At 39.6% G+C, this 60,948-nt stretch overlaps 2 protein-coding genes across 6 annotated transcripts; one reads left to right on the top strand and one right to left on the bottom strand.

Moving 5' to 3' along the window:
• The first annotated feature begins 1,318 nt into the window (after positions 1-1,318).
• On the top strand, positions 1,319-38,885 carry LOC105041027 (probable phosphoinositide phosphatase SAC9). Of its 2 annotated transcripts, none has more exons than XM_010917817.4 (14): positions 1,319-1,484; positions 2,280-2,391; positions 3,996-4,594; positions 5,250-5,382; positions 7,575-8,791; positions 12,089-12,196; positions 12,323-12,493; positions 23,687-23,929; positions 25,112-25,591; positions 29,051-29,881; positions 32,756-32,953; positions 34,286-34,747; positions 34,840-35,073; positions 38,407-38,885. In XM_010917817.4, the coding sequence occupies exons 2-14, from the start codon at positions 2,379-2,381 to the stop codon at positions 38,686-38,688; spliced, it is 4,971 nt and encodes a 1,656-aa protein (XP_010916119.1). In that variant the 5' UTR covers positions 1,319-1,484; positions 2,280-2,378; the 3' UTR covers positions 38,689-38,885. The 2 variants fall into 2 exon arrangements, with proteins under 2 accessions (XP_010916119.1, XP_029119189.1); XM_029263356.2 differs by having other exon boundaries at positions 1,341-1,480.
• Positions 38,886-41,404: 2,519 nt separating this feature from the next.
• On the bottom strand, positions 41,405-46,829 carry LOC105041029 (uncharacterized). Of its 4 annotated transcripts, none has more exons than XM_073254329.1 (7): positions 46,444-46,829; positions 46,157-46,219; positions 45,923-46,005; positions 44,671-44,920; positions 43,934-44,523; positions 42,168-42,683; positions 41,405-41,644 (listed from the first exon to the last, which is right to left on the bottom strand). In XM_073254329.1, exons 4-7 carry the CDS (start codon positions 44,891-44,893, stop codon positions 41,492-41,494), a joined length of 1,482 nt encoding a protein of 493 aa, XP_073110430.1. In that variant the 5' UTR covers positions 44,894-44,920; positions 45,923-46,005; positions 46,157-46,219; positions 46,444-46,829; the 3' UTR covers positions 41,405-41,491. The 4 variants fall into 4 exon arrangements, with proteins under 4 accessions (XP_073110430.1, XP_073110429.1, XP_073110433.1 ...); XM_073254328.1 differs by having other exon boundaries at positions 45,923-45,991; XM_073254332.1 differs by lacking the exon at positions 46,157-46,219.
• Between the last annotated feature and the right edge of the window lie 14,119 nt (positions 46,830-60,948).

The following is a 60,948-nucleotide window of genomic DNA, read 5'->3' as shown; positions in this document are numbered from 1 at the left end:
CCATGTTCGACCCGCTATAAATAGATTTATATTTAGACTAAATGGATTCGGATCATAAATGGATCGACGCATTTAACCCATTTAATAATTGGATCGGATATAGATTTTAGATATCTGATCCGTTTAACCCGTTTAATCTATTTAATATTTAGGTTGGGTTGAGTCAGATAACCTATTTAACCTGTTTAACCTATTTCTGACCCATTTAATCCGATCTGTTTAAACTGTTTAACCCATTTATGACCTATTTAACCTGTTTAAAATATGTTTAATCTATTTTTGACCCATTTAACTTGATCTATTTAACCTGTTTAATCCGTTTAATTTAATTTGACCTATTTAATAAACATGTTAAACGGATTGGATCGGATTATCTGTTTAATAAATAGGTTGAGTTCAGATTTAAATTTTTGATCCGTTTAATAAACAGATCGGATTTGAGTTGATCATTTTTTGACTCGATTCATTTACGATCCAATCCATTTATAATCGATCCGATCTATTTGCCATCCCTATTGCTGCTTGTTTTGTCTCTTCACTTAGAACTGATACACATACATTGTAGTTTGCTGCTTGTTGCACCGTTCTCTAAGATAAAATGACATATGTGCTAAATATGGTGGGACAAAACTAAGGTGCATCACTTTGATACACAAAATTTCTTGAAAGTATTATGTGAGAAGGTTGAGCTAGGCTGCTGTTGTATTTGGTGCAGGAAAGTGTGAATATCAGGTTCAACATGATTATCAAGCTCGTTGTGGCTTCAATCATTTTTTTTGTCTTTTGTATGTCTCTATGGTGCAATAACAGGCTATCCAAAGAAACATGGTTTTGGAAGGCAGGTTGGAGTTTAATTATTTTCCTACAAAAAAAAAATTAATTTTTTATTTTTATATATTAAACTTGATCAAAGATATTTTTAATTTTTTTTAAAAATTTATTCTCTATTCTTTATAGAAAAGCAGCTTTTTTTTTTTTTTTTTGTTATATCAATCAAACATCCGTTGAAATAATATTATATTAATTATATTAAAATATTAATTTTTAATAAAATAAAAATTTGAAATAAAAAAAATGAATAGTAATTTTTTAAAAATTTATATTTTTATTTCAGAAATAAAATTTAGGTACCCAAATACCACCTGGGAATAATAGGAACAGAAACTTGCCTCGGGCGCGGCTTTATCCGAACTACTCAGGTCACGGGTCGCAAGTCGCAACCCTCGGAATCCCCGGTTGCTCCAAGAATTGTTGACATGTCAGGGCAGAATAACCCTGGGGGGGGTGTGGGGACAATCAGGTTAATTCCACGGCCATCCGCGTAAAGAAGCGAGATCGTGAAGGCGGTTGTCCGAAAGGCGGCATCGTCCAATAAACAGCTATCCAGCGGAGGGCTGCCGGGTGCGCCGTGCGCGGGGGAGCGGAGACCGGCAGAGTTCCGTCGCCACAGGTTAGGTGGATGCCTGGGCACCCCAACGAGGCCGGTACTCCTCGCTCCCTTCTCCTTCTTTTTCTTTTCTTGAAATACCATTCTTGAACCCCTTCCCACCTCCATCCTTTCCTTTCTTCCCCGTCTTTCCACCGTCCTGCACCGCCTTCTTCTCCCGTCCCGGATATTAGGCTAGCTGGGGCGGCGGCGATCGGTTTACCTTGGCGGATCCGAGGGCTGCCGGCCGATAGATTGGAGGTGTCGGTGAGATTCAAGGATACCCTTCTCGTTCCATCCTCAACCCGAATCGGGTCGATGGACTGGTCCGGATCTTGTCGTATCGAGTTACCATTGTGAGGGTTCGTATTAAGCAAGATTCGCGCAAGATCCGCTCTGATGCCACCTCGTCGCGATCCATGCCCATCTTGTAGCAGCCAAAGTTCTGGGAAAATCATCCTTAAAAATCAATTCCTTCGATGTCCACCAATCAAATGCAATCTTGGTGTCATCAAGAAACAGTCTTGGAGCCAAACTTATCTGAAATCAGCCTTAAAAAACAATTACTTCGATATCCACCGATCCAACACAATCTTGGTGTCATCCAGAAAGTCTTGCAGGAGATCTGATTAACTTCTCATATCCTCCCTTTTGTTGGTGCAATTGGTGTAGTTCTTTCTTGCCTGATTTTGTTCTATATTAGTCTTCCTTGCTTCGATGTGAGCTCTACCTTTTTTGTTTTTGCTGTTTTATCCCCTTTATTAAATCCGTAATAACTACATATTGAGACTCTGCAATTGGAATTTTTTACATGCGTATAGTTTTAGAATTCAATGTCTTTTCTTGAATGCAGATTCCATGCCTCCGATTGATTCGAGAAGTTATTGGTTATCAAACTCCAAATGGGTAATTCTGTAGCCTGAAGTCTACTTGCCGGTGGCCACTGGCAGATATGGATATACCTAGTAAGTCTTTCTGAAATGAACTTTATAAATTTTGTACTGCTTGCCGTCCACATATGTTCTGTATGTGTAGTTGCAGATTTGGAAGTGTATGATATCCATTTAGGGCCAATCCATGCTAATTCTTATTAGAGATCAGTCACCTGGATTCTTTGTTGATGCGGTGAGTATGATAAGAAGAAGATTTAGGATGCACCGCATGAAATATTTGTACGAGAACAAAAATAACTAATGATTTGGTCCACCATCATATGTCTTTCTTTAGTCTTAGCACATTTTATTATAACTTTGTGTTGGCTAGTTTTGAATGATCTCATGACCTGTGTCATGTTCTGATCATACACAATAGCTATGCCATCTAGAAGCAAATCCCTGGTGCCATTCCAAAAAATGATTGCATGCCATCCTGACTAAATTCAGGTTGCTTTATTTCATGACCCACGAAGAATCCAATAGCACCAATCCTTGTTTACTAACTTTCATATTCCTTCAGAAGATAGCATCTCCTTTTATGCCACTTGTAGCCCTGATTCTAGTGCCTCAAGCAATGGCTAAAGAGGATTCAAACAAGGATTTTTTTACTTATAACTGATGCTATTTTGCCATGTCAGAAGAAAAACGGCTGAAACTAAAAGAATCGAGAATAGCAAACTGGATCTTCTCCACCAAGCAGTATGCTATCAAAAACTCTTGTCATCTAAGCAGCCAGCTTATTGGACATCCCACTTTGCTCTTTGCAGCCACCATTCAGTTTTTATAATAAGTATCAAAACTAATGTATGTTGCTTACAACTTTTGATAGAGATCATGAATTTTGACAAAATATTTGACAAGTTGTATGAACAGAAGAATAGAGTAAAAGAAGCCTTTTTTTCGGATGATCATGCCTTTGTGATATAACCTTCATTTTCAATCTGTTCATGTAGACATATACACAGTATGCCATATGCATTCTACAATTAAGTGGGATGGTAGATCATGAGAAGAACCTTAATCCTATTCAAGCAAAGAAATCTGTTATGTACCATGACATTGTCATGATGAAGGACTCCAACCGTTCTCCCTAGTGACAGCACAATCAACTTGTGCAATATTAGAATCCTTGTTTTGAGGGCACTTTCATACAATGCCTACCAAACAAACTGTGATGAGTCCTTGAGCTTGCAAACAAGCGATTTGTGAAAATATGTGGTATTTTGTATTGTATTTTAAGAGCTTAGTATCATGAACTTATACTGGTGCCTAGAAAGGTAATCTGAGCATTTGCTTCTATGAATTGAAAGGGAACTTCAAACCCTGCATATTCTTGCATACTTGATTCACTTGTATACATTGTGCAACTTTCAGGAGGTCAGAAAGATGGTTAATGGGATATAAACTGCCATCAAGTTGAAACAAACTTGTTCCAAGTGTGGAACCTCAAATGTGATGTCATATGCATGGACTTGTAATTAGATGCAGTGAATGATGGATGTGTTTCTCATTATTGCACATGGATAACCTTAAATCCCATGCTATCTTTTAATTTCTTATCTTGTAGTGGACTCAATTTGATTTTGAATATATATATTATTCTCAAGGCATGTGGTTTCTGATTTTTATTTCAGGTTCTTGTTCAAGAGATACCTCTGTTCTTGTTGTTGTGCTAGAATCTAGTGAAGTGTATGTCATTATCAGCTTGTCAACAAGGCATGACACCCAAGTAATTTATGTTGATCCAACTACTGGTTCATTGTGTTATAGTGGGAAGATTGGACATGATCTTTTTAATTCAGAGGAAGAGGCCTTACACTATGTCACAAATGGATCAAAGCTTCTGTGTAAGAGTACTACATATGCCAGAGCTATGCTCGGTTATGCAGCACTGGGAAGTTTTGGATTACTTCTAGTTGCAACAAGGCTGAGCGAGACGATTCCCAATCTTCCTGGTGGTGGATGTGTATATACGGTGACAGAAAGTCAGTGGATCAAGGTTCAACTTCAAAATCCTCAACCCCAAGGTAGAGGGGAACTGGCGAACATCCAGCAATTGGCTGAGCTTGACATTGATGGAAAACACTACTTCTGTGAAACAAAGGATATTACCCGGCCCTTTCCAAGCCGTATGACTTTCCAGACTCCAGATGATGAATTTGTCTGGAATGGTTGGTTTTCTAAGCCATTTAAAGATATTGGGCTGCCAGAACATTGTGTCATTCTTCTGCAGGTATATGAATCTTTATTTTGTTATATATTTGACTATATTTGTTGAAATAAGTAAATAACTATGTTAAAACCACTGTCATCACTCATTGTTAAACTAATGGTGAGAGCCACAATTTTTGCCTTCTACATTTCTGACTGCTTCCCCTAAATCGGCTACTGATTAACATGAATAGATGAGAGCTACAACCCTATACTGCTTACACATGGAATGATGGATCACTCAAAAAACATGGTGCCATTTAGCTGCATTGATGATGGTTGTCATCATAACACTTGTTGAAATTGTACAAACAAAACCTCCTGATTATCACCCAAGATAATGCAATTTATGCCAAATTTTGCATAAAACAGAAAAAAGTAACATAAGGTGGTTTCAATCAATTGAAGTTGTATAGTCCAATTAGTAGCAAAGGATATAGTACCAGTCGGCATGGACTCACAGATACCATGCTGCTGAGTGTCTGCCAGTCCATGCCGATGTGTGCTAGTGTGTGCCAGAAGTTGGCACAGCAGTACACTCACGTTGCTAGTGCCAAACCACACTGGTTGCTGGCAGCACTTCCTTGACTAGCTGTTTATGCGCTCAACTTGCACTATTCATTTTATAATCTATTTACTGTTTTCATATGAATGATCTAGAGATGTGCTACTTCCAGGGATTTGCTGAGTGCAGAAATATTGGAGGCACAGGCCAGCAAGGTGGAACAGTTGCTCTTATTGCTCGCCGTAGTAGATTGCATCCTGGTACCCGTTATTTGGCCAGAGGATTGAATGCATGTTCTAGCACAGGTGATGCACACCTTTATTGCCAGATTATCTATAGTTTGGAATAAATTCTCAGACTTGGATGCCAAACTTAAATATTAAAATGATCTGATAGCATACATGCCAATTGCAAATAAATCTTCAATGAAGTAGCAGCTCGTATCTTGCTGCTGTAAAATATTGGCTGCTCTGAAACTATTGATCTGCTTCAAGTCATAAAAGTTAGGAGTGTTGAGCTCCTCAGTTCTTTTAGTATTCATGGTTGGTACATCCAAAAGTATTTAATGTAGTTATGCTAGTCTGTTAAGAATGGCAACACACATCCATGTATGTATGAAAACATTTATTTTATGATTTACAACTATTGTGATAATTTTCACAATATTACAATATTTATTTTTAGGGGAAGGCATGGCCTTTCTTATTGGGTGAAAGGCTTGTAAAACTTCATTATTTAACTATACACTACAATATACATTCGTGTCATCTAAATCCAACCATTCCTCTTTCCATAATAACCTGAGAAGGCAACATAAGGGTTAAAGCCCCACATTAGAAGACTGCTCTTAACAAACTACTTCCACAGCAATACAAAAGCCTGTTCTTAAATCCATCCATTTATAGTAGTGCTTGCTAAATTGTGTATTCGGTCTTTCTATTCTGCATTTTATTACTGCTCTATTTGACATGATCTTTTACGAATTGAAACCTTTGTTGATCCTTTTAATGGCATTCCTTCCAAAGAATTCTTTTGAGCATTTCCATATTTGCATTTAGCTGCCCATTTGGAGGAAAACAGTACCATATTTAAGGAGGCAATTCCCACTAGCCACTAAGAGGAAAGACCATCTAACCCACAAGCATTCAATGCTATATTCACCATTCATACATAATACAGGCATTGGCTTCACTATTGCAAAAATGTCAAAGTGGCGATTTATCATCCACGACCCTCCAAATAGCAAAAGCTTGTGAGGGGATAGTAATTTTACCCCAAATAAAATTGGCCCATCCATCCTATTTAGCTCTGCTTCTAATCAAGCTCTAGCCAGATGCTTTTGCAATATTTGGAAAATGAGAGCTCAGGTCTATTCATGAATTGTAGGGATTTATCTGAAACCTTATTCGACAACTAGGTGACTTTAAGAGAACAAATATAGTGCGAACTCTCTATGTGGGAGACCTTTCTTGATGTGGTTTGTGCTTTGTCAAAGGTTGGGAATGTGGTGGAGAATAGGCCAGCTGTAAAACTAGGGTAGTTTCTGGTTAAAAAAAGGGTTTTTGAGCAGTTATTAAGATGAATTGTAAGGATTTTGGAAATATTCCTATTTCCTTCAACTTTGAAAGCACTACTGCTCTATTTTACTTCCTGATTTTTTTTTTTTTTTTTGCCGTGCATATGCCAGGTTAGTTGCATGAAAATAATGCTCAAAGATGAATCTGGCAGTTAGACTAGGAGACATTGATTGTGAAAATCAACTAGCTTCATGGCACCAGAGTCTCGATGGCACCAATTAGCAGGTTTTACGGTTATCCTATAACAAATGACATTCTGTGTTTATGAATTCTCATCCCCAGATCTGCTGTTTGGGAATAGATTATGTAATCTTCTTGTTGTGAGTTGGATTTCTATATCAAATCAAAAATAATAAATAGAACAAACTTAGTATCATAGGATGATGCCATACACACTTTGAAAATGACTTTGGTTATGTTATCCCAACAAAAAGCTACATATGAATACTTGTGATTATTTACAAGTATTGGTGCATTTTAATATAATTTATGTGCCTTTTTTAAGCTTTTAATTAGTTAAACTCCCTTTTAGCATGTGATGTGATTAGTTTATATCATAAGTCATTTTTAATAATCTCAGTTGTTTTTACCAAACAACTGCCCATTATCAATATTACAACTTTTGGCTTTTAAATCGACTTGTTGAAAGATGGCTATATGCTCTAACAATCAAGGCTAGTGTCCAAACAAACGAAAATGATTTTTATTCCTTGATGGGTTGATATCCCATTTACCAAAGTTGTAGTTGAATTACCTGCGTGTGCAAGGCATGCCATCTGGTTGTGAGGTACACTATTTCTTCTTTTTCTGTTGTCACATTTTGTTTTATTTATTGAAACCAATCTGCATGCTAATAATTTGTAGCAGTTAATCATATGTTAGAAGGCTTTCCTGATGGGTTCTTACGGTAAATACAACAGGTAATGAAGTGGAGTGTGAGCAGCTTGTGTGGAGGGCTGGACAGAACATCCCATTTAGCTCATACATCTGGCGACGGGGAACTATTCCAATCTGGTGGGGTGCAGAGTTAAAGTTAGCTGGGGAAGCTGAAATTTATGTTTCAGGTCAGGATCCTTACAAAGGGAGTTCCCGGTACTACGAGAGATTAAGTAGGAGATATGGTGCTCAAGGTTCTGAACTAACTGCAGTGGGGCAAAAGAAAACTCTGGTTCCTATTGTATGCATTAACTTACTTAGGTATGGGGAGGGAAAGCCTGAAACTATTTTGGTTGAACATTTTAAAGATTCACTAAAGTATATTAGATCAACTGGCCAGCTTCCTCATACTTGGATTCAGTTGATAAATTATGACTGGCATGCCTCTGTAAAATCAAAAGGTGAGCAACAGACAATTGAGGGGCTCTGGAAACATCTCGAGGAACACACAATGACCATTGGCTTTTGTGAAGGAAATTATTTTCCTTCTTGGCAGCAGCTCAAGGAATGCAAAGGATTGGTTGTCAGAAATGATGACTTTGAGGGTGGATTCTGCCTAACATCTCTCCAAAATGGGGTCATACGTTTCAATTGTGCAGATTCCTTGGATAGAACAAATGCTGCCAGCTTTTTTGGTGCTCTTCAAGTTTTTGTTGAACAATGTAGGCGGTTAGGCATCTCTCTTGATAGAGATGCAGTTTCTGGATTTCCTTCAATGAATAGATATGCAGATTTTGGTAATTATGGTGGAAGTACAGATACTTTGCCTCCAGGGTGGGAGGAACGGTTTGACTCCGTAACAGGAAAGCCTTATTACATTGATCATAACACACGGACAACCACCTGGGAGCCTCCACGGCAGGACAAACCCTGGAAGAGATTTGATATGTCATTTGACCAATTCAAGAGTTCAACAATGTTAATTCCAATAAATCAACTGGCTGATCTTTTCCTGCTAGCTGGTGACATCCATGCAACTCTCTATACTGGCTCAAAAGCCATGCATAGTCATATTCTCAATATATTTAGCGATGAGGGTGGAAAGTTTAGTAAGTTCTCAGCAGCACAGAATGTTAAGATCACTCTTCAGAGAAGATATCAAAATGTTATTGTGGACAGTTCCCGTCAAAAGCAGCTGGAAATGTTTCTTGGATTAAGGCTCTTCAAGCATCTTCCTTCCACCCCTATTCATCCTCTGAAAGTAGGTATAACTAAATTTGCTATAGTTTTTCAATTTTGCTTCATTCATCTGATATATTTGTTTTCAGATGCCCTTTTGTCTTATATACTAATTAAATGAATGTGTGATGTATAAGCCACTTGCTAAGGACACTGTTTCTAGCTTTTAAGTCACCATTGATGTCAACTTTAGACAAGCAAAAGAGCAAGAGGGCTTTGATTACTGGGTATATTATTACTAATGCTAATTACTATCACATTCATGTTAGAACTCAAATAACTAGCTGTTGCATAAAGAAATTAGTAGACTACGGAAAATATTTGTAAATAGTTGCATATAAGACCACCATTGAAACTCTCTTCTTCGGTTTGAGTATTTGTTGCTATTCTTAGCCCCTAAAATTAATAAATTCTAATGTATTTGTCATCTAGTGTTGCATGGACATGGATATGACCATCGTTCGTCGAACCATCCAGAATCGGACGGTTCAGGGCTTTTCGAGCTGTACCGAAGGCAAATTGGGATGGTTCGGATGGATAAATCGAAACACCCGATGAGGGAGAGAGAAAGAGAGGAAGGGAGAGAGAGAGAGAGAGGAGAGGGAAGGGAAAGATGGGACGGTGCCGTTGGAGGTCGGTAGTGGCTTGCTGAGGCTGTCGGAGGGCTGCGGAGGCCTCTGTGGCTTGGTATCGCCTGATAAAGCATTTAAATGAGAGAAAGAGAGAGAGAGAGAGGGAGAGTGATGGTACCGGAGGGATGTACAGTCGACGGAGAGGCCGTCGAAGGGCGTTGGACGGCCGCCATGGCTGCCGAATGCCATAATCGACGCCTGTGGTGTGCGGGTGTGAAACAGGGGCGTGCCCCTGTTTTACGGGGTTTTTTTGTTTTTTTTTTTGGAAAAATTGGGATTACATTGAAGCCAGCAATGGGTTTCCGGCTTCAACATAATCCCATTGTTTTTTTTAAACCTTTAATTGAAGCCGGCAAACTTGTTGCCAGCTTCAACGTAATCCTCCTTTTTAAAAAAAAATCCAATGAATTATGCCGTCTGGCGGCCAGCCGATGGCCCTTCGGCGGCCTCTATGGCGGCTTTTCTTCCCTCATCTTTTTTTCCTCCCCTCTCTCTGTATCTCTTTTTTTCTCTCTTTTCTTCCTCCCCCAGTTCCTTTCTTCTCCCCTGTGTCAATTCACACCATTCCGGTCCGATACGGACCTGTATCGGCTTGTACTACCATCTGGCCGGCACAGGTACTGGTTTTGATTTTGGCTTCCTTAGATATGACGATGAGATTTTGACGCATACTTAGTGTCTGACTTGCAAGACGGAAAAAAGAGATATGGGGATTTGTAGAATAAGTCACGGTTGTAACTAAATTATATATATTGATACCTTTATTATTGTTTGATTAAACATTAAAAATATATTTAAAAGATATTGGTTGTTTAGGTCTTTCAATATACATGTTTCTCATTCAAACTTTCATATTAACTTTTGGATAAAATGAAAAAAATATATTTCAAGTTATTTGAATACCAATATCCTTGCTGTCATACAAATATCAGAGTAGATATTACCTAGGCAGTTGTGTGACTGAACTAGAATGATGCTTTCTTTTGTAATGAAATGAGATGGGGCATTTTGATAATGTCCTCGAGTTACGACTACTTTGTTCTGTAAAGGTCTAGTTGGGTCTATGTTCATGCAACAAAAATTGAGTTTGCTGGATTTGAAAATTAGGTGGCCCTAGAATTGAGCGCTAGTAGCAAGAATTTTAAGTATTGATGCATATTGCGGCATAGTTATACCATATTGACTGGTAAAGTACTTGTAGCTTGCCCCTCCATATGGTACTGTATGCACATATGGTATGCGCCTTGTCATTGCGGTGCTGGCACTAATAGACGTGTTATATGCAGTATGCGATCATGCTGGTAGAACTATTATGCGTACAATTATTGGTACTTCAGCCCTATTTAGTTTGGATTTTTGCTTGCAACCAGTGCTTTCAGTCTAGGCTAGAGTTGCGTTGTTTTCCTGTGTTTGTCTAATTGTTTTGATGGCACCATGAAAGGCCCATTGCCCTTTGAAATTGATGTAAGCTTACCTTTAATTAGACAGTTACAAAGTTGCTAGGTATGGTACTGAGCTGACTCATAACATTTTGGTCTGCCTAGTTGATGCATAAGGAAAAAATTGCAGTGTTGTTAGATTTGATCAAACCAAGTTTTTGTAGTTAAAACAATTAACCTATATGTACTTATATTGTTGCCAGTGCTGATAGAACTAGCTAGCCTGAACCGCTTTGACTAAACTGCTCAATGTTATAGATTTTAGTCTTACACTTTTCAATTTCTAGTATTATATTATCAAAATATATTATGGTCTTGTTTTTGTGATTTGCTAACATAAAAATATTTTAGAAGGGACGGTTTTATTGATTGATATGGAAGTGGAACTTTTGATCTATAACTTGAGCCAACGATCAGAGGGTGAGGACTACAATAAAATATTTGGGGTGGGAATGGTCCTTTTTCCCCCTCCTCGGGACAAGGTTTATATTTGAGCGGGTTGGGGGTCCGGGTGGGTTGGCTGGCTTTCCTCCTTAGAACTTACCACTCATGTCCGTTATACATTACATATTCAAACTTAAAAGCTTTCTTTGTATCTTGTATACTCTTCCTATAAGCATATATGGGAACCCAAAAAGATCTAGTATCACTGATTTAAACTCGATCACTTTATGTAACACTTCTCAGTTTTAATTGCATCACAAGAATGCTGATTGGTTTGTGTTCTTAATCAATTTTCAGATCCAAACATTTATTGTTGCTCTGATGTAGAATAACATCACCATTTTTGAGAAGGTTATTAAACGAATATAGCGATTCATTAATGTCATTATATATTATACTATTATCCTCAATTAAAAGTTCTATATAATACTAATATACTCATTGTTGAACCACTAGTAATATTACATTGGAATTTGCATTGCTTGTCAAGCTAGAGTACATACTACATAGTTTAATATTGTATATGAGGTACATAGTTCAATATTGTGTATAAGATTTTATCTCTCTCTTCTTCCAAGTTCGAATATAAGGAGTCAGGCAATTCCTCTGCTAGCTTCTTGGAGTAACAATTAACTACAATATGCCTTATTCATCCACGAAATGATTGGAATATGCACACTGAAAATGAGGACTAGTTACTTGCATTTGCATCTCTTGTTTATTAGCATGTTATTGAGGCCTGGCCTTACTGGGATTCTGAAGTTATATGTCTAAATTTTAAATGTGCTTGGTGGTTGCATGCAGGTATTTTCACGACCTTCAGGGTGCTTCCTGAAACCAATTCCAAGTATGATCCCAATTGCTAATGGTGATTCAAGCCTTCTTAGTTTTAAGAAAAAGGAGCTAGTATGGGTACGATATTTGCACCTGTAACAATCTGGAACACTTCCTATTGCAGAAATGTTCTTTCTGTTGCTTTTTTAGGTGCAGTATTCACTTTTGTAGGATCTTACTTGAGGTGAAGAATTCTTTTCACAGGTGTGCCCACCAGCTGCAGATGTTGTTGAACTGTTTATTTATCTTCAAGAACCTTCCCATGTTTGTCAGCTTCTTCTGACAGTCTCACATGGTGAAGAAGATTCATCATACCCGGCAACCGTAGATGTTAGGACTGGATGCAGTTTAGATAGTCTCAAACTTGTTCTTGAGGTTTGATCTCTCTTCAACATGACTTTTCAACTCTCATGCTACAGGAGTATCAATAATACCTGCCATATATTTTCTCTAGGATATCCTTCATTCAAGACAGATCCGTTGAAAGGAACTTTAGTCAATTTATTTTGTTTTTTATTTCTTTATAATTTTGATTCCTATTATGTTGTTTTTAGAAAAAAAAATGTACCTGCTTCCTTGGTCTAGTACTACTATAGATTGAAGCATCCTAGAAACTTTGACATTGCGGAATTTAAAACTTAAAAATCTGCTTGCTTTATCACGTGGTCAACCTATGTTTGTGTCTTGGAGTTTGTATGAATTTACGAATCTGCTTGAGTTTGTAATATGATTTTATCGGTTATCTTCTGCGAACTTTACTCGACACATTTCTCGAAATCAGATAATTTACTGAAAACTGAGTAAAGATTGGAATGATATGGAAGATATATGAAAATAAACTGCCTATGGCAAACAAACGTCATCCCATTTAGTTATTTTGTCAAGGAATACATTCATTTGCCAGTGTGAGGTTTTCCATATATTGACATTTCTTATAGCTTTTTGGAGATCTCACCTTCTTTTTCGTGGCCTTTTCTCAAATCTGAGGTCTCCTTTCCCAGTGAAGCCTAGTCCTCATTCTACCCAACTAACTCATCTCCTATATTGATGTGGTTGCTTGGTTTCTTCTGATGTGCTCATTTCTTAACTTTCTGAGTATTCATGGGTGCATGACTTATGCAATGGCCTAGTTAATCAGAAGATCAAGTGAAAGATTGACACTTGCAAACACATTTTTGAAACTGAATACTATAATCTTGTAGTAAATTATTGACTAGTGAAGAGCAACATTGATGGGCCATGTACCTGACACTGAGGATGGCACAAACAATATTGTGTTGCTTGGTCTTGGTTAGATGCCAGAACTCCTTTCATGATGTTGCTTCCTTCTAACATTCATGATTGATGCCAACTGAGATATTGCCTACTTTAGTGGTTAGTATTTTAATTGATTTCATCAGGGGTGATGCATGAATCTTCTTTATCTCAGTTAGAGGGAGAGGGAGAATGAGTGGATATTGTGTATATGAAATCATATCAACATACTTATATCTTTCCCTTCTTGTATGATAACAGGCTTTCCATATCATCTAAACTAAGTTCAGATTTGAACAACTTTTGACTTACACTCTTCATTGCTAGGCAGGATTTTGAGATTTTCTCCAGTAGAAGGCTAGAATGGGTTTCATTTAAGATGTCAGTTGAATAAAGTGCATATGTTTCTTCTTTCATAATTGATTGATTCTATATGTACCTTCAGAAAGATTTTTTGGGCAATCCTATCTGCAAGACGTATGCCTTTCGAGTTTTTTTATATTGGTTCAGAGTTGCACCGTGTTCACTGCAATCATACCATGGCTGATGCTAGTTGAATTAGATTTTTTTTAAAATATATATATATATCTCTTTGTATTTACTTTGTGAGTCTGCTGGTATGAATCACCTCCATCTTTAGTGAAATAAGACATTAATAATGCAGAATTATCTTTACTGCATTCATCATTTCAATCATAAGTTCAGCCAAGATGTCATGTTAAAATTTTGGGTAACTTAGTCCCTGAACTAAATCAAGTTTTCCTAAGTGATCTCTAAACTACAAAAAGCTAAAGTTTAGTCTCTGAATTATTTGAACCAGTTTAATATTGCCCTCAAGTGTGATTCTGGAGGTTTTCTCACTAGAAGTCTGATGTGGCTCAATGGGCCCTGACGTAGCTTAAAATATTTTGAGCCACATCATCTTTTTCATCCCCAAATTTACCGATATGGCCAAAATTCCTAATCTCTCATCTCCCCAAATCTTCATCTTCTTCCTCGAATCTCTTATCTACCATCTCTCTTCTTCTCATCCCCAAAATCCCAAAGGAAAAAGGAGAGAAAGAAGGAAATCCCGTTCCTTCCATGGCTCTATTCTCCTCCCTCACAACCTTTTCTTTTTTATTTCTCACCACTCCATCTCATTGAACTCTTCCTACCACCTGTTTTCAAATCTCTCATCTCCCATCTCTCTTTTTCTCATCCCCAAAATCCAAATGGAAAAGAAGAAAGACAAATCTCCTTCCATCCATGGCCCCATCCTCCTTTTCTTGATTCTTCTCCTCCACTCATCTCCCATTGCCTGCCAACGGCTCTCACCGAGCCGACATTGGTTTTGTCTTCTCCTCCTCCCATTCCGAACCTCCTCTTCATGGCCCCATCCTCCTCAAAGAAGAGAAATCGGAAGATAATCAGAGAAGAAGAAAGAAAAATGGGATTGGAGAAAAAAATAATCATTGATTTTGCCACATCAATATTTTTTAAAATTTTAATGCCACAGAAGCGCCACATAAGCATCGGAGGTTGCCACATCGGACTTTCGATGAGAGAAAACCATCGGAATCGTATCTGAGGACAATATTAAACCGGTTCAGATGGTTCAGAGGTTAAACTTCAGTATTTTGTAGTTCAGGGATCATTTAGGAAAGTCCGATTTAGTTCACGAACCAGGCACATAATTTACCCTAAATCTTTTGAGATCAATTTTTAGATATTTGAGAAATCATCATATTTTTATAAAAAGGCTGTATTTTGTAACCTAGGTAGTAATTACAAGTTCTCAACCTATTTAACATGGGCAAAGCATGAGTAATTTAATTGGCATCCTTCTCTGGTGGTATTTTTCTTTTTTTTTTGGTCATTACGGATGAGACATCCTATTTGTATAAATTAGAACAAGCAAAATACCCCCATGGTGTGGGAGATAAATGTGAAAATAAGTACTAATGTATGAAATAAAAAAGTGAGTGTTTTATATTATTGATGTATAAGAAAAAATCTTGCTAAATTAAAGTAAATAGGAGTTTAAATAAAAGCGACAAAAATGCTACTCCATGCTTTCCCCAAGTAGATTAATTGTGAGGTCAGATTAGATTGGGTTATGTATTTTGTTGAGTTTAAAATTAATGTGATCAATCTTGAGGTTAAGTTAAATAATTATGGTATATTTGGTTGGTTTGAATTAAGATTTTAAATCCTGTAGGATGGTGTTTCGGTATCTCCATGGAACGGGATGTCCCGCTATCCCATTCTATCCCAATAATCATCTCGATTATGCATCCCAATTAGGGGTGGTAATTGGATCGGATCAGATATAAACGGGTTGGATCAGATACGGATCGAATCAGAAAAATTCAAATTTGAACCTAATCTGTTTATTAAACAGGTCAGGTTTTGAAATATGAACCTGTCTTGTTTAATAAATAGGTTATCCGACTCGATCCGTTTAATCCGTTTACTCGAGTCAATCGAGTCCACCTAGTTAAAAAAATAAAGATCAAAAAGGAATTTTCTTTTCTACTTTGGTGGTCCACATCATCGTGGAGCCTCTCTGGCAGCCTCGACCCCACTCACAAACAAGAGCGACGATGCAGGACTCTACTAGCAGGGATCCGCCACGGTTGGCGGCAAAGGTCCTCTTTGGGAGGTATGAGCTGATCTGCCTTTTGGGCTTTGGTTCCTCCGATCGTGTATACCTCGCTCATGACCTCCACTTTAGTCAAAGCGTGGCCCTCAAGGCCATTCCCAAGGGTTGCATTGCCAAGGGCGTTCTTGCCCACAATATCGTCCATGAGATCGCCATCATGCACCACCTCCACCATCCCCACGTCCTTCGCCTCTTCAAGGTCCTCGCCTCGTGCTTCAAGATCTACTTTGTCCTCAAGCTTGCCCACAGCGGTAAGCTCTGCGCGTGTGTTGCCCGCGGTCGCCTCGAGGACCTCTTCCATCGCTATTTTCGACAATTGATCTCGGCCATTAGATACTGCCACTCTCGCGCGTCTACCACCGGGACCTCAAGCCGAAGAACCTCCTCAACGATGCTGGTGACTTCAAAGGCTCCGATTTCGGCCTCTTTACATTTTCCGACCAGATCCGTGGCGATGGACTCCACACCCTTTGTGGGACTCTGACGTATGTCACATCGGACATGCTCGCCAAGAAGGGCTATGATGGCACTAGAGACTCAAAGACGGAAGAGGGGAGGGAGAGGGGGAGAGAGGGAGAGACGGAAGTGGGGAACGAGAGAGGGACGAAGTGGAGAACATGGAACCTCCCCCCCCCCCAAACAAAAAAAAGGGCTACGCGCTAGCATTTCAGTGGTCAGTGATACATGCATAACTTTAAATTTTAAACTTGTTCTATTTCGGGATGGGAGACTAGTTTAGATGGATTTTAAATGGATATCTAATAAAAATTTTGTTCCGACCCATTTAATAAATGGGTCAAACGGGTTAGAAAATAAAAATCCAAACCCAACCCAAATAATTAAATAGGTTAAACAGATTGATCCGTTTTACAATCCGAATCTGTTTAGATCAAATCCGAACCTATTTAAGATAGGTCGAATGCGGGTCCGGTTGGTGGGTTGGGTCATATCTTGCCAGTCCTAATTCTGATATATGTCCTCCATCTCTTTCCCTTTTTTTTTCTTTTTTTTTTCTTTCCTTCTTTTCTTTTTTTTTGTACCTTTATTTTTTTTTGCCATCCCTTCTTTTTTTTTTCCTTTTTTTCTTCTTCTTTCCTTTCACTTTTCTCCTTTTCATCTTCCTTTCTTTCCTCTTTCTTCTTTCTCTATATGGATGGGTTTCAGAGTCTCGACTTCATCCCGGTCTTGTTTTCTCAGAAGAACATGACAGGATGGTTGGGACGTCTCTTGTCCCACTGGGACGTAAAATCTTGGTTTGAACTAAATATGCTTACATGTGCAAAGATTTCTTTTTTGAAATTGGTTTAAATTTTGTTAATCAGATCAATTATCAGGTTAAGTTGGACTGGTATTGTATATTTTGTGGGTCAGGTTAGTTTTGGTTAGATCTAACCCAAACAACTTCAAGTCAATTCCCCAATGAAGAGAGGCTAGGTCTGAAATAAAAGGATGAACAAGTGTTCTCCTTTTTTATTTTGTTTATCATTAAATTTTTTATAGCTAGTATTAAGCAAAGGAATGGAGGAACCAGGTTCAACTTGAAGGAATTACAATTTTTTCTCCTGATTCTTTTTCCTTTCGCTTGAACTTTGGGATGGGGTATATCTTTCGTATCCATTTTTGATGGAATTGAATTTATGTTTTGTTACTTAAATTAATTGTTATATTAGGTTAGACTGAGATTTTATATTTTCTTGATTGGGTGCTTAGTCAGATCTAACCCAAACAACTTCAAGTCAATTCCTTATAAATGAGAGGCCAGGATAAGAGGACAAATAAACTTTCTCCTATTTTATTTTGTTTATCTTTTAATTTTTATGGATAATATTTAGCAAAGGAATGAGCAACTTACGATCGAGTTGTTGGAATGGCAATTTTCCTCCTAATTCCTTTGTCTTTTCCTTGTATTTTGGGATGGGTTGTTTCTCTCCTATCCATTTAATAGGTGTAAATAAAGGATATGCATGCTTGATAAGCTCCATTTTGCACTCCTCTCTCTCTCTTTGCCATCTTATCTTTCTGCATTCTTCTGTTGTTTCTTACTTTAACTCCCTTAATGATTCCTACTTTTCCAAGACCTAATCATTTCATTTCAGTATGATAAGTGCAAAAAGAGGTTCTGATCATTAAAGTGTGTCTTCCATCTGTGAAAAGTTAGTGCATGGTTATGCAAGATTAGTTTCATTGTCTCAACAAATAGGTGTGTGAATAGTTGCTAGGATAATATTTTGAGATGGATCACAAAAATATTTCACACGTGCTAATTACTTTTGGTAAATTAACAAGAACATACAGTCTCCAATCGTTAACTAGTATAAAGATGTTCATGTGGATAAAGTATCTTACATGTTCTTCACTTATATGTGATAATGTGAAAATAGATAAACAAAGGTCAGATTCCCAAATAACAAGATGTATGTGGAATAGAATGGAGACCCACTGAAGCTCCAAAATTGTATACCACAAAATTGCAATGATTGATACAGGGTTCACTCAATCTACTCGTTTGAAAAAAAAAAATAACATGATTCACTGATCTCCAAGATCCTCTTAATTCAATAGGATTATTAATCTATTACTAAATACCATTCATTTGTGATGCCCCTTTTTGAACACCTAACATGTAGCACCTTCTTATCAATGACCTCAAAACTTTATAGAAAAAACAATAGGAACTATTGAGTTGCAAATTTCTTGTTTGCCGTAAATTGGGACATGAAGTTTTTGAGCAATTCTTTTTGCTAGTTATCGAGGTTTCCTTGCTTTGTGATGTCTATTATATAGATTCAACTTGATTGTAGTATACTTGGCCATTTACATGGGAAATTGGTCCGTATTTCCATTCAACAATACGATAAAAGATCTAGAAGAATTACTAAAGACATGGTTCCCTATACCGACGCATATTGCCCAGTATCGAGCATACAATACTATATCTGTAAGGTACCAATACAATACCAAGTTTGATATGGCACAAGGGCCAAACCAATCTATATCGGTGTAACTGACCGGCTCTGCTTATTTCGTGTACAGACCATACTGCTCAGTTTTGGGTGAGATCGTGGTTGGGTGTGAAAAAAGTCTCCTAACCGTGTATGATATAGGAGTTATACCATACCATATTGGCCATACCATACTATACCGCTAAGTTATTTATAAGGTACTATTACAATGAACCATGACCCAAGATGCCAAAGAAGTGGCAAGTGTGTCGCATTATGGTGTGTGACCATGGTCATAAAGGGAAGTCATTGTGGAAAATGAAATTTGAAAAGGAAACCAACATCATCAACAAAATATATGCTAGATATTAAGGATGTAGTACAATATCAGATGTGATGCAGACGACATAGCTGGTGCAAACCATGATTTGAAGAAATGGATCCGAAAGGTCAAGAAATCGGATTGACTACACCTAATCCTATCAATTTTGACATTACTGCTGTGCTAGAACGGTTATAACTCTCTCGTTTGGTGTTAGAATTGTTTTTATGACCTCATTTTAGAAAGCTCTTTTCGTACTCTACAAGACTGGCTGCTTCTCTGCCACTTCGAATTTTGGAGCCTAATTCTATTGTTTGATAGATCAATGAGAGTCTAGAAGAATTTTAGTCGAATTGAAAATTTCAATCCTTATATTAAACTTTTTTTATTTTGTTTCAGTCTTTTTGCTATTAGGTTAGGACTTTTATTCTATAAATAAGGTCCCTTTGGCCATCGTTGTAATCAGAATATAGTTTATTTCATGATTATTGAATCGAACTTCAGAGAAGAGAGTTCTTCTTCTTTTATCGTTTTTCTTTGTTTCGTGCATCTTCTTTCTCTTTCCATCAAAACGTGGCTTAGGCTGTGCCAGTTGGTATCAAAGCCCTATCAATTTTGAGCGAATTCTTTTCTGTAGGCAAGATGGCGGGTGGTAGTTGCAAAAAGAACTAACCTGCAAATCAGATGGTGGTGGCCCATGATGAAATCATGCAGTGGGAATGGGATATGATGATTGAGTGCGAAGATTTGAAGAGACAGGTGACAGAACTGACTACGCATCTTACGCAGTTGGAAATTCGAAAGGCGAGATTTGAGGCTGATCCAGAACGTCGATCTGATGAAGAGGCCTTAGATTTTTTGAACCGCTTCCATAGGGGTATTTCTATCCACCGGCGTGAAGGTCGAAGTGATTCATTTGAGCATCTAATCCGCTGGTTTGATTCCATTAGAGTAGATTTATCTAAATATTCGGATAGTTTACAAACGGAGGTGTTCCTCGATTGGCTAGATCAGATCGAGTGCATCTTCAAGTATAAGAAGGTCCCAGATGATAAAAAGATGAAATTTGTCGTGCTAAAGTTGATGGATCGGACTTTTGCATGATGGCAACAGCTGAAGAACATCAGGGAGTGCCGAGGCAAGCCAAAGATCCAAGACTGAAAGAAGATGAAGAAGACGTTGAGGGAGAAATTTTTGCCCTTCAACTACATGCAGTCTCTGTATCAGCATTTGCAAAATCTTCAACAAGGGCCTAGATCTGTGGACGATTACACGTTCTATCAACAGGTCACCAGAAACCTGATGAAGAGCAAAGAGCAGATGGTTGCGAGGTATCTTGGTGGATTACGGTAGTAGATCTAAGATGCTTTGAGGCTTCACTTTCTGTAGACGATCAAGGAAGCATACCATCATACTGTAGTTGTTAAGGAGCAGCTGAGACGAAGGCTGGTGCACAGATTTGATCCTCTTCTGCAGAGCAACCAAGCGTTGGAGAATCAAAGGGACGTGTGGCGCAACACAACTTCTACCCCTCTTGTTCGTGGTGTTATTGATACGAGGTCCTCGAAGCCAATCTTAATGGGATCTTCGATGCTGCAGTGCTACAATTATGGCGAGATCGGGCATGTGCAAAGCGAGTGTAAGAAGCTGGCTAAATGGTCTAGAAAGCAGTTGCTGATCGAAGAAGAAGAACCATCTGATGAGGATCAAGAGCCTATCTATGATGGAGGCGAGGAGGAGGATGATTTTCTATTATTTGGGGATAGAAGAGAGGCATTAGTTGTTCGAAAGAGCTTGCTTACTCTCAAGAAGGAAGAAGAAGACTAGAGGCAGACCAACATCTTTCATACTTGCTGCACTATTAAAGAAAAGGTCTGCAAGATCATCGTCGATGGAGGTAGTTGCGAGAACATCATCTCTCAAGAGGTCATCTTTATGCTGAATCTGATCATCGAAAAACATCCTCAGCCATTCAAGCTATCATGATTTCGAAAAGGGCATGAGGTGGTTGTTAATAGTCGCTGTCTTGTCTCATTTTTAATTGGACAGAAATACTTCGACAAGATTTGGGTGACGTCGTTGCCATGGATGCTTGTCATGTGTTTTTAAGGAGGCCTTGGTAGGATGATCGCAGCGTCGCCTATGATGGTCGCCGGAATATCTACATGTTCTGGAACGACCGTCAGAAGATTACTCTGGTACCGATGAAGAAGGAAGATCTACCTACATCAAAGCCAGAGACCAGTATCAACCTTCTGATGAATTACTCTTGTAGGAAGCATTAGATTCTTCGAACTCGAGGATGAGTTCTTTTCAACCGAGGGAGTATGATGCAGACGTCATAGCTAGTGCAAACCGTGATTTGAAGAAACGGATCTGAAAGGTTAAGAAATCGGGTTGACTGCACCTAATCTTGTCGATTTTGATATTGCTGCATTAGAATGGCCATAACTCTCTTATCCGATGCCAGAATCACTATTATGACCTCATTTTGGAAAGCTCTTTTCGTGCTTTATGAGGTTGGCCGCTTCGCAGCCATTCTGAATTTCGAAGTCTAATTCTGTTGTTTGACAATTCAACGGGAGTCCAGAAGAATCCTAGTTGAATTGGGAGTTTCGATCCCTATGTTAATCTTTTTTCTATTTTATTTTAAAGTCTTTTTGCTATTAGATTAGGACTTTTACTCTATAAATAAGGCTTCTTTGGCCATCATTGTAATCAGAATATAGTTTATTTCGTGATTATTGAATCAAACTCTAGAGAAGAGAGTTTCTTCTTTCTTTGATGTTTTTTTTTATTTCGTGCGTTTTCTTTCCCTTTCCATCAAAACGTGGCTTAAGCTGCATCAAGATGTTTCATCAAATGTCACTATTTCAAGGATTATAACAAATTTTGAGCTTTGCTTATAAGCTGGCCCTAGTTAGTACACAACCATCCTTCATGGCGATGGCACTTTATGTTGCTTCTCAAGGGTTAGAACTCTAGGCTTATTTTTTTTTGCTCCGTCTATGACAGCAACAACTTCTCTTTCCATCACCCATCTCTGTTTGTATTAATTCTTTGGATAGGGTCATCCCGTGGGTCCAGTTGTTTTTGCTCCAGTGGGCTAGTGACTGGGCTCCAACAGACAACTAGGTGTGCCCTCTAGCTCCCTGTTAGTTTGCCGGGACATCAACCTCAAGGTAGCATCAGATCTCATGACTGGTGAGCGGCAAATTTCATCTCTCTTGTTCTTCTCTTTTTATACTGCACAATTAATGCAGCTGATGGTTCATCCATAAAGTGGATGCAGTTAAGATTGCTCCACTGTCGCTTCCTTCATCTTTGTGAATTCTCAAGCTCTCGGTGAGCTCACCATCTGTAAGTTAACCAGGTTATGAAACTGTTTATTGACTTATTTCCTACTCACTCTGTATCTTGGGACCTGCACATGAGAAAGAAGATGAAGGGCAATAGGCAGGAAAAGAGATGGTTTTATCATCATGTCATTTGACTGGTAGTTTTTTCCCCAGTGCTTTGCATGCATTGCAGGCTGAAGCATCTATGTGTGACCATATAGTTCCTGTGATTGTTTGTTGCAAGTTCTTTGCAAGGTTGTGAGTTTGGAAAGCATCATAGGGTAACATTTGCCCCAAAAGAGGAGTGTTACAGAGTGCTTCTCAGAAATTAGATCCGTCTAATGTGCTGGAACTGTTTCAATTCCCAAATCCACTCACTTTTTATTATTTTATTTGTGGATGATCATTCTGCATATGCATGGATATTTCAAATATAAGTTAGAATTATCTCAAATTTCTTCCGGACTTACATGGCTATCACTTATCCAAGTCTTTATTAAGTCTCGATCTTTTTGTGAATGCTATATTATTCGAGTAGGCATTTTATCCTTCATCATTGGAACTTGCAACTTGAAAGTTCCAATCCTCCTTCTATGTACTTGTTTTGTCATAACTCTTCCTCGTTACACCGGTGCTCCATATTCAGCTTAAACGGCAGTAGCAATTTCATATATGTGTAATAAAGAATTTTACTGATTGACCTCTAGCTAGTCACATAATCAAGTTAAGGTTAGTATATGTTTTTCTTTTTTTCTTCCAATGCGTAGTGATTGAACTTGGATCCAATATTATGCCATGCGATATTTTGTTGGCAACATATAGTGATTGAACCTGGATTCAATATTGTGCTACACAACAAGTATTACTATTTTTTATCACTAAGACATTTTATACGTGGTCGAGATTTTTTCCAAGCTCCAATTTGTTCTAGTATCTAGTGTCTTGCTCCTTTTTCATTGGATGTGAATTAGTGCTATGTTATCTATCATGAAAAGAGTGCCATAGAGCTGATGGCAATGAGTTTTCTATGTTACAGCCAACCTGAGCACATAACTCGTGTTGTTGTAGGGTGCATGTATACCACAGTGCTCAAATGGGACAAATCTTTCAATTCCCCTAACAGGAAGAATCGATCCAGAGGATTTGGCTGTCACCGGTAAAAGTGCTCACTTGCATGCTCAAGAAAGTTCCTATCGTCCTTTGCTGTATGACTTTGAGGAATTGGAGGGAGAATTGAACTTTCTCACTCGTGTTGTTGCACTTACTTTCTATCCTTCTGTTCCTGGAAGAATGCCTCTTACTCTTGGTGAGGTACGACGTTGATATTGAAACATGTAGCATCGGGTAGTTGCAGTCTGTGAGAACTAAATATTTATTAGTTCTTTAAATTTTTATCTTTGATTATATTGACCTTTATTGAAATGCTACATCATTCTGGATATTTCTCGTTATTATAGATGGTTAGTTGTTGGGTAATTTCAGTGGAATGAAATATAGAACGGTTTCTTTTTTTTTTTTAATTATTCTTAACCTTCACTTTATTGAAGGATTAAATTAGTAACTATAATTGGTGACATAATATGATGCCATATGACGGTGAACTTATTAGTTTTGTTTTCATTCAACTTTTAGCTAATTTTGGTAAATGTTTTGTTGGCCATCTCTTTTATTATAAAATTTTAAGAATGTAGAACTACCTTTTACTGGAAACTGTCATTTGTTGTGTTCTCACTAATGAATACTTGCTGTACCTTTATAGTTTGAGCGGGCAACCTTAGTTGTTGATAATACTAACTTTTAACTTCTGGATTTTGTTTCTTAATGTCCATTGACACTATTAACATTGTTTGTTCTCCACATATTGTTCACATAAATTGTTTTATCTGCAAAACTTGAGTTTCAAGATGTGGTTTGATATTCTTTTTCTCGGTTCTTTCAAAGTCTAGACAAAACTTGGACTGCTGCTCTCTGATTTGCAGGAACTTGAAATATGTAACTGAAAATGTAGGTCACTTGCTTGATAGATAACTTTCTTGGTTTCATGGCAACACCTTCTCTTGCCCAAAGTTGCCTTGGCAGATCCTGGCACCAAATCAGAGGGTTGACAGTATGTTGATAGTCACAAAATGTTTTTAATGTTTGATGGATCAAACCTTGATCTAAGCCACCCATATAGATGAGACAATGCTTCTTAGTTAAGGTACTGCTCTGTTTTTCCTTTCCACTACTTTGTTCTCCTGCGCAAATGATCATTGCTTCTAAAAATGCTTTCCTGCTAAGAAGATTAGTTGATGTCATTAGGAACATAATATAAGTAGAGTCCGATTTGTTTGCTTTCATTTTTTTTTTTTAATTTATAGTCTATTTTCTCAGATTAATCATTGGCATGATGATGGAATTCATTATATGTTTTCTTAATCATTTTATTTTGTACATGGCTTTCTGGTCAGTTGGTTTACTTCAAGTAAATGTCTAAGCATGAGTCTTTTACAGATTGAAGTACTTGGTGTTTCTCTTCCTTGGATAAATATATTTACTAATAAAGGATTTGGTGCTAAATTCATTGAGTTTCTCCAAGAAAGACATAGGCGGAGTAACACTTCTCAACATGGTTTAGATGCAAATGATTCCATAAATCCTTTTCTATGTGACCCATGTGCCAATTATAATCAGAATGCATCTTCAATCAATGGAGGCGGTCATCCGCTTGCTAAACCAAATGCTATCAACTGTGTCATGGACCTTCTTACTGGTGATCTTGCATCTACATCTCAATCAGAGGTTTCAAATGTACCAGAAAATACTGGGTTGAGTGATGGGGGCCTTATGGATTTCTTTGACAGTTCTGGTGATGATAACTTTTCTCCAGCTGCTTCTGATGTGCATGCTCAGTCAGAAAATAAAAGTGTTAGAGAGTACAGCGGCACTCAACAATACATAAATTTTTACAAAACTCTCTGTGGATCTAATAAGGTATGGTTACTTTGACAGCTTTTCCTATCTTATGTGACCATTATCCTTGCATTTCCTGTATATTCCCAGATTTAATGCCATTACCTATTTTTCCATTCTGAGTATATATTATATGTCATGTTTTTGTTTAAGTGGCTTGTCTTCATTCATTTAGTTTGTCCGTTCTACTTCCTTCATTTATCTACTTTAAACCTTGAATCATTCTTTTAGTTCTCGGTATCTAGCTCAGCTGATCCATCATGTACTTGCACATTAGAAATTTTGAACTATATACTTCTATGGTAATGTTTAGCAGTGATTGTGTTTCTTGACCCAGCCTAAATAGACTTGAACTGGTTCAACACGGCCCACTTTCTCCAAACTAACATAATTGCACCTTGACCTGATGCGGCCTATTTGGACCTGACCCAACCTGAGCATATTGGACTCAATTGTGGCCAATCTAACTCAGCTCAGCCTTGACTTGTCAAGAGCCACCTGATGGGACGTTCGAACTTTGAAATGAACTCCAAATGCTCTATAACTGTAGTTTATTTCCAATGACTTGGGTTAAAAGAAGCTCTATATAGAATCTGCAGTTCACTGAACTCTGCAGTTCATCAAACTCAACTTATGGTGCTTCCTAGACTTGCATCAAAAAGGAGCATGGTCCAAATGTTGTATGTATAGTCTTAAAAAGCTTAGGAGTAGCACAAGGAAGAGATAAAAATCTTGCTTCTGCTCTTGGATCCATAATAACATTATATATTGAATATTTCAAAAATTCTTGACTTGTTTGTCATCTGCAAGTCAAGCTAATTATTCTGCGGTTAGTTCACTGCATCATTAGTGGTTGACAAATAATTTGAAGTATTGAACTATTCAGGATCTATTGGGATGTGTATTCATGGAGTATACACATAAAACGATCCAAAGTTGCTTGGAGGCTTTTGGTGCTGGGGATGCATTGAGATTTTGTTGGGGGGGGGGGTGTGGTGTTGGGCTGGAGGGTGTGAGGTGGTTGTGGTGGAATAGCTGAAGGTTTTCAGGACTTGGGGAAACTGGAAACAAATTGTACAAGTTTGTGGACCACATGCTCGATTACCCCATAAGGAAAGTATAATCTCCCAAGATCTTGAAAAAATGTGAATTTCATATTCCTTTGTTTTCTGTTTGAAAAGCTTGATTTTTTTTTTTTAAAAGAAATATTAGAAGCCAAAAGGCCTTGAAATCTCTTAGTAATTCAGCAATAAAGTCATAGGGTTTTGACATATTGGTCCTATCTCAGCCCAATCCCAGCATAGCCCTCTTTTTACAAAATTATATTTACGGCCTACTTATTTATAAAAGAGACAAAGTAGTCCTTGTTATCTAGTTAGTAATGAATTTTGATGATTCTTTATATTTAAATGGTAATTATGATGTTGATCTATTCTATTATTTTAACATGGAGTAAGGTTTGCTGTAGTAGTCAATACCATATCATATCGGATGTACCATATTGGTATCAAACCGCTATGCAGTTTTGTGTCATGTCGACACTTGGTACACTTCGTCATCTCATACCATACCATGTACCAACATTATACTAGAATGGTACTGGTACGGGGTCCGGTACCAAGATGATGAACCTTGACATGGAGAGTGGAGATGTGAATCATTGGAGTTTGTATTTGTATAACATAAAAAAAGTTACATTATATTATTAAACATAAAGATATTAAGGGAGTTAAGCTTTAATTGAGCAACGAGGACTATGCTTTCCCATTTATAATAAACTGCAGTCCTGATTAGTTTTTCATGTAAAAAGAGACTAGTCTGTAACAATCTCACGAATGACCAACAGTGAACTACTGTTGATAGAAAAGGAAAAACACGGCGTCTTTTTTCTGTTCTTCTTTGTGTTCTATTTCACATCCAATGACAAGAGATTTTTACTTATTACATATATGAAAATATGATCAGAAATTTGCTTTTATATAATTTTCTGAGTTTCCCCTAAACACTTGTTGAATTTGCCCATTTTTCCAAATTCTGATATTTTGGACCTTGTCAAATTGTTCCTGAATGCTGAACTTGTGACTATGCTTGGACCTGCTTCCTTATGCTTTTAACCGACTTTCAGATAAGCATTATCTATCATTTCCATATTTCATAAAAAACTTCTTTAGTCCTTTAAAATTTTTTCCTTTCAGGATCTATGTATCATTGTCTTCTAAGACTCAAAAAGCACCGTTCTATTTTAGAATTGTGTACAACAACAAATTATGCTTTATTATTAAATACTTTATAGCTTTCATAGTATTTAATACAACTTTATAGGCAGATGCACTGTAGGTAACCAGGCTTCTTCTTTCTTTATTTTCTCGTTCCTTTTTTTTTTCTTTTTTGTTTCTGAAGTTTCTTGCTTCTACTTCTAGGAGTGCTGAAGATCAAGGATTTAAATTCTGGGTGTATTGGCTAGCGTGTACCTCAGTAGCCAGAAATCAGTACTTAGCACCTCCTTGAGACCAATTTGAGGGATAACCAGCCCAAATTGAACACATAGTGCTTGGTATTGAGCTTGAAGATGTTTGAGTAAATTACAAAAACCTCCCTGAGATTGGGGGTAAATTACTCTTATGTGCAATAGTTTGAAAAACTAATGCTTACACCCTTGCATTTATTTTTATCTAAACACTTAAATTCATAACTTAATAGAACATTAGTCAAACCGTTAACCTTAAATGAGATGCAAATACCACATCAGAAAAAAAAAAAGAAGAAATAAAGAAAATAACCTTAAGTAATATAACTGCCACCCAAGGACATAAGAAAATGGATAAGTGCATGCATCCTTTTCCCCACCCAAGGGCAATTTTGACTTTTCACATGAGGTAAACAGTTTTACTAATGCTGTTAATTTAATTGGGTGTAAGTATAGTTTTTATAAATTATTAGGTGTAAGTGTAATAAACATAAATCTCAATGGGGTTTTTGTAATTTTTAGACCTTTTGTGCTTAAAGCTGTGTCAGCAGGTACCTTATGTTGGTATGTTGTACGGTTGTACCATATTGGCCAATGATCCTTGCAACCTCTTACCTCTATTTTTGATGCCTTTCTGATTTAAGCTGCTTAGGGAGATCAAATGGCCTAGAATGATCGAGGACTATGGCGATGCATTTTGTTTTATAGGAGCACACACCTAAAGTACATTCTATTAATAAAAGTGAAAAAAATCATAAAAGACATTTCATATAGATTGAACAATCTGTCCTTTTTGTTTATAGATATGTGTATACATGCACTGATGTATATTAATTATGTCTTGCTTGAGGCTCTGGAAAAACCTTACTGAGATGTGCACTCTATGCTTTTTGGTTCGAAAGTTAAATTTGTGAGATTTAATTAGTATAACTATGTATGTAAAATATATTTTGGTAGATCTGCTGCCAATTTCTAATATAAAATCCAATTACACCTTAATGCACCATTTTTAGGGGAGGGAATTTGACTTTATGCAAGCCATGAAGCTTGAAATTCAGCGCCTCCACCTGAATCTTTCTGCTGCGGAAAGAGACAGAGCTTTATTATCCATCAGCATTGATCCTGCAACAATAGATCCAAATCGCTTGCTTGATGATTCCTACCTGGTAAAAGTATGCAACTATGCAGATAGCCTAGCATCATTGGGGCAGGCTGCACATGAAGATCAAATTAATGCTTCCATTGGGCTTGAAACTACAGATAAAAATGTTATAGATTTTTGGAATATTAATGAATTTGGAGAAACCTGCTGTGGTGCCATGTGTGAAGTTCGTGCTGAAAAGCAACCATCTTCAAAAGCTTCTTCCAGTATTTCTTCTGCTGGAAGCTCACCGTTGCTTCTGATTTGTTCTCAATGTGAAAGAAAAGCTTGCAGAGTGTGCTGTGCTGGGAGGGGAGCTAATTTACTAATTAGCAATAATTTTAAAGATATGAGAATCTACAACAGTTTATCAAGCCAGAGTGGTTCTAATCACGGAGGGCAGAATGAAGGGACTTGCACTGGTCAATCAGCTCTTGTGGATGGAGTTATCTGTAAACTGTGCTGCAACGAAGTTATCCTTCATGCTTTGTATGTGGACTATGTCAGGGTTTTAAGTAGCTTGAGGAGAAAAGCCCATGCAGATGATGCAGCACAGAAGGCCCTGTATCAAGCTGTTGGACACGAAGTTGACAGAATATCTAATTCCTGGAGAGGTGTAGATATGGGCAAGAAGCAGTTAAAGAAGCTACTTAAGGGAGTTGAATCCCTTGCAGAATTCCCTTATGCAAGCTTTTTACATTCGGTAATCTCTCAATATCTGATTTCTATAGATGTGAAATTGTTAATGTGAATTTTCTCAATTTTTTGTTAGCTATGATTCATGATAGTTCAACTCCGTCACGTATGATGATGTCATGGTTGTGGTTTCCAAATATAAATTGAGGGATATTTCATCATCTATACTATTTACACATCAATATGCCTTGAGAAATTTCCAAGATTTATGGTCTGGATTTATGTAATTCTTTTAAAAAATTGGTAATTTGTCACTTTTATTTTCTTGAAGTTTCTCTTCATTGGAATCACATGGGCAGCTGCGGTTAGAAGGTCATATTGATGCATTTGTGAAGAGTTTCATTGTTGTGTTATTAAAACATGATTAGTTAGCTATCATGGAATAGATCTTGGATTCAGGAGAATGCAGGACATATTTGCTGCTGTCCCAAAATTTCCTAGAAGGAGAACAGTTGTTTATTGAACAAAGCATTGATGTTTCTTTGTCCAATCACCTTCTTAATGTCCTATTCTATTCATGTCTTTGATGGTTGTTAATTTGTTATTCTTATCAATGGAACTACTAATCTTGTTTTCAGTCGATGTGTGCAACACATAAGTAGTTCTCCAGCAACATATATAGGTGCATGATCACTCTATGGGCTGATTAAGACCTTATTAAATATGTGTCGAGTGGAAGGTGCTGATTAAAGTGTTAGAGGATATTTAAGGTTTTAGAAGACCTGGAGTCCTTCAGAAAACATAATCTAGTGATGTAAATAAGTGCAACTCTGAACTTAATGCTAGATTTTTTTTTTTTGGCCTAAAGCCAGGCTTTCACCAGCCAGAATTTGAATTACTTTGTAGATTTTGGCAAGAACCTTCATGAACTCTATTTTAGCAGTTAAGCGGTAATATAATACAAAGAAACACATAAGTTAATAAGAAAATGGTTACAAGTCGAGAAAATAATGAATTTGAAGATATTATAGTAAGGACTAGGAAAGAAAACATTTAGGGCCTTACCTTCAGCATGTATAGGCTACCCCTATAAGTTCACATTTGTGCCTCTGCAGGTTGGTGAAATTTTCTTAAATCTCAGAATGATCCTCTTTCTTATAAGATGCTAATGACGTATAATTGCTAAAATAAGTTTAGAGCAGGAAGATGCTTTTGCTCTTTCTTTCCTTTTTTCAGAGCAAAATTCCCTAGTAAGAGTTTTAACATTTTCAATTGGAAAAGCTAGAAATCCAAGGCCAAAGATCAAGTTTGCTCGTCCCATTGTTTCACTATTTGGAAACCAACGCATGTACCTTTTGAAGAATTTTGATTGTGAATCCAAGCGATGTGGTAACTTGGGCCCTGTATGTAGTTTTGATCATCATGAGTTCATGAGTATTTCTCAAACTTTTTTGAACTTATGCAGATGTAACTATTATCTCTAAAGTTAAATATCTATGCTTGAACACGCAAGTGTATCTAGAATGTTCACAACTTGTTCATTTGTAATCTCTAAGAAACCCATCCCCACCCCTACACACACACACACGCATCTTCCATTTTTGGCCTTTTTTTTTTTAATATTGGGGGGTGGGGGTGGGTTTGGGTGTATGTATGTCACTTGTTTTTGCCTAAGATGAGGTTGGTCGGATTGCAAGCTCTGACTTGATCTGGTTTTGATTTTTTTTTTTTTTTTTGGCCCACCTTAGATTTAAGGTTGCTGGTCTGTGGGTTCCCTTCTGTCGGAACGCAAACTGAAATGAAAAAAGATTTCCAAGTTGGGAAGCCACACCTAAGTTTCTCACACCTAAAAAAGAAAAAGCCTTCAGTTTTTTATACATACATATTTTTCAATGGATATAGGTCTTACAACCAATGATTCTCTCCCCCCTCTCCCCCTACCCAAAAAGAAATGCCAATAGTCTATACTGGCTTCACAAAGACCAGCTAGCTTTTTCGATCCCTTCATGATATGTATAGTTTCCATACTCTTAAGTCTTAACTCTGCCCCTTCCTCTCTTTCACAATCATCCCCTCCGCAGTCAACATGGAAGACTTCCCATCCCAATGCACACTTTATTGACTTCCCATATTCAAACAGTAAGCCTATCTGCACTGGTGTTTCAAATGATGCTGGGACTCTGGGAATCTTGAGGAGGAGATTGGAAGGGTTCATGGAATCTATGGTCTCTCCTCTCTCTCTCTCTCTCCCCCCTCTCCTCGACACCATGGTTTGTAATAGCTATAGTAGAAAAACTGGAACAGTCTTAGCTCTTTTCTTCCCCTCCATTGGTTTTTCTTGAAAATATCCAAACAACATTGCTTAAGACACTAGGAAGGAGAGAGTGATGGTCAAGTAGCTAGGCTTTAGAGATGGTAAACACACATGGGGGGAGGTTTTGGAGCAGTGACCAGAGATAACGGGAGAAAGGGAATGATGAGATAGGTCATAGGGACACCGGAAAGAAAAGGGAAATGAGAAGGGTTGAACCATATTTCTTTCTTCACTCGGGGGGTGGGGTAGCAAAGAGAATAGTTTACTCTCACAGTTAACCAACTTGAGGTGGCAAAACATGGTGTAGGAAAGTTAAGCACAGCAGCTTAGCTTTCCTCTTTTCCTCCCTTCATTTGTGTATTATCAATTTGCATGATCATAATTTCCCCCCTTCAATTGTGTATTATCGATTTGTATGATCAAAATGGGACAAGATTATGTCTTCTTCTTCTTATGTAAGAATGTCATTTCTATCTTTATTACGTGGTTTTTGTAATATAGGTTTTGATTACATGTCCGGACAAACAGTGGACAATTTCATCCTGGATTATGACTGTGTTCAAAAATCAAAAATATTTTATTGGGTTATTCTTTTATAAGCATTATTTAGTAGTCTGTGCTTTGCAGGTGGACACAGCTGTGGGCTCTGAACCATTATATTCATTACTTGCACCACTTGGCATAGGAGAACAACATTGTTATTGGAGAGCTCCCCCTAGCATCTCCACTGTAGAATTTTCAATTGTTCTTGGAAGTCTATCTGATGTTTTTGGGGTTGCCATACTTGTCAGTTCATGTGGTTATTCAACATCTGACAGCCCTGTCGTAAGATCCTAATCAAATGCTCTTCTCGATTGTTTTGCATAATTTTGTACTTTATTTCCTGCAATGCTTTGATGATATTTGCAAACATAAACTAGTGCTCCTAGGATAGAATTTTGGAAAAGTCATATTGAGGAAAAAATTTGATGTGCTGCGGAATTTGACCATCCTTCTCTTAAACCAACATCATCTTTGTTAAGTTTTATTACAAGCATACTTTTGGCTATTAGCTTTGAAGTATAATATTCTAGAGTAATATATAGGATTGAACTAGGATTGAGTTTTCATTCACTAAAAATTAATATATGGCACTTGGCTCTAATAAATCCAAATATCATTTTCACCTTGTAATCATATAACTTCAACGGATGTAAATAACAAATAACTTCTTACGGGCACAAAAGAAAAAGAAAAACTAATTGAAGTTTTGCCCATTATTGATTAGTGATTTATCTAATACTAGTTATTGTCTGTAATGCTTTTGCATCAGTGCCAAAAAAAATACTCCTCATGCTTAATAAGATTTATCCTTTATGAGCATGTTGAGTTCTTTCTTCTGTAGTTACCACATCAAAATAGATAACATGGAAAGAGGAGAGTGCAAATCTGTGTGGGGTTGTTTGGCAAGAGCATAAGTCTCGGAATTGTCTCTTTTTGCAGCCAACTATTATTTACAAACTGGGCATAAACTTGGAATAGGCTATTCCCGGTCAAGGTTTCTTATGCTCTTTTCTGTTTGCAACTTTGCATGGTTATTCCGTATGTATGTTTTAAGCAATAACTGTACCACCTGGTGCGGCATAGCATAGTGACCCAGCCAGCTCCAATAGTGTACCAATGATTAGTAAAAATTTACTAAAATTGTTCATATTTGACAAAAACCCAGTTGACTATTCTAAATATCTTTTTTTTTTCTTTTTTGCATATGTATATATATGCTATGCTTTAGCAACTATTTTTTTAATGGATACATTTGTAAGCATAAAGCATATACACTCAAGTTCTGAAGGCTTATAGAACCTTTGATGTGCAGACAAATGTCTTGAGCTAGTTATGGATAAATATTAGTCCGATATAGACCATTTGCTGTTGCAGCTGTATTCACTAGCAGTACTACTCTTAAAGTTATGCTTGCATTCAACCTCCATAAATGTTGATTTTTTTTTTACAAGAAGTTCAATTTTTTTTCTTTAATCTATCACTCTCTTAACAATTTGCTTTGTCAGGCAATTTTCAACTTTTTTGTTCACTTTTTTTTTTTAGGTACCTACTATTTTCCCCCCTTTTAATGATATGTCTTCACATGGCCTGCTAATGAATTTGTTGCTGGTACAGGTCCAGATATGGGCAAGCAATACAATACACAGAGATGAGCGCTCATTCATGGGAAAATGGGATGTAAAATCACTCATATCATCGTCCCAACAACTTTGTGGGCCAGAAAAACCTGGTGCAGAAAGTGATATCCCAAGGCATATGAAATTTCAGTTCCGCAATCCTGTTCAATGCCGCATTATTTGGATGACATTGACTCTTTCGCAGCATGCTTCTAGTTCAATGAATTTGGAAGAAGAGTATAATCTTCTTTCTTTGGATGAAAATCCATTTGCAAAACCTGATGCCCCTGCCTCTTTCTGTGGAACTGACAAAAATGTTACGTGCATCCATGCAAAACGGATTGTGGTTTTTGGCAAGTCTGTGAGAAAAGAGTTGGGCCAGGATGCATCACCACAAGCGCATGAAATGATAAAAATGAAAAGTTTTTTAGAAAGATCTCCACAATTGAGTCGATTTAGAGTAAACTCTTGCTGCTTTTGACAACAAGAATGTGCTTTTCTGTATGTTAAATTTAGTAAACTTCGCTGATCATGTCTCCCGATCCTTTTCAGGTTCCAGTTGAAGCTGAAAGGTTAACAGATAATGATCTTGTCCTTGAGCAGTTTTTATCACCTACAGTACCTGGATTAGCAGGATTCCGTCTGGATGCTTTAAATGTGATAAAACCACAAATTACTCATTCACCTTCTCCTTTGGATGTGGATTTATGGGAAGCCTCATTGACCTGTTTAGAAGATAGACACATAACGCCAGCAGTTTTATATATCCAAGTTTCTGCTATTCAGGTACCTGGAGGCTAATACTTGTGTCAACACAATTATTACATTTTGTTTTGTTCTCTAAATATCTTCCTTTGCTTTATTTTTGCTATAAATTTCCAAGCTAAACTTCCTCACTTTGTCAGAACTTTGAGTTACTATTTTATACTATTAGATAATTCTGACATATCATAAGTTTATTGACCAAGCATTTTGGATGAACCGCCCTAAATCGGTTTTCATTAGAAAACCAGCTTTTTTTCACCTGAACCGGCCCAGCTAAACCACGGATTTGTTCAAACCTTTTCCAGTTCTTTAACAAGACGGTCTGATTTGACATAAAAATTTTTGGTTGTGAATGGTGATTGGTATTGGGATGATGGGATCAAGCTTAACTCTTCCTTGATGCTTTGAGCCTCCAAATCAAAGGAATTCATCTTCTCCAGCCATGGCATCCACAACCTCCACCCTCAAGGTCCAGTGGTAGTGCCAAATCCTTCTCCCTCCCTCCCTCCCTCTCTCCATCCATCCCTTTCTTATTGCTTCTCCCGCTCTCCTGCCTCCCCAAACTATCTATTTATCTATCTCTCTATCCATCCCTTTCTTATCTCTTCTCCTCCCCCTCTCCTCCCTCCCCAAACTCATTTGAGCCAATTCTAATTTTGACTTAACAAATTCTTATGCTGCATTTTTTCTTGGGCATCTCTATTTACTTGTTTATCTGGAGTTTTGGTTTAATTTTTTATATCTTTTGCATAAAACAAATATTTTTCATCTCTTGAGATTTTTCCTAACTATTTCAAGCAATTTTTGATGGAGCATTTATACATTTTTGAATGTTGATCTGGTGGAAAAGATGATTTTTTTGTTTTGGAGTTTGGGCAGCTTCAAAGGACAATGGGGTAGATTGGGAGATTGTATCCATCAGTCATATCTTAGTTATAGTTTAATATTGTGATGTTATGCATTATCATAAAAGTGCTGTTTAGAAAAAAGTGCTAAAAATTATTAGAAAAATGATAAAAAGTTTTAAGAATTTTTTTGGTATTATTAGCAAAATTATGTAATTTTAATTTATTTTTATGAAATTAATTGGCAATTGGTGTACCTGATGTCATAATGACATCGTGGTCCATTACTGATTGACCTGAAGATTGAATTGGTGTCCCATGACACAGTTACTTCTGGGTTTTAAACATGTTTTAGACATTTGATTTCCCTATGGAGGCAATAGATGGACGTGGAAATTACCCAAGCATGGTAGCATAAAGAAATGATGTATTAGGGCTTTTGAATTTTCTCCTATCAAGAAAAGAAGAATAAAGCCTTAGAATCTTCATTTTATTAGTGCCAGCACGAGCACAGGTGTGCTGTAGTGGCTGCATATTGTATTGGCCTGTGTTGGTTTGGCACAAGTTATGGATTCTGCACAAACACCTCCACCTTTTTTTTCTTTGGCACATTGTGACATGGAAATCAGGAATTTCTTTTGACAGCTTTTCACTTAATTGCAGAACTATGTATTTATACAATACTTTATCTCCTTGTTGGACAAAATATAGAAGTCTATGTTTAGGCTTACTCTGGATATCTGATGGCCATAATATGCAAAACAATTTGATTCAATTAAAATCATTGCCTGCTGTGCATCTTGTTCCTCTTCTGCATTGTTCATCAGAGCAGCTCTCTTATTGTTGAAAATTGTGCTACCAGTCTTTTTGAGGGATGAATACAAGCGGAAACCTATTAAAGTAGATATTGGCCATTTAAAAAACTGAGGTTACTGCAACTGCAAGACTAAATAAAGAAAATTTAGATCGACAAAATAAGTTCTATGGGCATACTGGGATTAAATGAACTGAATAACTTGTGTACTTCCTTAAAAAAAAAAAAAGAATAAATTAAGGTAGGGATGTCCTAAGATCAGAAACATTTATAATTGTGATGTCAATGTGGCGACTTGTGTGAGGACTCATGCGGGCATGTATTTAGTTCCATATTGATTATTTGCTGGAAAAATCTTAGGTGCCTATATAGCCTAAAAAATCCAAATAATATTTTCTAATTGGTTTTTTTGGGTGAGATATTGAATTGTTACAAATAATATTAGAGCTGATCCAGTCTGTAGCTCATGTAGATTAAAGGATATTGCAGTACGGCTTCATTGGTGTTGACCAAAGGCTGGTCATGGTGTTTGTGAATGGATTTGTATGGATTTGATCCTTTAGCCTAATAAAAATGCTAAGATTTAAACGGAGGGGGGGGGGGGGAGATGTGAGCACTCATGCGAGCATATATTCAGTCCTGCATTGATTATTCACTAGAAAGATCTTGGGTATTTGTATAGGATCAAGAAATCCAAATAACACTTTTCGGTTAGCCTTTTGGATGAGGTTCTATGTTCTGACAAATTATATCAGAGCTGGTCTAGCTTATAGGTTATGTGGATATGGAAAAACTGCAGTATGGGTTCATTGGAGCTAACCACGGGCCGATCGTAGTGTTTATGAATGAATGTGTGGATTCGGATCCTTAGCCTAATGAGAATATCAGGATTCTTAATGGAGGGATGTAAGGACCTGTGCGGGCATATATTTAGTCCCACATTGGTTATTCACTGGGAAGATCTTGGTATTTGTATAGGGTAAGGAATCTAAATAATACCTTCCAACTAGCCTTTTTGGGTGAGGTCCTGGGTCATTATAACTTGTATCTTCTAGTTGTCTATGGTATACTCTAAGTGAGACAACATGTAGGTTGCTAATTAAGGATAGCATAATAAAAAGCTCAAAAGATTATTCTTGCTCTTGTAGAAGGAAACAAAATGGGATGTGCCTCTTGGGCCTTCCCAGAGCTAAAATTTGATGAAAATAGAAGTTTCTTATGCCTAAGGTTGGAATAACATATGATCACTTATGTAATTATGATCACTAGACACCTGAGAAGCCTAGATTCTCATAGCAGGTTATAGACAGGTAGTGGTATCTTACCATCTACATTGTTTGGATGTCATAAAGAGAGAAATTGTAGCTTATTCTGATGAATCAATTTCATTCTTTTGTTTTGATGAACATAATACACTACAAAGCTGAAGTGATATAGAAACTGAAGTTAATATTCAGAATAAAATGTAAGAACTAACAAGTGCCAAAAGAGTGCTTATATATTCAATTATAAACAATGTTCAACTACCTATTTTACGAGCTTTATGAAGTCAATGATTTGTTAACAATTTTTCAGCTGTTGGAGGATTTATTTTTATTAACAGCAATGATCATAGGTGGCAATCCTTTTTGGCTTAGGTTTTCAGGCAACACAGTTAAACCCCCCCTTTTTTTTTTAATTTTTTTTTCAATGCAGGAACCAAGAAATTATGTTACAGTTGGGGAATACCGGTTACCAGAAGTGAAAGCAGGGACGGCTCTGTACTTTGATTTTCCACGGCCGATACAGGCCCGAATGGTTATTTTCAGACTACTTGGAGATGTTGCTGCCTTTGCAGATGATATTGCTGAACAGGATAACTCAAATTTTGGAACTCTTCCATTGGCTTCAGGCTTGTCTTTGTCAAACAGAATCAAACTATACTATTACGCGGACCCATTTGAGCTTGGTAAATTGGCCAGTCTATCTGGAGTTTGACCGTAAACTGTTTGAAGGCCTCGAGAATATTCTTTGCACAGGAATCCGTCTTGCTTAAGCTTTATTTGTGTAGAGCATCGTATGTAATTTATAAACATTATTAATTGCATTTTATTGTACACATAATTTCTGCTCGCGTGGAGATCCACATGAGGATCACAAACTATTTCCAAATGATTCTTCACAGCTTTCCTTTAGGCTTTGTCATGCTTGCCTCTCCGGTATCTTTTCCTCGGAGTCAAATCGCGGTTGCTCTTTGGAACCGTATGTCCCATGCCTCGACCGTCTCGACGTTTGCCAGCTCTGTGATTGTCCAAAGAGGAACAGTTGCTGCCAATGAAAATTCGGATGTCCTTTCCCTTTCACGCACCCTCTCAACAGTCATCCGTCATTATTATCCACAGATTCCGCTCCTTGCCAAGCTCCTCTGTCACAAATGACGCAGAGCCCCTTGCGTCCAGGTCGTCAGGGTTTGATGGTGATCTTCGAGGTTCTGGGTCTCGACACCTTTCGACTGCAGGAAGGCACGATTTTGGCCATCCTCTCCCTGTTTGTCTCCGTTGCAGGGGGAGAGTGAATGCTCCCAGCTCTTGCCACACTTAAACCTTCTTTTAGCGAAGAGGCGTCTAGGCCTGGAAGTAAAAGTTCATTTTTTCCATATTCCCCGTTTCCTCCGTTTTTACTCCTAACATGACACAGAAATCTACCAATCCCGCGAGCTTCATCTATTACTTCATTGAAGTTTGAAGAAAGGAAGGTGCTTCATGCATGGAGATGGTGGGCATTTTGAAACAAAGTGCCGGAACGGCTTGCACCGCTTCTGCTGCAAAGGAATAGTTTATTCTGTGGCCAGTGCTGCTGCAAAGGAATAGTTTATTCTGTGGCCAGTGCAGATCCAGATCTCCTCCTCTGTCGGTTGCCAAAGAAGCCATGGCTCTTGACGGCATACCAGAGAGTCCATGCTTTCTTCTGCCGTTATGAAGGACATGAGGCATCATCTGGCGATGGCAGCAGTGGTGGAGATGAGGCATCATCTGGCCAGAGGTTAATCTCACTGATGAAGAAGATTGGATCACTTGGAGATGGACAACAAATGAAAAGTGTTCTTCTTCTTACAAAATGATAAACAATGGAGGACTATTTTCTGACTTTAAAGACTCTTTATGCAAGTGTCCTATATCTCCTAAAGTTTTAATATTCTCATGGATATCTGTTAAGGATAAGATTTTGACGGAAGAAAAAATTAGGGGTTGGATAGGGCCTTCTACTTGCTGTCTTTGCTGCTCGGCTGAAGTGACTGTCGTTTTCTCTTAATTCAATGTGCTTATTCCAGATGCCACATAGTTGTGGTGAGTCTTGTAATTACAACTTGCTTTTATATAGCATATTCTTTCAAGCACATTAATTCTCCAGCAGGACTCCAATGGTTAGAGTAGGACAAGACCAAACCATCTGATGGTTCTCTATTCTGTTATTAAATAAGTAGACTTGTTTCTAGTTCTAGTGCACTCATTTTTAACCCTGCATGCCAGTGAATGAGCAAGACAGTTGCAAGGTGACATTACCTCTGTAGTAGAAAGATTCGATGACTTGCACTCTAATAGAAGAAGTACTAGAATACTTCGAACTAAGCAAGTTGATGGTTAGCATTACCTTGTCATAGTGAAATTTAGCTGTCTTCTTTCAAACAAGATGAATACTTCTATGAATCTCTGATTTAGACCGGCATTGGCAAAGTATTGTCGAACCTGTCGGCCAGGATCAGTTGGTGCCCATTGGACTTAAAAATATATTGGAACCTAGACACCCGAATTTCTCTCTTAGTAAAGACTTGATGGATGACAAGAACAAGTACACTCAACTTGCACCCATGGCGGGTTGCTGTGGCAAACTGGCAATGGCTGTAAATGCGGAGCTACCGATCCATACCAGAATTTTGGATTCCTATGAGCAACAAAATAGAAGCCGAATCCATAGCGGGTTCAATTTTTCATGTATGCGGACCAAAAGCACTAATTCAATCACCTTTCAATGATAAATAGTCAAAATGCCACTTACTGTTACAGTAAGAAGATGTTTAATTTTGCCTTGATGTTTACCGTTTAGAGATAAAAACGCATGTTTGTATTGATCCTATGTGTAATATGTGGTTTATATATATATATATATATATATGTGCGCATGCGCGCGCATATATATATACACGCACACACACACATCTACATACATACATATACATACATACATACATATATACATGCATATATACATGCATATATATACATACATACATATATACATGCATATATATACATACATACATATATATATATATATATATATATATATATATATATATATATATATATATATATGCGCGCGCGCGCGCGCACACACACATATACATATACATATATATATATACATATACATATATATATATATATACACATATATATATATATACACATATACATATATATATACATATACATATATATATATACACACACACACACACACACACACATATATACACATATATACATAGATATATATATATATACACACACATACATATACACACACACACATACATATATACACACGTACATACATACACACACACACACACACACAAACACACAAACACGCGCGCGCGCGCGCACACACACATATATACATACATACATACATACATATATTAGTTGATAAATAACCCAACAAGCAATATTTTTTTCAATAAGAACTGGAGAAAAAGAAATTCTCTTGGTTGCTTCTCAGCTATCCTACCAACTTTCTATTACATCGAAGAGGAAACTAATTTGCCAGCCTTTGGAATTATGATGTCGAAGTTGCTTAGCGTCCACTCAGCCACTTCATCATTGCTAATATAGATTTCCGTGCCAACATCAAGCGATGGCCACTGTCTCCTGGCCGGAGTCGTGCCTGGATCCTGCAACCAAAGGATAGAGAAGAAATCAACATATAGTTAATGCATGTCAACTTTCTCAAAAAAAAAAAAAAAAGGTTCGTTCAATATAAATGTCTGCTGTAACTCCAATTATGTAATTTCTCGCTAATTATGTAATACAGTAGAGGTTAACCACCATATATACCTTTTTACTATACATATTGTATATGAAGCAAAGTTCAATTCCACGTCCACTGTCCATGGTTACTTGAGAATCCTGCATGCCTACCTTTTCTGAAGTTTTCCTTTTAGGTAAAACAATGGAAGATATTCTATCAAACATTATTTTAACTAAATGCCGTTGATTTAGAGAGATCTGTTTTCCCTCTATTTCAGGGATTCAGAGATCATAACCAGTCATTCTACTCCTTAGTTAAGGTGCGATTAGGGCCCTAAATTCGAGTATAGCTATTTATTTAACCATGGCAATACGGTTGCTATTGTAAAGTTTAGACCGTAGATATGGCAAAGGCAAACAAAAAGAAGCGGAGGGAAATAAACTGACCTGGTAGAAGTATAGCGAGCGAGACATCCTCCCCACGTCGAGCTCCCAGGTCCTGGGATCCCCCACCCATCCCTCCCCCTTCCTGGTGGGATAGCCGTAGGGCCCCCACACCGGGTGGGGCAGTATCTGGAGGATCTCCTGAGGCTGGGGGTTGCTGTAGGGATCGCAGTAGGTGGTGGGCTGCTCGGCGTGCTTCGCATTCCCCGGCGAGCAGTACACGTGGTAGGCGGCGTAGGGGAAGTTGGCGGTGTCGGTCCGGTGCACTCGGGTGCCGTTTGGAAAGGTGTGGTAAGGGGGGCACTCGTGGATGGCCTTAGGCTTGCACCATGCTTCTGTCTCTGGGTTCAGGATCATCTCGCTGTACCGGGTGACATCCGTCGTCACGTCGCCGTCGCAGGGGTCGCCATTGTTCTTCCAACAGCTGCCCATGTCCATCAAGTAGAACTGGCTCTTTGGACCCCCACCCTTCTTGATGTCCAGTGTGATCCTCACCTTGAAGTTTGGAGACTCCGGTATCTATATTCATGTTTGATTTTGAGTGCTTAGAATCATGTCAAATTGATATTGTCCCATTTGATTTATGATAAACCTGAATTATATTGAGTTCGAATTTTTTTTGGGAAGCTGTCAAAAGATCATGGAATGTACTTGTAAATTTTCAATCTTTTAAAAATTGTAAAAAAATAACGGCAGCTATACAGTACTTAATTTGAAGATGAGCTTGAGAGGGCACTAAAAGAGTAGAACAGCAATTCACCGATGACAGACGACATCACAAAATTAATCGATCAATAATTTATCGATTCAACATAGCCTGAAACTAATATTTTGGTAGTCTATCTGATAGTGAATTGGTGGACCGTGTGTGTATGAATTGTCTGGCCAATGTAAAACAGGCAATTATCTAAGAAAACAGTTTCAGGAGAAGAGTGTCAAGAAATATTATAGCTGATGGATATTTTATTGCTATAACCTTTTAAACATTGCTCTGACACAGTTAAACACAGCCGGACCTCAGAGGAAAATTTTTCAGGTCAAATTAGTTTCTTATTTTGGGCAGCAACGTAGTGATGGAGGTTTCCTTGTAATTTGGACTTCTAGAGCCCCAGAAATGGCAGAAACCGTTCCCCAGCTAGCATCAAAAGGGAGAACTCTGACTGTGGATAACTCGGCAAAAAGGAACTAGCCTCATGCAGCAGATTCCCTCTTTTCTTTTTTTTATAAAAAATAATAAAAAAAATTATGACCTAACTCGTTGACGAGATTTAATTGGATGTCAATTTAATTGCTAAAATGGTTTTGGTACAGGTAAAAAGGAGGCTGAAATCCACTCCATGCTAGCCTGTTCGAATTACTGGAAAAGAAAAAACAGAGGAAAGAAGCATTCGAATCTTGGCAACGACTTGGGAGAAACTATATAAAAAGAAAAAGGAGACCCTTCCATTCTTTGGCTGGAGCGGCGTGCTTAGTTGAAGAAGTCATAGAATTTTTCAAGCTTTAGTGGGCATCCTTAGAACACAAGATGCGTTTCTCTTGATGTTAACATCCAACTACTCATCTTCCTCAATTAAAAAGGGAAAAAAATCCAACCACTCATTTAATAATGTCAAGAGACGCGTTGTCAGGAATCTATCCTTTTCCTCAACAACAACAACAACAACGCCAACGGCCACAAATGACTGAAAGTCTCGATAGTTCAGAAAATATGTGATCACGGATTTATGAATGCATAGAAGAAACTAAGAGCAAAATTATAGATTGCTTACTATTTTGGTCATTCCTCTGGTTGGATAGTGGTAACCCCCAGAGAACCCCGTGGTAGCATCGGATCTCAAGTAAAGCATGAGCCAGGGGTACTTCTTGGAGGTCTTGAGCACATGGTGGAAGGCCCATCCACCCTTTCCCACCTCCTTCACCCACGTCACCGAGTAGTAGGAGATGTTATTACTAGATTCAGCAAGATCGGCATCAAGCTCGTACGACCCAAACAGCCTTCCCCTCAGAGTATTCCCATCCAAGGCCGTGTAGTTGTGGAACACCAACGGCTGGTTCATGCACCCATCCCCAAAGCAGGGGAACCTGCTCGGCTGCCTCGGAAAAGGCCCGACCGGCCTGCCGTTCTCTGGGCACAGCGCGGCGGTCGTGTCTAGATTGCCATTCTTGAGCATGATCATCCAGAATTGCCATGGCCTTGGCTGGTCATCCACCTCGCATTTCTCCCCCAAGTAGAGCTCCTTCTCGACGGCATAGAGATCGACGTCTGAAGTACTCGCTGGCTGCCCTCCGGGGAATGGATCGCCGACACCGAGCTTGTTATCCAGTTCAGTTACCTCGTGGACTACATCACCACTTTCATCTGTCGTCAGCAAAAAAAAAGAGAAAAAAAAAAAAAGAGAGCAGATAATCCAATGGATACGAGTGAGACCCGGTGAAGGCATTGATAAGCAAAGGCAGAGGAGTTATTGATTAAAAGAAGAAGAAGAAGAAGAAAAGAGAGACGGACTCAGGTCGAAGCAATCGGCGACTCGGGGGCTGCCCATGTCTGGGGCTTCCATTCCAACCTCGTTGCAGAAATTCCAGGCCTCCAAAGCTACCCTCAGTCCATCTCTTCTCATCCCCGGATCTCCCACTGCTGATACCCATTCTCCTCTGGCTTTCACAAGAGAAAAACAGCGGGCAGCGGCCAACAGCGATAGAAGAAAAGAGGCCAAGTGCGATCTCCCCATCGGATGCACGGTGGCAAAATTCTCTTCCTAGATGGACAAAGAGGAATGAAGTAAGTGGATCGATATTTATATGTTGGGACTTTGGGTTTGCTTGTAAGACAGCTTTTCTTTTTCAGTTATGTCATGCCCCAAACCCCACATTTGGGTCCGCCATCTACTCCTAGAATGTAATCCTAGAATACATGTAACATCCAATAATCTAAATCAGAACACTTAATAGCAAGAGAAAAATAATTAAGATACACAAAATATTGTACTACTTACGGATAATTAGAGTTGTCCTTCGGTGCGAAGGTCTAACTATTACTCTTTTGTCAAAAGTCCAGGATCAAGCACATATACTAAGGATTTTCTAAGCACATACATTAAGGATTTTGTCAGAAGTCCATGATCAACCCTAGATAAAGGAAAAATGGCCATTAACTTTTATTTTGTTGCATAGAGATCCATGCAGATTGGAGGATCGAATGGTGGAAAATTTGACTAGATGTGACTCCACATTTGGTTGGCCTTGTTCCAGTCTATCTCATAATTTATATATCAACAATCAATGAAAAAGTATTTATGTGACAATCCCAATAAAAATACCAGTACTACATTAAGTTTCGTCAGTAGAACTACTAAATGTACATAGTATACCATCAAAACAACAATTTCTAATATACTTATCGTACATTGCTAGATTAATAATTCCACAAAATCAGAGTTTCAATCGAATTATGATTATCGTGATAACTATCATTATTTTAACTACTGTTATCATTGTTATTATCATTATCATTATAATATGATTATTATATATCAACTCTGATTTTTCGATATTTAGATTGCTCACGTACTTAATGTTGTGTGTTATGTTCTTACTTGTGGTGAGGCCATACCCAAGATGTATGATATTTTTATCCATGGCAAGGCCATACTCATTATCCTGACTAGTCTAGATTCCCCAACTTTAAATACTTTAATTATTTTTAGTATATGATACAAAATGTCCATGAACATACAGATAGTCGTGTTAAAGATCCTTACCTTTTTCACTAGCAAAATCCAACCGCAAGTGTCAACTTAGCTCGCCGAACATCTGGGACGCTTGGTTAACTGAAAATCAATTTCTAGAAATATAAAATTCAGAAACCATGCTCGTTATCGATATAAATAATTATGCTCTAATTTTTCTAAATTTTTCAAGATCTAATTTCTCAACTCCAGCCCTATCATAATAATAATTAATTAATTTTAGATAATTAGTGGATTAGATTTTACCATAATTAGGAGGCTGGAGAGAGATCCCGTGCTGATCCTCTTTGGGCATCAACCACTTCCCATCTATAATTAAATCAATCTCAGATTAAAAGATTAAGAGAGTAAAGTGAATATTACTCTTCTACTAGATTCAATCAATGGGGTGGGTGCGAGCTGGGTTTGGCTGGACCCAAGGGAGAGAAGGGTAGAGAGAGAAAGAGAGAAGAGATAGAGAGAGCGTAGGACTTGGTCCATTTTTGTTTTTGTTTTGTTTTGTTTTATAAAAAAGGGGAGAGCAGGGGATCAACCTGATCGAGAAGGAGAGGAGAGAGGGTCGTTCCTCTTCCATTGGAGGAATGGAGGGCCATGCCATCCTCTAATCGGCAGCGAGCAGCAAGGAGAGGCTTCGACCTCCTTCAAAATAGAGAGGTCACGAAAAAGAAATAAAGAGAATTAAGTTTGGGGCTTACCTGAGTCGAGGAGAGAGATGAGGAGAAAGGAGAGAGAGAGAGAGAGAGAGAGAGAGAGAGAGAGAGAGAGAGAGAAGAAGAGAGGAGGAGAGGGACAGTGTGTGGAGAGAGAACGCGTTTGGGCGCGGTGCGAGAGGGTGCGTGGAAGTGAGAGAGAGCGACGGAAAAGGGAGCGCACTGGGGCTCGAGGGCTTGGGAGCTCGCCATCGCACGAAACGCAGGGTAATTCCCATCTTCCGTTACTTGGATAGTTATGGGCACCGCGCATGAGGTGGACCCTGATCCGGTAGGTCCTGCTCGGCCATAGCTAGCTCAGGCCGGGTATCACGAGTGAATTATTCGTCGGTTGGGTTGCTGCCCTCCATCATTGGACTCTTTCAACGGGGGGCCAGCAGCACTTTTATACTGACTAGGTTATAATCCGATGCGGGATACAATTTTTTTTAATAATATTTAATAATATTTATTTATTTTTATTATACTTCTGTCGAGAGATGCGATATATTGAAGCATTGATTAAATAAACTAATTGGATTGTAAGAGTGCCCCCCATCCATTCTTTCTTGGTTCGAATCCATGGCAACTATCAAACTCCTCAAGCATCTCTGTTCCTCCACGAGCCACTTCTTCTTTGGTGTGCTTAGCCCATCGTCGATGATGGATGATGATGATAGAAAGAGATAATAAGATTCTAAAAAAAATATATTATTTTATTTATATAATTTTTTTTTTTTGATGATATCCATTCATAATAATAAATTCAAATATTTCTATTTGAGCGCTCGTGCGTAAGATGCTTTAGTATATCACCCACACAATATATCAGATAGAAAATATATTATATTTAAAATATTTTTGTACCAAATATATAATTATTTATAAAATAATATATATATTTTATTAATATAAAAAATATTTATTTTATCAATAAATATTTTTATTAATTTTTAATAAAATATCTTCTTAATGCATAAATATACTATTTTATTAATATGTTTTCTCCTAAAATATAAAAATCCTTTGCATAAACATTCTCAGGGTGTCTGTGGCATTCTTCCAAATTTTATTGTTTTGTGCATGGACGTGTAAAACGGGGTTAATAAATGAGTTTGGTAGATGCGTGTTTACGGGCTGTTTTTTATTTTCCCTCTTTGCCCCCATTTTTACTTGGGTGAAAAAGTTAAAAAAAAAAAAAAAACCACATCCATCGATCAAATCACATCCTTTTTAATGCAGAAGATGATCAAACGAAGGAGTCACGTGAAGATACAGCAGTGATCCTTTCCCCAATACGCTGCCAAACTTATCCACGAGAGTGGAAAAGATACGTTTATCAAATCACATCCGTTCAAATAGGGTAAATGTGATGCGAGATCTGAAAGGCCATGATACATTACAAAATATTCTAAACATAAATATTAAATGGAGGCTTTACCAACATAAATATTATTATTTTAATATATATATATATATATATATATTTATTTATTTATATTTATGTTCCCCCTCTTTCTTCTCATGGCCAACAGTATCATTGTAGAAGATAATCGGAGGTCCATCGATCATAAATTGGAATTGCTTGACCACGTCACTCTTTTGCACGTGAAACGTTGTGATCTATTTGAACTCCAAGAGCACATCGGCAAACAGGACAAGGACAGAGACACTCCACTAGTTGTTTTGCCAAGTGTTTTTACTTGTGTTAATCGCTCAGCCTGTTTTTATGTGTTTTGTCATGGCTTGTCCACATTTTTCTTAAATATATTTTCTGGAGGAGTCATCTAAAACTTTGGAAGGTGCTGAGAGCCGGAAAGGCACCGGGACCAAAATAGAAAGTAAAGAACCAGCTTGAAGGAGACGATCCGTGAGAAGAGCAGAGCCGCTGGCAGGGCTTAAAAAAGGTCGTACCACCCTTGTAATATTTGGAGTTGCAAACTTCAGGAGGATCATTCTTTTATTTTTATTTCTTTTAAAATAAACGAACAGCATGGGCATACAAGAGTGCTGAGATTAAGGCCAAACAGTAAAATCCAATGCTATACACCAAGTGTTACAACTTGTATCTTCTAGTTGTCTACGATATACACCAAGTGAGACAAGACGTAGGTTCCTAATTATTGGGTGGATGTTTGGCCAGGACACCACCTCCCAAGATCCTTTCAGTACTACGCGATGCAGCAGGAAGAAAGAACAAACAAAATAAAAGAAAAATAATCAAAATACGTGGATCAGCCACAAAAGGGCTCGCCTCCACGGGGCATGCAAACTTCACTATGAAAAAGAAATTTTACAAGAGGAGACCTCACCCTCAACCCTTGTACACCCAATTCTCTCTCACTAGAAGTTCCCCTCACAAAAGCTCTCTCTCTTGGAGACCCCCCTGAACCCCTGAAGAGCCTGGCGACCGCTGTCCAGGAGCCTCCTGCTCCTTCTCTCACAGCAGCCTCACGCCTCTCTCTCTCCTCTGGTTCGTACGGCCTTCGTACAGCGAGAAACCCGAGCACCTCCCCTCCTCTGTTCGTCTCAGGCCTTTTTAAAGGCTTAAACGTAGGTTTAAACTTGATTAGAGAGGGATTAGGAGTCCTAAACAAAGCCAAAAAACCTCCTGAACCGTCGGATCAAGACCGGAATCTCTCTGGGCCATCCGATCACGCTCCGGTCCATGGAATAGTACCGTGGACCGCGAGAAACGCGTGAAAAACGCCCACGCGGTCCACAGGCACCGCCATGGACCGCCCGGTCCACGGTGGACCGGGGCAAAGGGGCGGGCCTGGGTCGCGCATCCCGCGTGGGCCTGGGTCGCGCATCCCGCGCGCCGCCGCCTGCGGCCGCACCGCTGCCGCCCGCCGGCGGTCGCCGGCGGTCCTCTGCCGTCTCGATTCTCGTGCCGACTTCAAAAGCTCGTATCTCCTCCATCCGAGCTCCGATTCAGGTGATCTTGGTCTCGTTGGACTCCATTTTTCGCCGCGAACCTCGCTGTGGGCTCAATGTGCGCTGAATCTTGAGGCGTCAAATCCTAACAATCTCCACCTCGACTCGATATTCGGCCTCCTCCAAACTCCGAGAGCTTCTGGATCTCCTCGCCCCCATGCCCTGAGGCAATCGCCTGCTGATCATGGATGGGCAAACATGGGAGTCGAGCCAGGCTGCTTGATCCCATCTCCGTCGTATGCTGTGCTCCTCCTGACCTGAGACCTGCTCGGGGCATCATCCTGCGGCAATAGGAATCTTATCTTGCGACGTCGCCTCTCGTCCTCCCGAGTCTCCTGTCTCGTGCCCGATCCGCCTCCTGGAGCTCCACCTCGCTCTGGGCTCCACCTGGCTCCCGAAGCTCCACCTCGTACTGGGCTCCCTGCCAGGTAATAATGTCCTCTGCTCCCCTTCTTCCCCTCCAGCACAATCCTATCGCCGCGTAGCACCCTCAGGATTCCTCCACCAGCTACCATCCTATAGCCTCTCGAATCCAGTCTGCTAAGTGAGATAAGATTCCGCCTGAAATTGGGTATGTATCGGACCTCCCCCAATCTTCTCACTACACCGTCATGTGTCCTCCAGCTGACCGTCCCAATGCCTCTGATCGCATAGCTCGATCCATCCGGCAGATATACAGTGCTCTCACTGTTCTCCAGGGAGTCAAACTGCTCCTCTCTGCAACACACATGATAGGGGCATGCAGAATCTAATATCCACTGCTGGGAAGAAGCAGATACCTTGTCAGATATCTCAAAGACATCTCCATCTAAATCACTGCCGGCCGTCGCTACAGCAGCCACCGTCTGATTTTTCAGTTGAGGGCAATCTCTGGCTAGATGCCCCAACTCCTCACACTGGTAACACCTGGTTTTGCTCAAGTCCCTCCTAGACTTAGACCGCCCTCGTTGCGATCTCCTGTCGCTCCGTCTACCGCCTCCTGCACCTCCAGAAGCCACCAAAGCTGAGCTATCGCCACCTGAGCTCGAAGCTGGGTTCTCCCTCCTGAGAACCTCGTTCTGGAGTATCGCTGCGGTGACCTCGTCCATCTTGATAGTGCTCTTCCCCACTAGAAGAGCAGTCACCAAGGACTCGTACGAAGGGGGAAGCGACGCCAGCAAAACCAGCGCCTTGGTCTTCTCCTCAACGTTCTCGCCAACGCTGAGAAGGTCGGTGAGGATCTTCTGGAAGTGGCTCAGATGCTCCTGCACGCTCTGTCCCTCAGTCATCTGCAGTTGGTAAAACTGCCTCCAGAGGAAAAGAGTGTTGGTGAGAGACTTCGCCATGTACAACTCCTCGAGCTTCGACCACAGCACCGTCGGAAAAGTCTCGCTCAGCACATGGATCACCACCTCATCCGTCAGGTACATGCGGATGGTACTCACCGCCTACATCTGTAGCTGTTTCCAATCCCGCACCTCCATGGTGGTCGGCTTCTCATCGCACAAGAGAGCATCGATCAATCCCTGTTGGATGAGCACGTCCTTCACCCTTGCCTGCCACAAGGAGAAATTGCTCTTACCATCGAACTTATTGATCTCCATCTTGATTGTTCCTGTTTTCTCCATCTTCAGTCTTGCTCACCACCACTGCAATCTGCGTCCTTGTACCGCCTTGCTCTGATACCACTTGTTGGGTGGATGTCTGGCCAGGACACCACCTCCCAAGATCCTTTCAGTACTACGCGATACAGCAGGAAGAAAGAAGAAACAAAACAAAAGAAAAATAATCAAAATATGTGGATCAGCCACAAAAGGGCTCGCCTCCACGGGGCATGCAAACTTCACTATGAAAAAAAAATTTTACAAGAGGAAACCTCACCCTCAACCCTTGTATACCCAATTCTCTCTCACTAGAAGTTTCCCTCACAAAAGCTCTCTCTCTCTTGGAGACCCCCCTGAACCTCTGAAGAGCCTGACGACCGCTGTCCAGGAGCCTCCTGCTCCTTCTCTCACAGCAGCCTCACGCCTCTCTCTCTCCTTTGGTTCGTACGGCCTTCGTATGGCGAGAAACCCGAGCACCTCCCCTCCTCTGTTCGTCTCAGGCCTTTTTAAAGGCTTAAACGTAGGTTTAAACTTGATTAGAGAGGGATTAGGAGTCCTAAACAAAGCCAAAAAACCCCCTGAACCGTCGGATCAAGATCGGGATCTCTCTGGGCCGTCCGATCGCGCTCCGGTCTACGGAATAGTATCGTGGACCGCGAGAAACGTGTGGAAAACGCCCACGCGGTCCACAGGCACCGCCATGGACCGCCCGGTCCACGGTGGACCGGGGCAAAGGGGCGGGCCTGGGTCGCGCATCCCGCGTGGGCCTGAATCGCGCGTCCCGCGCAGGCCTTGGTCGCGCGTCCCGCGTGGGCCTGGGCCTGGGTCGTGCGTCCCGCGCGGGCCTGGGTCCCGCGTCCCGCGCGCCGCCGCCTGCGGCCGCGTCGCTGCCGCCCGCCGCCGGTCGCCGGCGGTCCTCCGCCATCTCGATTCTCGTGCCGATTTCAAAAGCTCGTATCTCCTCCATCCGAGCTCCGATTCAGGTGATCTTGATCTCGTGGACTCCGTTTTTCGTCGCGAACCTCGCTGTGTGCTCAATGTGGGCTGAATCTCGAGGCGTCAAATCCTAACACTAATTAAGGATAGCATAATAAAAAACTTGAATCATTCTTGCTCTTGTAGATGGAAACAAAATGGGATGTGCCTGTCAGACCTTCTCAGAGCTAAAATTTGATGAAAATAGAAGTTTCTTATCTCTAAGGTAGCAATAATATATGATTACTTATCTAATTATGATCATTAGACACCCGAGAAGCATAAATTCTCATAGCAAATTATAGACAGGTAGCGTATCTTACCATCCACTTTGTTTGATGTCATTAAAAGAGAAAATTGTAGCTTAGTCTGATGAATCAATTTCCTTCTTTTGTTTCGATGAACATACTATACTACAAAGCTGAAGTGATATAGAAACTGAAGTTAATATCCGGAATAAAATGTAACAGTTAACAAGTGCCAAAAGAGTGCTTACATGTTCAATTACTTTCTCTGAGACTAAACATGTTCAACTACTTATTTTACGAGCTTTATGAAGTCAATGATTTGTTAAAAAATTTTCAGCTGTTGGAGGATTTATTATTATTAACAGCAATGATCATAGGTGGCAATCCTTTTTTGCTTAGGTTTTCAGGCAACACAGTTAAACCCTTTTTTTTTTTAATTTTTTTTTCAATACAGGAACCAAGAAATTATGTTACAGTTGGAGAATATCGGTCACTAGAAGTGAAAGCAGGGACGGCTCCGTACTTTGATTTTCAGCGACCGACCGAATGGTAAAGTTTAGGCTACCTGGAGATGTTGCTGTCTTTGCAGATGGTTTCGCTGTTAAGGTTTAACATCTCGAGATTTGATCTATATTAAACCCATAATTAGGTCCGCGATGAAAAATGGAGTCCAACGAGTTCAAGATCATCTCAAACGGAATCCGAATGGTTGAGATACGATCAATTGAAGTTGGTATGAAACTCGAAGCGACGGAGGACCGATAGCAGGCCTGTGGTGGCGCAGCCGCGCGCGGCAGTGCGCGGCCCAAGCACTGCAATGCACAGCAATGCGTGGCCCGGGCGTGCAGAGCCCGGCCTAGCATGCGGAGCATGCAGCCCAGGCTCGAGCGCACACGTGCGGATGCGGCCCAGGCCCAGGAGGGCGCTGCCCAGGTCCACACGCGCCCGCGTGGGAGCAGAGGTGGACCGGGCGGTTCATAGGAGGGCTTGTGGACCGAGGGGGCATTTTTTTCTCGATTTCTCATGGTCCACCGTGGACCGAACGGTGTTTCACGCACGATTCTCGCGGTCTACAGGCTATTTCGTAGATCGAAGCGCAATTAGGTGGCTTGAGACGCTACTGGTCGTAATCCAACGGTCCAAAGGATTTTTTGGGTGCTGTAAAAAAACAGTGTCCTAATCTAACTGATTTTTTAAGCCTTTAAAAGGCTTGGTTCGTTAACAGAACTATATGGTGGTGGCACGGTTTCCTCAGGTGAAAAATCTAGAGAACAGAGAGGCGACGCGATACTGAGAGGAGCAGGAGTAGGGCTCTTGGATAGCGATCGCTTCAGGGGTTCAGGGGATCTTCCTAGAAAGAGAGTTTTTGTGAGGAAGAACTTTCTGTGAGGGAGAGTGGGTGTACAAGAGTTGAGGGTGTGATCTTCTCTTGTAATATTTCTCTTTTCTTATAGTGAAGTTTGCATGCCTCGTGAAGACAAGTTCTTTTTTGACTGATCCACGTATTTCATTATTTTTTGTTTTATTTCTTCTTTCTTCCTGCTGCAATGCGTGGTATCGAAAAGGTCTTGAGAGATAGTGTCTTGACCAGACATCTCACCTATAAGTGATATCAGAGCGAAGCGATACCAGGACGTAGATTGCAGTGGTGGTGAGCAAGATTAAAGATGGAGAAGACATGATCAATAAAGATGGAGAAAGTTTGATAGAAAGAGCAATTTCTCCTTGTGGCAGGCAAGGATGAAAGACGTATTCATCCATCAAGGATTGATCGATGCTCTCTTGTGCGAGGAGAAGCGGACCACCATGGAGGTGCAGGATTGGAGACAGCTACAGATGCAGACGGTGAGTACCATCCGCATATACCTAGCTGATGAGGTGGTAATCCATGTGCTTGGTGAGACTTCTCCGATGATGCTGTGGTCGAAGTTTGAGGAGTTGTACATGACAAAATTTCTTACCAATATTTTTTTTCTCTGGAGGTAGTTCTACCAACTGCGGATGATTAAAAGACAGAGCGTGCAGGAGCATCTCAGCCACTTTTAGAAGATCCTTACTGACCTCCTCAGTGTTGGCGAGAATGTTGAGGAGAAGACCAGGGTGCTAGTTTTGCTAGCATCGCTCCCCCTTCGTATGAGTCCTTGGTGACTGCTCTTCTAGTGGGGAAGAGCACCATCAAGATGGATAAAGTCACTGCGGCGATTCTCCAGAACGAGGTCTTCGAGCTTAGGTGGCGGTAGCTTAGTTTTGATGGTTTCTGGAAGAGCAGGAGGCGATAGATGGAGCGAGAGGAGATCGTGATGAGGATGGTCTAAGTCCCGAATGAAGGATTTGAGCAAGATCAGATGTTACCGATGTGACGAGTTGGGGCATCTAACCAGAGACTGCTCTCAACTCAGGGATTGGACGATGGCTGTTGTAGCGACGGTCAGTAGCGATTCAGAGAAAGATATCATTGAGATATCTGACGAGGTATCTACTTCTTTTCAGTAGTGGATTTTAGATTTTGTATGTACCTATCATGTATGTTGTAGAGAGGAGCAGTTTGACTCTCGAAAAAATAGTGAGTGCACTGTTTATTTGCTGGATGGATCGAGCTGTGCGATCAAAGGTATCGGGATGATCAGCTAGAGGACACATGATGGTGCAGTGAGGAGATTGGGGAATGTTCGATACATATCCGATTTCAGGCGAAACCTTATCTCACTGAGTAGATTGGATTCGAGAGGTTATAGGATGGTAGCTGGTGGAGGAATCCTGAAGGTGCTACGCGGCGATAAAATTATTCTGGAAGGGAAGAAGAAGACGAGAGGACATTATTACCTGACGGAGAGCCCAGTGCGAGATGGAGCTTCAGGAGCCAGGAGGAATCCAGAGCGAGGTGGAGCTCTAGATAGAGGTGGATTGGGCACGAGACGTCAGACTTGGAAGGATGAAAGGTCATATCGTAAGATGAGATTTTTATTGCCATTGGATGATGCCTCAAGCAGATCTCAGATCAAGAGAAGCACAGCATACGATAAAGATGGGATCGAGTGGCCTGGCTCGACTCTCGTGTCTGTCCATCCATGATCAGCAGACGACTGCCCCATGGCATGGGGGCGAGGAGATCTAGAAGCTCTCAGAGTTAGGAGGAGGCCGAATGTTAAGTCGAGGTGAAAATTGTTAGGATTTGACGCTTCAATATTCGGTCCACATTGAACCCATAGCGAGATCTATGACAAAAAATAGAGTCCAACGAACCCAAGATCACCTCAAATGGAGTCTGGATGGTCGAGATACGACCGATTGAAGTTGGTATGAAATTTGGAGCGACGGAGGACCGGCGGCGGGCTGGCAGAGCGGCGGTGGGGCGGCTGCACGCGACAGTGCATGGCCCAAGTGCGGTAGTGTGCAGTAACGCACGATCTAGGCGCGTAGAGCCCGGCCCAGCGCGGAGCGTGCAGCCCAGGCTCGGGCACCCACGTGGGACCAGAGTAGCTCGGTCCACCATGGACCGGGCGGTTCACAGGAGGGCTTGTGGACCGAGGTGGTGTTTCTCCTCAGTTTTTCATGGTCCACCATGGATCGAACGGCGTTTCACGTACGATTCTCATGGTCTACGGACTATTTCGTGGATCGAAGCGCGATCGGGTGGCTTGGGATGCTGCCGGTCGTGATCCATCGGTCCAAGAGAGTTTTCTGGGTGGGGTAAGGAAACAGTGTCCTAATCTAACTGATTTTTTAAGCTTTTAAAAGGCCTGTTTCGTTAACAGAACTGTGTGGTGGTGGCGCGGTTTCCTCAGGCGAAAAATTCAGAGAATAGAGAGGCGACGCGGTGCTGAGAAGAGCAGAGTAGAGCTCTTGGATAGCGGACAACGGTCGTTTTAGGGGTTCAGAGGGTCTTTTTAGAGAGAGAGTTTTTGTGAGGAAGAACTTCCTGTGAGGGATAGATTCGGTGTACAAGGGTTGAAGGTGTCATCTTCTCTTGCAATATTTTTTTTTTCTCATAGTGAAGTTTGCATGTCCCGTGGAGGTGAGCTTTTTTTTGACTGATCTACGTATTTAATTATTTTTTATTTTATTTCTTCTTTCTTTCTGCTGCAACATACGATATCGAAAAAATTTTAAAAAATGATGTTCTGACCAGACATCTAACCTGCAATTGCCTAACTGGATAACTTAAATTTTAGAACTCTTCCGTTAGCTTCTGGCTTGCCTTTGTCAAACAGAATCAAACTATACTATTACGCGGACCCATTTGAGCTTGGTAAATTGGCCAGTCTATCCGCAGTATGATCGTAAACTGTTTAAAGGCCTAAAGAATATTCTTTGCATAGGAATCCATCTAGATTAAGCTCTCCTTATGTAAAGCATCGTTTGTAATTTATAAACATTATTAATTGCATTTTATTGTACACATAATTTCTGCTCGCGTGGAGATCCACATGCGGACCACAAACTACTTCCAAATAATTCTTTACAGCCTTCCTCTGGGCTTTGTCATGCTTGCCTCTCCGTTATCTTTTCCTTGGAGTCAAATCGCGGTTGCTCTTTGGAACCAAATGTCCCATGCGTCAACCATCTCGACGTTTGCCAGCGCTGTGATTGTCCAAAGAGGAACAATTGCTGCCCATGAAAACTCGGACATCCGTTCCCTTTCACTCACCCTCTCAACGGTCATCCATCATTACTATCCACAGATTCCACTCCTTGCCAAGCTCCGCTGTAACAAATGACGCAGAGTCCCTTGCGTCCAGGTCTCCAGGGTCTAATGGTGATCTTCGAGGTTCTGGTTCTCAACACCTTTCGACTGCAGGAAGGCACGATTTTGGCCATCCTCTCCATGTTTGTCTCTGTTACATGGGGAGCATTCTCGAAGAGCTAATGTTCCCAGCTCTTGCCACACTTAAGCCTTCTTTTAGCGAAGTGGTGTCAAGTCCTGGAAGTAAAAGTTCATTTTTTCCACGTTCCCCTGTTTCCTCTGCTTTTACTCCTAACATGACACCAAAATCTACCAACCCGCGCGAGCTTCCTCGATTACTGCTTTTAGGTTTTAAGAAAGGAAGGTGCTTCATGCATGGCGATGGTGGACAGTTTGAAACAAAGTGCCGAAATGGCTTGCACTGCTTCTGCTGCAAAGGAATAGTTTATTCTGTGGCCAAGAGTAGATCCAGATCTCCTCCTCCGTCGGTTGCCAAAAGAAGCCATAAATCTTGACGGCAAACCAGAGAGCCCATGCTTTCTTTCTGCCATTATGATGGAGATGAGGCATCATCTGGAGATGGCAGCAGTGGTGGAGACGAGGCATCATCTGGACATGCTCCCAGAGGTTCATCTCACTGACGAAGAAGATTGGATCACTTGGAGATGGACAACAAATGAAAAGTTTTCTTCTGCTTACAAAATGATAAACAATGGAGGTCTATTTTCTAACTTTAAAGACTCTTTATGCAAGCGTCCTGTATCTCCTAAAGTTTTAATATTCTCATGGATATTTGTTAAGGAAAAGATTTTGACGGAAGAAAAATTTTGGGGTTGGATAGGGCCTTATATTTGCTGTCTTTGCTGCTCGGCTGAAGTGACTATCGTTCTCTCTTAATTCAATGTGCTTATATATTTGGTCAGTAGCTGCGGCAAAGTTGGGTTACTACAGTATCCCGAGCTCCCTATCTACCTATTGGATGGATTGGAGATTTAGACATCTGCCTAAGAAGACGAAAAGGGATGTTATGCGTGTTATCATAACTTGGTGTGTATGGTTAGAAGGGAGTGATCGAATCTCCAACGATCGCAGGATGGGGGAAGGTGCTCTGTTGGATAAAATTCAGCTTCATCTTCATGATTGTTCGAGGCTAGTTTCGCGAAAGGAGGAGTTGCTCTCTTTTTTTTTTCTTTATAGACTTAAAAACTTCATCTGTGTAATGGGTCGGAGCTGAGATCTTGACATCTTTCCTTGTCTTTTTCTTTCGTTTTGTTTCTTTTCCATTGAGAGGATGCATCCTTCATTCTCTGAATCTTAGGCTTCATCCTATTTCATCTCGAAAAAAAAAAAAAAGAGCCAATCTCAGGTTCAGAGGAACAAAAAAAAAAAAAAAAAAAAAAAAAAAAACTCGCTGTCACTGATGTGCTTGTTATCGTAGATATCCTCTAGGGTCTCACTGCCCATCAACAAATAACAGATGCCACATAATTGTGGTGAGTCTTGTAATTACAACTTGCTTTTAACAAGCACATCCTTTCGAGTGCATTAATTCTCCAGCAGGACTCTGATGGTTAGAGGAGGACGACAAAACCATCTTATGGCTCTCTATCCCGTTATTAAATAAGTAGACTTGTTGCTAGTTCTGGTGTACCCATTTTTAACCCTGCATGTCAGTGAATGAGCAAGACAGTCACATGGTGACGTTACCTCTGTAGTAGAAAAATTCGATGACTTGCACTCTCATATTGTCACGTCCCGAATCCAACACTCAGGTCGGGTACGTGATGGCCGCACACTCCTTAGAACAAGTCCTAAAGAATATACAAGGCCAAATTAAATTATTACAACCTTATCAACCATAATATTTAATTTCAATAATAATTCATAAAACTTGCATAATTACAATTAACATTTCTTCAATCCTCTGATCAGGTATCAATGGTACTCTATCTATGCATCCGCTCACTCACAAATCCATACCATAGCCAACCATGGACATCTTGTAACTCTGAGAAGAAAAAGAAAATGAAGGGGCGTGAGCTTTACAGCTCAGTAAGAATTCTCATATCACACCAATATAATAATATAATCTGAAAATAATGATAGGCAATAACACGTAAAAGTCGATGTTCACTGTCCAGAATACTGCAAACATTTATAGATTATCTGTTTATCAAAAGAGATGCATCATCATATGTTAAATAAGTGAAACAATTTTATTCAACGATTGTTTCATGTCTTATCTTTTCATTTTCTTCTATTATCACATCATCTGGAATCCTTTTCTTTTTCGCTTTAGCTTTAGCTTTGGCTTTGGCTTTGGACTACCAGGATCATGCGACGATCTTTTATTCGGATCAATTTCTGTGATCTTTCTCGGATCGAAATATTCATGATCTTTCTCGGATCAAAGTGGCCATGATCTTTCTCGGATCAAATCATTCATGATCTTTCTCGGATCAGATTCTTCATGATCTTTCTCGGATCATATTCTTCCACACATAAGCCTGTGGGGGCTGTCCCAGGCATAAGCTCCTGGCAAGCTATTCCACATGACAAGGCCAGTCCAAACCATAATTCTCTTTCTTTTCATATTCATGAAATTATGATATTTAACTTCATTAATCAATTCATCTTTTGCAGTGAAATAAATATGTCATACATATAATCATGCCATCAATCGCTGATACATTTGTATTGATATAGCATACTCATGCTCAATATCACATAAATAGATAACAATATCTCAGATATAACAAATTCATCGATCTCAAATCCAACGATGCAAAATCAATGAGATAAAACCAACGATAAAATAACATATATAATGATGATCATGTACAGGGATTTTTACCTTTACCGGTGACTGATCCAAGCACAGAAATCAATGTTCTTCTTTGATTTATAAATTTCTCTAATAAGATATTCCACTCGATATCTTATGCAGACAATCGTATCTCTTCATGACCCTGATCAAATATAAAAATCATATATAGAGAAAATTACCGATAATCGATCCTAATAACACAGATCGAGGACCTCTCTTAGGATTAATCAAAATTAGGATTTATCTAATTATCTAGATCCTCCACTGATCCATAAGACTTCTAGAGAGAGAAAATCCATGAAGAGAGAGAAAATTCTAGAGAGAGAAAGTAGAGAGAGAAAGTGGAGAGAGAATTTTCGTATTCTTCCGATGAGGCAATCATGATCGAGATCATCAAAGGTCCTATCAAGGTGACTCAATATGAACCAAGTGTTACAAATTTCGAATAGGATCAGACTGGGATCAGATCTACCGCACGAATTTCGGAGCAACCTCAGATCATCTTATTTTTATTTCAAATTTATCCTAGGGTCTGTGATGTAATCAGAGAGAGTGTAGAAAGATTCTAGAGAGATAAAATTCACAAAAAGAGAAAAAGATCTAGAGAGAGAATCTAGAGAGAGAAACTGGAGAGAGAAGGTAGAGAGAGGAGAGAGAAAATTTTTCTCTCTTCTTCTTCTTTTTATTTTATTTTTATTTTTATTTTTTTCTTTCTCTCTTTCTCTTTTTTTTATTATTTTTTTTTCTTTTCTTTTTTTTTCCCTTTTTCTTTTCTTTTTCTTTTTCCTTTTTCTTTTCTTTTCTTTTCTTCTTCTTCTTCTTCCTTCTTCTTTTCTTCCCGCGGCCACCCTTGGCTGAAACAGGGGAGGACCATGAGGTCCCCCCCCTCGGTGGCTCGGGCTCCGGCGGCTTGACCGGAGATCCGGCAACGACGGCGATGGGCAATGAACGGCCGGTGGCAAGGTTCGGCCGGCGAGAATCAAAAAGAGATCGAAAAACAGGGGATTTCTTGTTCATGAATTTTCCGACGAAGACGGTGGCCGGCGGCGAGGCTTTGGGCCAGAGGAGAAAGGGAAGAGGGAGAGGAAGAAGGGG

Source organism: Elaeis guineensis, chromosome 3, assembly GCF_000442705.2.
Source record: "Elaeis guineensis isolate ETL-2024a chromosome 3, EG11, whole genome shotgun sequence".
Lineage (NCBI taxonomy): Eukaryota > Viridiplantae > Streptophyta > Magnoliopsida > Arecales > Arecaceae > Elaeis > Elaeis guineensis.
Note: the sequence above shows the minus strand (reverse complement) of the source record. Positions and strands in the feature narration are given on the sequence as shown.

Bases quoted from the DNA above. Each gene is read 5' to 3' on its own strand.
- LOC105041027 (XM_010917817.4), top strand. The intron at 5,383-7,574 runs GTGATGCACACC...TAAATACAACAG, and splicing joins GAATGCATGTTCTAGCACAG to GTAATGAAGTGGAGTGTGAG. The intron at 8,792-12,088 runs GTAGGTATAACT...GGTTGCATGCAG, and splicing joins CCCCTATTCATCCTCTGAAA to GTATTTTCACGACCTTCAGG.
- LOC105041029 (XM_073254329.1), bottom strand. From the start codon at position 44,893: ATGGGGAGATCGCACTTGGCCTCTTTTCTTCTATCGCTGTTGGCCGCT. The intron at 44,524-44,670 runs GTCCGTCTCTCT...TGCTGACGACAG, and splicing joins CGCCGATTGCTTCGACCTGA to ATGAAAGTGGTGATGTAGTC. The intron at 42,684-43,933 runs GTAAGCAATCTA...ACATGAATATAG, and splicing joins CCAGAGGAATGACCAAAATA to ATACCGGAGTCTCCAAACTT.